We start from the raw sequence: 72089 nt of genomic DNA, 5'->3' as shown, positions 1-72089 counted from the left end.
TTAGATACCTTAACTTGAGCCCAATGAGACTGATTGAGAACTTCCAAATTCCATTATTGTAAAATAATAAATTTGTGTTGTGTTGTTTAAAACCACTGAGTTTGTGAAAGGTTTGCTATAGCAATAAAAAACTAATGTGCACCCTGAAAAAAAGCCTAACATTGGAAATACATGTATATTATGTAATGTGTGCATCTATACACACATGCCATTCCAGCATTATGCATTCATGCGTGTGTACAGATGGTCCTAGATTTACAATAAAGTTATATCCAGGCAGACCAATCTTAACTTGAAAGTATCTAAGTCAAAAATGGATTTAATATACCTAACCTACCAACATCATAATGTAGCTTAGCCCATTTTAAAGTGCTCAGAACACTTACATTAGCCTACAGTTAGGCAAAATCATCTTGTATGAAGCCTATTTTGTAATACAGTGCTGAACAGCTCATGTAATTTGTCAAATATGCTTTTGAAAGTGGAAAAAAGAACTCTCATATGGGTACTTGAAGTATTGCTTTCACGGCCTCATAAAGTTGAGAAGTCCTCAGTGGAACCATCCTAAACTGGGAACTATCTGTATACAGTTGGCCCTTCCTATCAGTGGGTTCCACATTGGCATATTCAACCTACCGCAAATAGAAAACACAGCATTTCTGTGATGCTGAATCCCACGGATAGGGAGAGCTCACTTTTAGGATTCCTTGGTTCTGATCCCCCAGAGCTGTGGGGCCTGAGCACTGGTGGATTTTGGCACCTGCAGGGGTCCTGGAACTCATCTATCATGGACCCAGAGGGTCGGATGCACATACACATAAATGTGCATATGTATGGAATGGTGCAGATGAGACCAGACTTGAGCCATCCCTAAGGTGCAGAAAGCCACTTAAGAAAGTAGTCTAGGTGTCCGTTGTTCTTGTTTCAGTTAATTGAACTTCTCTCGTATCCCATACCACAGCCTTGGCTTCCTGGGAAGTTGACTGAAGAAAAAGCATCCGTTTTCTGCTTGCTTGCTTGCTCTTTATAGAGGGTTCGGCACCCCCTTAAGATGAAAAGTCAGGACAGTAAGCTCCCCTTTTAGGTGACCCTGAAGGACAGAGTAGAGGGAGGCCCCCAGTGGGTGGAGGGCTGGGCAATACCGTGGTCACCCATCTGGCCGTGGAGGAGAGATGGCTCGAGGTGGAACCTGCCTCCATTGGTGAGGATGGCTAGAGGTTGCTCTGGGCGGCAGGTCTCTGAAGTGGCTATCGCTGGAGGATTCGGGTTAAGCAGGTCTGGGTGACTTGTCTGTCACCATTGAGCTGTCCCTTTGAATAACTTATCCGTTCTTTATCAGCCTTAGTGGTCTTTATTTTCTAAGGCATGAAGTTGGTTTAAATGACATCTTCCTAGGACATTATTGACATTCATGGTAAGCCAGAGAGTAATGAACATCCTAGACCCCTTGGGAAGACATTTACATAGCAGAAGGTGAAATATGATCACATAAAAATTCAGGTACCTTCCACTGAGATGGAGTTTCAGGATAGTCCAGTGGCCACGGCGTGAAAAGATAGTTTCTCCATCTCCTAAAGGACCATTTAGGTCCTTTTCGTGGCCTAAGTTTCCTTCTCTGCTTAACATTCTGTAGATTTTCTTAGAGAGAATACAAGCTGAACTGGTATAAAAATATTTAGCATGGGAAAGGAACTTTGGATTCTCAAAAATAAGTCACCTAGAAGGCTCCAGAACGGATAAAGAAAATATGGAAATATATACAATAGAATAGTGTTCAGCCTTTAAATAAAAAGACATTTTTGTCATTCACGACAATATGGATTTAATTGTAGGACATTATGTTAAGTGAAATAAACCAGATACAGAAAAACAAATATCGCATGACCTCACATACATGTGGAGTATACAACAATCAAACTCTAAGCAGTCGAGATGGTGGTCAAAAGATACGAAGTCTCAATTCGACAGGAAGAATAAGGTGTATTTTTTTTTTAAGGTAAGTCGCACAAGGTAGTGAATTTAGTTAAATAATACTGTATTGTACAATTTTCAATTCACAGTCTTTAATAAATGTTATTTGGTTTAGTTAGAATAATATGACTACGGTTAATCAGGTCTAGTGTTTTGAATTTTGTTTGTTATAATCAATATTTACTGAATAACAAATCGACGTTCCTCACCCTTAACCTCAGTACTAATGATACTGCCAGAGGGAGAATCCTTTGTTTTGGGGAGTGGCCCTATGCGTTGTAGACGTTTAGCAGCATCCCTGACCTCCACCCAGGAGATGTCAGTAGGGGTCAGTCGCATGCCCCACCCCTGTCCTGAGAACAGGAAATGCCTGCAGCCATGATCAGATAGTCCCTGGGAGAGCAAAATGACACCCGCTTGAGAAATGCAGTTTTATGTAGACAGGAAACTGTGATAATTCTGTTTTCATGTGATCTTTCCTAATTATTATTGACCTTGTTTTATAAAAACTCTGCCAAGTTCTTCTCCACTTTCTAGAGAATGGTCCTTCTCTTTGAGGGAAGGGAAAGAAGTAGGAGGAGAAGGAGTTTGAGGAGGAGACAAGGAGGAGGAGGACCAAAGGAAGGAAGTATAGAGGAGAGAGAAACTATAAGTCTTTTTAATTCGCTCTCTGTCTCCAAGAGTGTATTTATGTAATGACTTCAATTAAAGTGTAAACAGATTGAATCTACCTATATTTGCAGATCTGAAATATCCATACAGCAGTGCTTTAGAGAATTACTGGAGAAACACACAAATCAGAATGGTCACAAACATCTCTCTAGCATCCAAAATATGCAAAAGGATTTTAAATCATGTCATACTTGTAAATCTTGGGTAATTGCAGAAAGTTAAAAATTTATCCGTTGTCGGTCATTAAGAATTTTGTACTCATTTGATAAAAAAAGAGACAGTATGTGAAAAGTAAGATAACAATGAAGAATCACAAGTGAGTGTGTTTGCCAGGATTTAATCAGAGAAGCAGGACCCTGAAGCAGTGTTTCTTACAGGGACCCAATCTTGTGTGGCTGATGGACTGGGAGAAGAGTCTCTGGATCTGGAACCCTGCTGTGTCCATACCAGGTGCCGGAGTCGGCACCCACAGGCGAGAGGGAGGGTGAACTGGAGCCTCACACACAGGCTGAAGTCCACAGGACAAAAGGGAAGCTGTCAGTTCCCACCGTCTCTGTTCTCAAGTGTCTTGCAACAGAGGCTGACATCCTTTGTCCCAGAGAAAACACATACCGAGCGCACGTGTGTGAGTGGTGGCTGGAAGCCTCAATGCTCCTCATGATCCTCTGCTGTCTCTCATGGATAATCAGCCCTGGGGTTCTGATCTGTTCTGTCTTGCAATACAGCCAAGTAAGGGGAAAGTGCTTTTGGTCCTGGCCCGGGAGTTTGTGAACTTGAGGGAGGACCCAGGGGAAAGTGGAGCAGGTGTGACCCCACTGGGAAGTCTGCCAGCAGGTGAGTGACCACACTCTGAGCCGCACCCACACCTGCCCATACATTATCAGCAAAAAAAAATGAAAGAACTACACTTCACTTTGCTCTTCAAATCTGATGCAAAAAAAAAAAAAACAAACCCAAAAACCTGTATCCTGTATGCAAAAGAAAAACAAAGCCCACACATACTTGAAACACACCATAAGGGAATTTGTGGAACTATAGCTCAGCCTAGACAAGTTGACACATTACAAACCACCTATAAGCAACTATAGTGAGTGCTAAACCAGTGTTAAGAATGCTATAAGTTGCTGTGAAGTCTTTATTTCTAACACTTTTTTTTTTTTTCTTTTTTTTGAGACGGAGTCTCACTCTGTTGCCCAGGCTGACTGGAGTGCAGTGGCACGATCTTGACTCACTGCAAGCTCTGCCTCCTGGGTCCACGTTGATCTCCTGCCTCAGCCTCCGGCGGGACTACAGGCGCCCGCCACCTCGCCTGGTTAATTTTTGTATTTTTAGTAGAGATGGGGTTTCACCATGTTAGCCAGGCTGGTCTCAAACTCCTGACCTCAGGTGATCCACCTGACTTGGCCTCCCAAAGTGCTGGGATTATAGGCATGAGCCACCAGGCCCAGCCGTCTCTACTTATTTTGACACTGATAAAAATGAGACAAAATGAAATGACTTGCCTAACATTTCATTATATTACAAAAATTAAAAAGGAGGGTTAGAGCTCAGGTCCACTACTGGAAGTGCCAATGGGCTGCTTCTGTAACCTGGTTAATTAGTCTTTTTGGTGCTTTATATCTCCTTACAGGTATTACTAATGTTATCATTTTCACTTATTGAAAACTCACTATGTCACAGGCAGCATGACTATATTATCTCATTTAATAACAACAGCCTTTCAGGATAAGTATCACTGACCCCATTTCATAAGTGAAAAAACTGATTCTAAACGAGATAAAATAGTTTACCCAAATTACATGCCTAGTAAATCAGGGTTTGAACTCAGGTTACTGCAAACTCCAAAATCCATCTGTTTACCATAATTCTACGCTATTCTGTAAAATAAAAGGTTTGAACTAAAATGACAATTTCTGAGATTCCTTGGGTCCCCAACAAGCTATATTTATAAGGTTTCCAGGCAGGGTGTGGTGACTCATGCCTGTAATCGCAGCACTTTGGGAGGCCGAGGCAGGCAGATCACCTGAAGTCAGGAGTTCAAGACCAGCCTGGCCAATATGGTGAAACCCCATCTCTACCAAAAATACAAAAATTAGCTGAGCGTGATGGCACATGCCTGCAATCCCAGCTATTCAGAAGGCCGAGGTAGGAAAATCACTTAAACCTGGGAGGCAGAGGTTGCAATGAGCTGAGATTGCGCCACTGCACTCCAACCTGGGAGACAAGAGTGAAACTCTGTCTCAAAAAAAATCAATAAAAAGTAAAAATAAGGTTTCCATTATGCTATGGTACTCAAACTTCACATGTACAAATTTGACTAACTTTCCAAAGGTCAGCAAAAGATGAGTGAATATCCCATGCTGCTATTTCTTTTATTAAACCTCTTCTTCTTTTTCACAAGTCCAGTGATAGCAGTAAAAAGAATTAACACCCAGCACTTTGGAAGGCCGAGACGGGCGGATCACGAGGTCAGGAGATCGAGACCATCCTGGCTAACACAGTGAAACCCCGTCTCTACTAAAAAAAATACAAAAAATTAGCTGGGTGTGTTGGCAGGAGCCTGTAGTCCCAGCTACTCAGGAAGCTGAGGCAGGAAAAATGGCGTGAACCCAAGAGGCGGAGGTTGCAGTGAGCCGAGATCGAGCCACTGCTCTCTAGCCTGGGTGACAGAGTGAGACTCCATCTCAAAAAAAAAAAAAAAAAAGGAACTCTCAGCATATTAATCACTGCTTCTCTGAATTCATGGTTTGATGATACTGACATCCATATTAGGGTCTGCTGTTAACACTTGCTCTATCTCTTCAAACTGTGTTTTGTTGTTGTTGTGATTGTTGCTGTTTGTATGCCTTGTGATTTTTCTCTGAGAGCTGGACATATGCACTGGGTAAATTGGCCTTTAGTAGATTAGTGGTAAGATGTTGGGGAGGGAAAGCATTTCCCACTCCTGTCATCAGGTCCAAAGCGTTGATAAGCCTTTGTCCTGGGAGTGGAAGCTTTGCCAGTACTGCTCAGGTTTCTCCCCAGAGGTGGGGCAGGATCACTGTGGCCTATGGAATTGTTTCCTTTCTCCCAGGACCACCAGGCATCCCTAAACTCCAGCACACCAGGCTCTGGTTAGCTCTGGTTTCTCCTGAGAGCAAACCTTGCTAAGAATGGCTGCTCTGGGCATTTCAAAATTGCTTCTCCCCTCTGCCCTCGAGATGCACAAGGAGATTCTTCTCTGATCTTCACTGTGAGAAACTGCCAAGCTCTTAGAAGTAAAACTGAAAAATGTACCCCCGTTAACTGGGTCTCCCTGCTGTTTTTCTTTCTCAGACTTACGCACTGGGAGTCTGCAGCACTTCCTCAATGACAGTTTGGGTTTCCTCCCCCTGCACTGGCTCCCTGCAGGTTTCTGCTCTGAGAAGCTGTGGTTCTCTGTACCCACCTGCCTGTCTCTCTTCCATTTTGGACTCAGCAGTTTGCCCTGTGACTTTGCTTCTCTTATGCACCTGAGAAGCATTGTGGATTTTCAGTGTGTTCAATTTTCTCCTTGTTAGGACAGAGTGGCAACTTCGGAGCTTCATGCATACCTCACTGGGGTCCAGAAATGTGAAAGCTGTTTTTGTTTTTTTTTTTTAATTTCTTCTCTGAGACAATTTTTCTGGTGTAATATATGATTTTTTAAAAAGTTCCATGAACACTAGAAGGATATTTAGCTTATTTGGTGGGGGGGTCTCAGAGATTGGCATATAATATTCTTTAAAATTTATTTTGTGAATGATCTTCTTTAAATTTTATATGTCTTCATTAACTTTTGTCCACTGGCTCAATTTTGATGATGAAATTTCCATGTTTTAGAGAATGTGGATGTCTGCTTCTCCTGACCTCTCCTAGAAACTCTGACTCTGTGAACTTATGCTGTTTAGTTGTGTGTGTAGATATTTACCCACATGACTGCACTCACTGATATAATCAATGTGTTTGACATCATTTCTGAGTGTCATTATATTATACATATTCACATTCTCTGGGTTCACCTTTTTTTCACTAAGGAGTTTCTTTTCTCCTTTTATAGTATGTTTTGGTTATTATGGAAGTTTGTGTTATTATTCTACCAATCACTCTTACACAAGTGCCTTTATATGATACACTTAATCCTGTTTTGCTGAATTATTGTTATTATTATCACTGTTGTCATTCTGTCATTGTTTATATTCCTATTAAGATCAATATTAAAATTAGCTAGTAATCTCTTTTCACCTCCTTTCGTCTCCTCCAGGGTCTGATTTGAAGTAATTACTCTTTGCTTCCAAGTACGTGTAACACAAACACAGGAAACCTATTTCACTCTTTATGGGCCTCCCAAATTGTCCCTGATTTAAAAAATCTGCAACTCATTAAGTCTTGATGTTTTCAAAAATTAATTAGAGAGTGCAACATTTATTGGAATGATTAGGGATGAGTGGAAGAAGAATGGCAATTTTACTGATCTCTGAAGAAAGCTATTAGATTTAAACCATCAATAGTTTGGAGATTTATGTATTCATCTGTTTTCAAAATGAGTACGTTCTCTAACCCCAGATCATATTTAAACCTGATCTATTAATTTTAGTATTCAGTATTGAAATATGTTTAGTCATTATTTCTTGCAGAAGTTGCAAAACACAAATAATACAATTCTCAATTTGAAAAGACTGTAATACCAGATAGCATTCAAAAGACAGGAAAGGGCGGGAGCTTGCAGGTACTTCAAGTGCTGAGAGCTGGAAAAAGTGGGTGCCAAATACAGTTTCAAGGGGTTTGACTGTTGTTGCTACAATTTCTAACATCTAGGGACTCCTGATGGCCCCCGGGAAGACTATCTGATCAAATTGCCCATGATCTGTTTTTGCCCATGATGATGGGTAAGTTAAACGTTGAGACCATTTTCTTTAGAGTCATTAATACTCATTATTTTCAGTAAGACAGAATCAAAATATTTTAACATAGTTCTTGACATACATAAATTTCACTGTAATGTATTTAGTATAATTATGGCCTATATTCTGTAAGTAAAAATAGTTATTTTCATTTTACACATACAGAAACCAAGCCATGGTGAGAATGACTCGAAATAACACAACCGATGACTGGCAGAACTAGCATACAATCCACATGCCTTAGATTACAAATCAGTTTTCATTCATAAAATAATGGTATCAACAGTTATTTTGGTTAGTCTTCAAAATGTGCAATGTTTGTCTCCCTTGCTATCATTTCCTTTTAGAGAAAAAGTTTCGCTTTTCCTCAGTGCAGCAAATGCAACCAAGACCATCCTAGTTTTGTATACTCAAAACATGGTGTGATGAAGTCAGTGGATCAAATGGTAGAAAAATATGGCCGTGTAATATGCTGTTTACCCAGCAAAACACTTGGAACCACAATTCAAAGTGGCATTAAAAGAAGTTTTGATCAAAAATTTAAAATTATTGACCTTATAAAAACATAATCGAATGCATTTTCCTCATTTTGGAGCTTTGAAAAACTCATTCAAGGTTATTTTGCATTTTAGGCAGAAAAGATTAAATAAAGAAGGTGTTTCGTCCTTAGTAGAATCAGAAATGAGGTAAGTGAAAACACTGTTTATAAATACATGATATTGCCTAATGCCTGGGAGGTATTAGATCAATACTGATTGCATGGTTTGGGGAGTACATAAAGTAACAATTAGTTGAATCAAGAAAATTAGGTGTTAATAAGTGATGAATGAGGTACAACACTAACTGAAAATTAAAGAAATCCTGTTATAATTATTATTATAGTTACTCATCTGTCATCTGTTTCCTTCCCGAACTCTTCTATGTAAAGTTATAATTTATGCTTAATTTTGTTTCCAGCATACTCTGGTGCCCAATGCAGAAACTGAAGATTAATTCTACACTATTCCCCTAAAATGTTTTGATTCTGAAAGCAAAGCATGGCTTTTCTCCAGGTAGTATGTACATACTCATTGAGTCTATTCCTGAACAAATCAATGGAAAGTTCAATTTCTTAGCAATATTTGTTCTATTGACTTTTACACTGTAGTGCTAACTCAATTACTAGGAAAGGAGGCTATTTTATTTTGGAGTCATGTCAATGTTATGCAAGTCAAATTGCAGGATTTTCACTCTGAAGGTAACATAAATATATTTTAGGCAGAAAGGTTCAAAACAGTCTTGTCATGTTTCAGTAGGATGAGATGTCCACGGGATAATTTGCTGCTGGCCCTGTTTGCTCGTTGGATGCCTGGGCAGTTAGAAATAGCCGCAGGGAAGGCAGAGGCTCCAGTGGTCTTTACGGAAGCTCGAGCACAATCAAGTCTCTGAAAGGCTCCTAATAATCCACTCACACAGGCATCCCAAAATCTCTGCGACGAACCCTGCAGTCAGGAATCAGCATGAGGATTGGCAATCCTGCCCACACAAGAAAGATCGGAGCCCTTCCGGGACATGGGCCAGTGTGTGGGGACAATTTAGAAGTGCTCAAATTGTTTTCAGAAATGACATCTGCACACAAGGGGCGTGCACACCACGGCGCTTGGTACCCGGTCTCCTCTCAGTGGCAAAAGCGGTGAACACGAAGCAGGTTAGAGAAGCCGGTTATGACATCTTTTCAGGCCCCAGAAAAGAAAAATGGAATTATGATGAAATGGTCTAAAATATAATCTTCCTACAACTATTTTCAATTCCAGCTACTCAAGTATTGTATAAAATGGACCCATGTGTGTAACTGCCAATTTCAAACAGCTGTCCTGGCAGAGAACCACTCTACATAGGGAAGGTGGTCAGTCATTTTTTAAGTGTATTTTCAGTGAACAGCAGCTGCCACACGATGGGGTGATGGGTGCCCGAGCCACTGCATCCCAATAGAACAGTTGACCAGCCATGGCTCCAGGAAGCAGGTGGGGGAGCTGGGCTGCAGTTAAAGGCCGCTAGATGACACTATTTCTGTACTAAGGAGACAAGACGGGCAGTCCAGGTCCGTGCACAACGAGGGGCAAAATCTCTACAGTATTCTTACAGAAAATGAGTGGATTAGCCGGGTACGGTGGCTCACACCTGTGATCCTAGCACTTTGAAAGGCCGAGGCGGGCAGATCACCTGAGGTCAGGAGTTCGAGACCAGCCTGCCCAACATGGTGAAACCCCATCTCTACTAAAAATACAAAAAATAGCCGGGCATGGTGGTGGGTGCCTGTAATCCCAGCTACTTGGGAGGCTGAGGTAGGGGAATCCCTTGAACCTGGGAGGTGGAGGTTGCAGTGAGCTGAGATCACGCCCCTGCACTCCACCCTGTGTGACAGAGCAAGACTCCATCTCAAAAAAAAAAAAAAAAAAAAGGATGGATGATGGACAGATGGATGAATAGATGGAATGAAGTATAAACAAAATTTTTACATTTTGTTAGTACCCCACTGATGACAAGGATTACAATGTTTTGTGCAAATGCCACATTTAGTTTGCAAGGAAGACTTAGCACATGAGAGCTGATTTGGGTGTGCTGTTTTCCCTGCTTCTTACCACTCTTCACAGGTTCTGCTCAAAGCTACTTCCACTAACGGTGAGTCCAGCTGTGGTTTCCTCCCTTGCTAGTGCACTGGTTCTGAGGGGGATCAAACACATTTCTCTCTGTTGTGGTGTGTGTGTGTGTATGTGTATGTGTATGTGTACATGTGCATATATATATATATATATATTAGCATTCTTTGAAAAATCAGCAAATACAATCATTTCCTTAACTGCTTTGAGTGTACATTTTCCAGTGACACAATCCTTGTGTCTTTGTGATTCAACGCTCCCCCATTTTCTTCTCTGCGGATGAACTGGGATCACGGCTCCGTTAAGGACCTTGTCTGAGCCGGTCAGCAATAAGCCACAACAATCGGCTTCTCGTCGGTGTCTTCCTGGGACCTGGGAGCGCATCCCCAGCTGGAAAAATCTGTCAGAAATAAGCTAAGAAAACCATCGCCTCGCAGAACTCAAAATCGCTAGCCGTATTCCTTAGATATCAGGAATCTTATAAATCATAGGCAAATAGGCATATCTCTTTTTACCAGACCAAAAATAGCAACAACGAAAAACCTCTCAGATTAAGATACTCGGTTAAAAATGTAAAGCTGGAAATGCTGTTCCACTGACAGCTTCTAATCGAAGCATCCTTATTCTTTAGTAATGTTCACTATGTCGTGTCAGAAAGGAAACATCAACTATTTTATGTAATAATTAACAATCATAATATATTTTAATAACTAAAAATATGTAAAAATAGGTATTTTTCACTCAGGGTCAGAAATATTTACATTATTTAATTTGATGATTCCAAATTATAAAAACCTCAAATGACTTTCTCTTTGAAAATGTCACTTTGATTTTCATATGAACTAAATGTTATTTCTCATTACACTGTAAGTCCAAAATGTTGAATTAACATTATTATTTATTGGCCCATTATGATGAATATGCAACAGATACAAACAGCTATAACCATTCCTTTATAGCTTTTAATTATATACACAAAAATGATAAAATAGTTATATAAGTATTATATATATGTGTGTATATGTGTATATACACACATGTATATTACATATATATATGAAGGGGCCTTGTGTATACGTATCTGTGCTTCTAAAATACATGAGCCAATTGCAAAGTTCATAGTTTAAAACAACGTATTCCAGAGAAATAGTTTAATATAATCTTTGTTCTTTCTTCACCAGAGCCTATTTGATACTTTCTTGTCTAAAGTGCCCAAAGGTTTAGATGTCCACAGTAGCTGTGCATAAGCATTTTGAATACACAGTGGTCAGAAAAGACATCAGAATAGCCAGAATTGAAATGAGAAAAGTCCAGAATTGACACGAGAACAATCAACATAAAACAGATTGATAAACGCCACATTTGAACCCAAATTACACACCCATCATCTCACACATATTCTGCTTTCTCACATTCAAAGACTGTTACGTGGCAAAGTCATCTTGAGGAATTCAGTATTCGTTATATTTTTCTTACAAGAAGAAAAGTGCGTTTGGAGAATTTCAGCTTCTAAGAATTATTTGTATGTGACAGAATTTACCTTTTTAATTAGAATCATACATTTATTCCCTATTTAAAATGCAAAATAAGAAAAATAAATGAGGTTTATGAGGTTTTAAAAAGTGGGCTAAATTAAGATCCATCCTAAATATAATTTTTTAAGTTGGAGATTTCAGGATTTATGAGTAACACATTGAGTCAGACTCTAAATGTTCGTTTATTCAGACAGAAGATACTGAAGAAGCAAATCAGTGTTTAGTCAGAAACCAGTCAAACAAGAACATCTGGTCAGGGTCCTGCTTGCTGGGTGGTTTCTGCATAAGCCTCAACACAGGCAGAACGTCTTCTAAAATCTTCATGTCTGGATTAAAATAAAGAGGATTAGAAAAATGAAAATTCCATTGTTACGGTAAAGCTTCATACATCAAATACATGAGTTTGAAAATTAAGTGCATTACATTTTCAAGTGCTTTCTTGGTGTGTCTGGAAAATGTAGAATGAGTTCTTGAAAATGGATGAGAGTAAAAAATGTTTCTTTGTTTCTTTTAGTTTTTTTAACTCAAAAAACTTAATTTTGGGGGTGGAGTAGAAAGATGACTATTAGTATTCACCAGCAGAATAAAGTTTAAAGAAAACGTATGATTATCTAGCAAAATCTTGTGACCTAAGGACGCAATGACAGTGATAGCAAACACCTGTGGCCTGCTGTGGCCTATACAAAGACTTCTGTACCTTGTTTGATTTAAATCCAGGCAAGGCCGGGCACGCTGGCTCACGCCTGTCATCCCAGCAATTTGGGAGGCTGAGGTGGGCAGATCGCTTGAGCCCAGCAGTTCAAGACCAGCCTGGGCAACACAGCAAAAACCCATGTCTACAAAAAATATAAAAATTAGCTGGGTGTGGTGGCACGTACCTGTAGTCCCAGCTACTATGGAGGCTGAACTATGCTGAAGTTCAGCTACTATGGCTTGAACTTCAGGAGATCAAGGCTGCAGTGAGCCCTGTTCACACCACTGCACTCTGGCCTGGGCAACAGAGCAAGACCCTACCTCCTAAAAAAAAAAAAAAAAATTGAAGGCAAGATTGTGTGGATGGCACAGGAAGAGTTGGTGAAGTCGAGAGAGATTTTCTGTCTGCTGAGGTCAGGATGCACGAGCAGGGCACCTCCTGGTGATGGAGGAGAGGGTGGAGCTATGAGACGCCTGGGAAGGACCCCCAATGCTGGGCCGAAGGTGGAGAGGGAGTTACACTCTAAGGCTAGCGGAGAGTTTAGACATCATGAACTCGTGCGATGCTTTCTAAGAGCCTGCTGCATGTAAATCATCTTTGTGGTTGGTTTCCTCAGTCACAAGTTTTCCTTTCTACATTTTCCTTTGTGATTTTAGTGGAAAGTCACAGTTCAAAAGGTAATGCAGTCTCCAACCGTCATCACTAATCTCCATGGAGGGGCCGGGCGCGGTGGCTCACGCCTGTAATCCCAGCACTTTGGGAGGCCGAGGCGGGTGGATCGCGAGGTCAGGAGATCCAGACCATCCTGGCTAACACGGTGAAACCCCGTCTCTACTAAAAAAATACAAAAAATTAGCCGGGTGCGGTGGCGGCGCCTGTAGTCCCAGCTACTCCGGAGGCTGAGCCAGGAGAATGGCGGGAACCCGGGAGGCGGAGCTTGCAGTGAGCTGAGATCGAGCCACTCACTCCAGCCTGGGTGGCCGAGCCAGACTCCGTCTCAAAAAAAAAAAAAAAAAACCACGGGGGAAAGGAGGAGGACTGTTAGATCATGCTGTGATGAGAAATCTACTGTCCTCCAACTTTTCTTCTGTTTTAGATTGTGTTTGGTTGGCTGGTTGACTTTTCTGTGGCTATGAAGATTTTTTTTTTTTAATACTCAGTAATGTTACTGTAATATCTTCAGGAGTAGGTGTTTTTGTAAAACACCTTTTAAAAACGCTTTGTAAAATTTTAATATGAGAACATATTTCCTTTCTTCATGTCTGAATAACTGCCATGAAGTGTACCTTGGAATATTACATTTTCCCCAAATCTTCCATTAATTTTTATGACGTATATTGGATTTTCTTGTTCTATCATTTCTATGCCTTTAGATCATTTCAATATTTTCCATATTTTTTCTCGTCTGTATTTTTTTCTGCTCTATTTAATGAATCACTAGTGCTTTATTTGGCTTTTTTGGCTCCTACTTCAAATCATCCATTGAGCTATTAACTTCAATGATTTTATTTCTCATTTCAAAAGTCATTTCTCTAATCATTTTAAACAATTTTGATTTTGCTTTACTGGTTTTTTTAATCTTTTTGAACATATGAAGATGTTTATTTTGGTTTCTCACCCATAATTACTTTATTTGGGAGGATAATTATTTTCTGGTGTTCCTCATGCTGTTTGTGTCTTGTGTCATTGGGAACCTGTGTCAGGCTCACCCGCCATGGCCCCACCACCTCGAGAAGCTGTGAGGGATGGCTCCGGGGGAGGCTCCAGCAGTTCAGCAGGTGCGTGGGAGAAATCAGGGCCCCCCGTGTCAATAGTTCTTTCTGTTTCCAGTCATGGCCCTGCCCATTTGACAGGCTGTCCTTTTTTTTGTTGTTTTTTTGAGATGGAGTCTCGCTGTGTTGCCCAGGCTGGAGTGAGTGGCCAGATCTCAGCTCACTGCAAGCTCCGCCTCCCGGGTTCATGCCATTCTCCTGCCTCAGCCTCCCGAGTAGCTGGGCCTACAGGCGCCGCCATTACGCCTGGCTAGTTTTTTGTAATTTTACTAGAGACGGGGTTTCACCATGTTGGTCAGGATGGTCTCCATCTCCTGACCTCGTGATCTGCCCGCCTCCGCCTCCCAAAGTGCTGGGATTACAGGCCTGAGCCACCGCGCCCGGCCTTTTTTTTTGTATTTTTAGTGGAGATAGGATTTCACCATGCTGGCCAGACTGGTCTCGATCTCCTCACCTCAGGTGATCCGCCCGCCTCGGCCTCCCAAAGTGCTGGGATTGCAGGCTTGAGCCACCGCACCCAGCCTGTGCTATTTTTTTAAGACTTAAGAGGAGAGATTCTTCTTGCTTTTCTCCTCTGTATTGCCTACTCACTTCACAGACAATGAGGAGAACATTGTAATTCTTGTTTTCTTGCAGGTAATGCAGTTCCAACCCCTTCAACGACAGCAGAGTGACCCAGACCACCTTCCTTGAGAATTTCAGAGCTGCAGCCCACAGCCAGAGCCACGGTGGACTCAGCTCTCCACCCCATGGTGATATTACAATTCTTGTTGTGTTCCTAGCCATGGGCTTGTTCACCTCGGAGTGGCAAGGGCGTGGCACAAACAGCCCCACATTTCCATTCTGTGTTATGAAGTCCAGGTAACTTTTCAATGTGTGTGACAGACAGGTGAACAAATGGCTTCTCATCATCTTCATCTGCTATTTAAAAGGGCTACTCCCTCTTAGTCTGAAGCTGTAATCATTTATTCTGATTCTGATTCTACATCGATGCCCGTATCTTGTCCAGGGATTGCCCCGCATATGTCGTGAACCTGGGGGTAGGTCTCTGTTACTACGTAGCCTGCACCCAAGAGGACTCCCCTCGGTCCCGCTGTCCATCTCAGGGTCTTTGGTGTCTGGTCAACCTTGGACCATCCCTCTGTGTCGTTATTTTAGTCCTTTCCATTTAGGTCATCTGATGTAACATTGTCCTGTTTGCATTTGAAATTGATGCCTTTAAATTTATTTGGAGTAAATCGCTGATACGATTCCACCAGAAACCAACTGCTGCAGCTAAAATAGTATTTGCAAGCACAATGACATAGTCTCAGTAGCTTAAAAGCATAACCGTTAGTCAGGCTGATAAATAATTAGCATGCGTTGGTGCTTCCTCATATAATCAGTTCTTAAAATAAGATTTCTCTATGTCAACACAAGACATCATACTTGAAAGTTCTAGCCCAAAAAGTCCATCTTTTGATTTTGTAGAAAGAAAATGTCTTGTTTAAAATATGTACAGAACAGCAAAAATAGTTAACTTTCTGCCAATTTTATACAATGCAATGTGATTTATTTTCCAGCAAAATATCATTTCTGACCCACAAGAAATAATCAACACCTAAGAAAATTTAATGAAATACATTATTTTCTATCATGATGTGATAATTGACAAATTAACTGGTATTACCACTGAAATCATTTTCTTCATGTCCTTTATACATATTTTTGTGACTGATACTTGTTGAGACTTGACAATTTATAAGTCAGATTAAAAATCTCAGGAATTAGCTGACAGAAATTCCATTTGAGTTTAAAATAGTTCCCGCTGAGCTTATTATATATTATCAGGGCAGTAAAGATTATGAAGTCAGGTCCCAAACTTATTTGACCTACAAAATGATTTATACCATCATGTGAATTATAAATAATAGAGTTTGGGGGAAAAGCCTTTATAAATCAAAGGGTGGAATAGGTTTTAATAAAATCACATTGACATGTACAATACTGTGAGAGAAAAAATAATGTTTTTTACAGAGACTAATACATACTTGAGAAAATAACTTTAGATGCTGCATCTTGTTACTAGTTCACAGGGAGGTGTAGAGCCAGAGCTACATCTAGAGATACAGGAATGTATAGAGAGAAACCACGAGAAAGAGAAAAGACACGGAGAGAGAGAAGAGACAAAACAGAAATAGAGAAAGGGAGAAAGGCAGGAGAGGAGACGGCAGCAGAGACAGACAGTGGGGGGAAGAGAGAGAACAGCGGAAAGCAAGAGAAACAGGGAAGGTGGGGAGTTAGAGAAGGAGAGAAACAGAGACACAGAGGCAGAGAAAGGGAGAGAGGGTGGGAGAGACACAAAGTGGCTTCATTTTCATTCAGAAACTAGGACTCCCTGAGCAGCCCAGGGGCCTTCTCTCTCCTCATTGTACACACGGACTCCCGGTGTCTCCGTGCTCTGGCTCTGTGTAGCTCAGCGTTTCTGTTGCTCATGGTAAGTGGAGTCAGCTTGAACGCTGGTCGCAGCCTTTGCTGGAGCAAGGCCTCTGTCAAAGCAGGTGTATAGCTGTGCCTGAATCCCAGTCTTGTTTATTTCCAAGTCTGCTCCTTTAGGCTTTGAAATATCTTGTCCCCTTCCCTGTATCTCCATGAATACACAATCTCTTATCTTTCCATGTCTCCCTTTTGCTCCTCAACCTCTCCCTTTTTCCTTTCTACTTTCCTAGTTCCCCCAGCATATCACCCGGGCCCTATGTGACACGTCCTCTGTGTGGAACTGAGAGTGACTCGCTTCTCCTGATGGGACGCTTTCAGGTGCAGTGATTTGTGGCAGTAATGGTCTCAGGACTGTGTCTGGGGCCCTTGTTTGCCACTCCATGATAGTGCGTAATGCCTGACTCAGTGGCCTCACAACCACGTAGCTTTCCTTGTGGTTGCTCTGTCAGAGTGGCCCGTGAAGGGACCCCAGGGGTGCTGAATGTTTCTAACTCAGATCTATGGAGGGAACGCTTGCGTCCAACTGCACTGGACAAATAGACATGGAAAATGAGAAACTTGAACCCTCAGCCCAAAGTACAGTCAGACCGGAGTCTCTACGGAGGAGCTAAAGGGATTTCTTATCTCTTTAACTATAGAGTTTTTAGATGGATATAAACAAGACTCTAAATCTAATTGTGTTTTTGCAAAATTGTGATGTAGATTGAACCCCCAGGGCTTCGAGGACGTCATGTACAAATGACAGCACTGTTTGAGAGGTAGTGGGCTGCCAAGCTTTAGAATGGAGCTGTTCGGAAAATGAAGATGAGTTTTAGACACTCGTGTTCCGAAATCCCTCCCATGTCTCCCTTGCCAGTGAAGCTGTTCTCCAGTTTCTCCCGAGGGAGACAAGCCCCCTTTGCTGGAAGACTGCAGTTGTTTGGGTGAATGGTTAGGGAATTGAAGGGGAAAAAAAGGATATCCAGAACTCACCCCAAAGAGAAACATGAACACATGAACAGATGCCTTGGGGTGGGTGGTGTGGCTCATGTTGAATATTCGTCCGAGGACACCAGTGGTGGAGGAGCTCTCGAATCCGGTGGACAAGGGAAATCATCTCTGGGTACTTCTTTGTCTCTCTGGGTTCAGTTTGGTTTGACTTGTTTTTGACTTTGTCTTGTTCCCATAGTTAGGTTTTGCCACCATAAAATGAACGAGGGAGCTGTCCAACATCCCAGCATATAAAACAATCCACGCCTAAGTTGTACTTCCGTAACAAAATGAACCTCTCTTTAATGATATCTCCTTAATCACCTTTCCAAAAATTTCAGTGGTACTTTCAGTGATTAATTCAAATGTTCTATTAAATTTTGAATCAACGTTGGTAATATATATTCTGTGTAGAAAATCAAGCTATTTGTCCAGGCTTCTGAATTAGATGATATAACGCTACAGTTGCATGCATTACTAGCCTATAATACTTCATCTCTTCTATATCTATGGTTATATTATGTTTATGTTTTCCTCATTTCTAATTATATTTTCTGTTTTTGCATTACTGTGCTCAATACCTTTTTTGTTTCATTTTTACAAAGAACCAGGGTTTATACTTACTTATTATTTCTACTTTTCGTTTCTTACTTTATTAATTTAAACTTTTTTCTTATTATTTTATAGTTTGTGTTCCGTTTGGTTTATTCTGGTGATGTTGTTCAAATATGATACAATGGCAGGAAAATTTTCCTTTTTATTAAACTGCACAACCATTGATAACTAAGCATCATTTTAGTAAGTGGTACTCTGTTTTTCATTGAATTCTATGCAATTTACAATTGCATTTTTTGGTGTAAGGATATCTTGGAGAGACTTGAGTAACTTCACAGACGCTAAAGGTTTATTGTTTTTATTGTTAATTGGTATTTTTATTAGATTTTTTTAAAAGGTAATCTCCAGCATTTCAAAATTACTTTGTCAGTCCTTGAAAAAATGTTGGAACTTCTCCATGGACATAAATATTGATTTTAGTTATGTATAGGCTATATCATTTCACAGACGTTTGTTAAACCAAATGTGTTTATTATATGTTTTTGTTTCTCTATATTCTTACTAATTTTTGCCTTATTATATCAGCTATATTCTAGAAGAGATGTATGATTATCATCTACCAAGATTATAAATTATAAAGTTCTCCCAAATTTAGAACCGTCTTTGCTTTGAAAATTGAACTGCTATTTTCTTTGGACTACAGTGGTTAATGTTTGGTATGCCCCCTTCATTATGCCATTTCATACCATATGAAATTTTATTTAATGTTTGTCTTCAACTTATTTCATGAATTCATGTTTTAATCTTAAATTTCACTTTGATGGATATCGGATTTGTTCAAGTTCTATCATTTAACTTTCAAACTTATTTTTATGGAACAAACAAACAAGTAATGTCCTTTAAGTATATCCTGTACAATATCTGAGATAGATATATAATATGTATCTCAGTATCTGAGATATATAATGCATGCCCATTATAGATACATGATACATATTTTTATATATTGGTTGGTGCAAAAGTGATTGCGGTTTTTGCCATTCCTTTTAATGACAAAAACTGCAATTACTTTGCACCAACCTAATAAAAATATATAATATATATTATTCTTTGGAAATTTAAAAATAACTTGTGTTCTGTATTTTATCTGGCACCCCTGACTACTGCTAGTCTGATTCAGTTTTTCTCTTTTGTGTAACTTTTTTTACTCATTGAGATCTTACCAGTTATTGTTTAGCTTTAGAGACATTAACTTTTATTATAATATCCCTGTATGTGTGCGGTTTGTTTTGTTTATTTTTCTTTTTGTTTTGTGGTTGCTGTTATTTTGTTTTTAATCATTGATCCTGAGAACTACTGAAGAAATCTGTCAATACGAGCGCTAGCCATTGTTTTGTTGCTCCAGAACTCAAGTGTGCCACACCCAGGGATCTGGAGAACAAGCCTTGTGGAAACACCCATTCAGGTGGATGCACCCTCTCCCTCCCAGCCCATGAGTCTCTGCAACTAACGATTTCCCCAGATGCTCCCCAGATCTGCAGCGTTGCCGGCTCTGCCGCTGACCAGGAAGCCCTCTGTGCTCCCATAGCCCTTTCAGAAACATGTGACCTCCTGAGATCCTAAGTCTTCCGCAGAAACAGCAGCTGCCCTGTGCCTCGAGTGGCAGCAGGACTCTCTCTGCCCTGGTCTCTACTTAGAGCTGGAAGCCTAGTGAGTCTGGTGGTAAAAGGAATGGCAGCAGATTCCGGGGTGACCTGAGAGACTTCCATCATTCCAAAGCTCCTCCATCACTTGTGCTTACCTGCGGGAGACCGAAGGTGTGACAACCTTTCAGCTTTAGCTTTGTCAGTATGGAGGGACTAGACTCTCCATGTGGACCCATGTCAAGTCACTCGTGGTCATCAACCTGCATATTGTTTTTTTTTTTTTTTTCTTACTGTATCACTTAGAGTAGCGTCAGGAAATGAAGCATTCATTTGAAATGACATTGCTCAAGAAGAGTTAATATTTGAAATGGCTTGTACACCAATCTTGTGTTTTTTCTCATACTCTTCTGATCATCTCCCTACTTCAGTTGGGACAACACCTAAATGAGGTGGCCCCTCAGCCTCCACACGTGGATACAGCACCACACAGGATAACTGCTTTTGGTGCGAATGCCGGGCCAGAGGGCAGGTGTGTGGAATTAGCCATGGACCCATGGTGCAAACTGGGAGAATGGGATACTAGTGAGATTTAGTCAGATACATTTCCCATCCTTTCCTCTCTTGGAGACCGAGGTGTGGTTCTACTTGCATCCCCCCAGGATAATTCCTGAGCACCAAGACAGCAGAGCTGGAAGACGGACCGGCTGCCTCTGTGAAGCTCTCTCACTCCCCAACCCCTCGCATTCACTGCTGGATGCTTCTCCCTCCCAGTTAAGCTGATACCTTGACATCATAGCCTTGGGCTGTGCCTTCTCCAGAACTTTGGCAAGGAGAGGGACTGTTTATAAAGGTGTAGGTTAGGGTGTGGGAGATGTTCAAGAAATAATTCTGAGACTAGCAGCAGGAGAGCCTTTCTCTCAAATCTCACTTACTCCAGACCTGATAAGGGGGAGAGTTTGGGTTGAAGAAAATGCAAGTAGATGTTCCTATTGTCTGGCTGCAATGAGGAGAACAGTTACCTTTAATCCAGGGATGTGGCTGTCCTGAGAGGGCCTGGCTGGGTGTTATGGGAAATAAATACCCTGGCCTTTATTGTTGCTTCCCTTTAGTTTCTTCCACCAAACCAGGTCTCCTCATTGAACAAACCCAACTGAAGCCAATGACAAGGAGGTTTGTTCTTGTTGTTGTTTTAATTTTGACCCAGATCACTTTAGAAAAGAATAAAACCTATATCTCACAGGGTAAATAGAACATAAGAGGCCAAGTTAAAAAAAAATCAAGCGAAGTTTAATTTTCAGCCTCTCTTTTACACTCATATAGATACCATAATCAATTAGCTGCAGCTCCCTGCAGGTCAAACCATCCCAATTGTTATCCCAACCTTACTATTCACTACAGTAACCAGGTCTACCTTCTCTCTGGTTGGTGAGCTCCAGCTCTGTGTATCAGCTCTCTGGGAAGCCATCACGGCCGCCCCCACCTTCTGGTACCATCACGCCCTGCTCCCGGTCCTCTGGCACCATCATGCCTCCCCCCACCACCGTCCTCTGGTGCCATCATGCCAGCTCCTGTCCTGTCCTCTGGTGCTATCAGCCCCCCCCCCCTTCTGGTGCTGTCAGGCTCCCCCCCTACCCCCGCCGCCCTCTGGGACCATCACGCCCGCCCCGTCCTCTGGTGTACTGTCATGCTTATTGACATCCAGAACCTCATTTTGGGGATGTCATTTCCCCTCCATTATCACTGGCCTTCAAAATCAGTTACTACTGAGCTCTTTAAGGATGTTGGAGTTCCCGTCACTCATGCACCTTAATTACCTGAGTGACTCCTGGACTCTCCTGGAGATGTAAGCAGAGGAGGCAGGTGGGAGCTGTTCATGGTCACTTATCCTAGGATTTCCATCCAAGCCTTTAAATACTTCTCTCTGCGTTATACCAGGGATGTTCAAGTACTGCACACATATTTGATACAGGTCGCCAGTTAGACCTAAATTTATCCAACTACTAGACACTAAACTGGATCGCCTTTCAGCTATGGAAGCTAATGTATTTATTTCAGAAAATCTGACAAGATCAGTTAAATATTCCATTCCTGTATGCCTTCTCTTGCAGCCTGAGAATCCACACATATCTCTACGTCTCCACTTCTGTTTTGACTTCCTAATCCCTCAGAAGAATGTCTCATATGGAAAATTAAGCTGCATCCATAATCCAGCCAACCAGGAATTTGGCAAAATGTGATCTTTTTACATACATCAAAATCCTCTGACAGAGACAGCACATGGTAAGACCAATTTGAAATGTTTAGGGCATGAAGCCTGAAAACAACATAACTTTCTGTTTCCAAGTTAAACCATTATGAGACTTGGAATAATTTTCTTTCCCTATAAATGTAATTTCCTATTCCTGTGTTTAAAACAACAGCACAAAAAAAAAAAAAATGAGGCCAGGCAAGATTAAACATAGCTGTGTTCACCACAAAATATTTCATACAGAAAGGTAAGAGTATGAAAGAAAAAATGAAGAGTAAAAACCACCTAAAACAGCTTAGATAGAGCTTGTTTGGCAGGATTTGATCTTGGGATGGCAGGAGCAATGGAAAGACAAAATCCAAATCAGAAGTAGTGCAGGTTTAGTTAATTAATTAATCAATTTAATTAATTTGCTGTGATATTTGACTGTATGTTTACAGTGAAGATGGGAATAGCAACATCTTTTATACTTTGCACATCAGCCTGTGTTGAACGAAATATGCTCTCACTGGGAAATGGTTGGATGGCCCTAGTAGGGATTCCATGAAGAGTTTCATTCTTCAAGTTGATTTGTCCCTGAAGGTGCGAGTGGTATTTCTATTTTTTATTTTTCCCAGATTTCTAGCTTAAATAAGCTATGTTTGTCATTGAGTTTTATCTGCCTGAATAAGAACAATGGCTCTTTCTTTTATTTGAAGACTCTGAAATCTGCAAAGACAGATTCCATGGCATAGAAGAAAAACAAAAGTGATAAATATTGTTCCTGAGTTCAACTTATTACAAAACAGCTGTGTTTTTCTGCAAGTTTTAGCTGTGCAATTTAAAAATCACTTTAAGAATTACTTTAAACTACTTCAAAGCATTTTATCTCATTAAATTCTCCCACTGATTGATTCCCAGGCTCACTTTCTCTCTGCTCCCATCAGCCTGATGTCTTCAAGCCAGGATTTCTTGGGGTTTATCTCACCAGATGCAATCAACTCAAGTTCCCTCTGTGGTGCCTTCTCATTTACCTTATGCCAAGTCACACTAAAATACTTGAGAACAATATCCATAAAATGTTCTGATATGATTTTCTTGTTGTAAGTTACACACTGTGAATCTGTAAACACAAGACAGAGATTCACATGTGTTGACATTGTTTGTGACTAAAGGGAACGTGGCCTCAGAACACACACATTACTTGGATGACATGGACATTATGCATTTTTGTACATTTGGATGCTAATTGAATTGGGTGCTTGCCTCCAATAAGAATGGTACTTGTTGGCCTCACTGTTAGAGATCTGGTTTTTCTGCACAGAGTTTTGTTGCACTTCAGGTCATTCCAACAGGTGGTGATGATGCTCTGTACATATGCACAGATGAGGGAGACAAACTAAAGATACTGGCTTTGTCTATACAAAAATTGTTATAATGTAAAATGCAGACAGGAATAATCCATTGCTATCTCTGACTTAGAGATATTGACTGAGAACTGTTTCCACAACACTAATTATGGGTACCAGGCATTGCATATACACATTTTGTGATAAGGGCTTTTTTAGCTTTATGCCAACCAACATCCTTCAGTCAGTTTTTAATGTGTGTGCCTGAAGGGAGGTGCCTTTCAGTGTTTCCACCTTGTCCACCAGGTCTCAGGGCAACAGACGAGATTCCTCCTCACAGCCTCTGCCTGATCAGCCTCCTGTCCTGCCGCACCCACTTTGTTCTTCAGGATCACGGAACCGTTCACACGGTTCACTTTGCTTAGGCTGTTCCATCTCCGAATGTTCTTGCCTTAGTCTCATCTCAGGTGAAGAAGCTGCTCCACCCCGAGGTCTGACTCTTCTGCCATGTTGTGCAGACCTGGTCTAGTGTTTTCCAATGTCAGGGCTCCCCAGGTGGCCGGTGCTTCTCTTTTCTCTTTAGTCTTCAAGTTGTTGAAAACCTGAGTTTATTTCTTTCTTCATTTCTGTATATTCAGTCATATAGTAGGAGCTCAGAAAGGTTTTTTTCTTTCCATTCTATTGAACTGAAAAGATAGGTACCAAATCAAAGAAATGCCAGGCTATTCTCTCTGATTATGTCCTTCTGGTTGAGTACATTGAATTTATGTGGGCTTGGGGAGGGGTGTGAAGCACCCAAGGGTGACACGCTGAGCTCCAGGCTCACAGGCCACGCACACAGCGTCGTTACGTGGAGCGCCTGTCACTGGCTGTGTTCTATTAAAAATATCCAAGAAACAATATGATGAGGCAGTACCAGAGGCAGGGAGAAAATACCCTGTCAAAGGGTCTGTAATCTGTAAAGTGAGTAAAACTCCATGAAAACCCAGGTCTGTGTGACTCCAAATTTCCACCAAGACCTTTATGCTCTACAACAGGGGCATTGCCACTTTGGAAATACTTGCTTTATTCTCAATCCCCATGAGATATTTAGTATTAAAAATTAGGAAGAGACTATGTGAGATGGCTCATGCCTGTAATCCCAGTACTTTGGGAGACCGAGACCGACTGATCACCTGAGGTCAGGAGTTCAAGACCAGCCTGTTCACCATGGCAAAACCTCATCTCTACTAAAAATATAAAAATTAGCTGGGCATGGTAGCAGGTACCTGTAATCCCAGCTACTCAGGAGGCTGAGCCAGGAAAATTGCTTGAACCCAGGAGGCGGAGGTTTCAGTGAGCTCCGGCCTGGGCGACAGAGGGAGATGAGACTCCATTTAAAAAAGAAGACTTCTTTAATTAAGAAGTCTTTCTTTAATTAAGAAGTCTTTCTTTAATTAATTCTTTCTTTAATTAAGAAGTCTTCTTTAATTAAGAAGACTTTTGAGAAGTATCTTTTCATATCCTTTGCTCACTTTTTGATGGGGTTGTTTTTATCTTGTAAATTTGCTTAAGTTCCTGTAGATGGGTAGATTGTGAAAATTTTCTCCCATTCTGTAGGTTGCTTGTTCACTCTGATGCTAGTTTCTTGTGCTGTGTAGAAGCTCTTTAGTTTAATTAGATCCCACTTGTCAATTATGGCTTTTGTTGCAATTGCTTTTGGTGTTTTAGTCTTAAAGTCTTTGCCCATGCCTATGTCCTGAATGGTATTGCCTAGGTTTTCTTCTAGGGTTTTTATGGTTTTTGGTTTTACACTTAAGTTTTTAATCCAACTTGAGGTAATTTTTGTATATATTTATGTGGACAACAAACATATGACAAAAAAGCTCATCATCACCGATCATTAGAGAAATGCACATCAAAACCACATTGAGACACCATCTCACTCCAGTCAGAATGGCTATGATTAGAAAGTCAGGAAACAATAGATGCTGGCAAGGCTGTGGAGAAATAGGAATGCTTTTACGCTGCTCGTGGGCGTGTAAATTAGTTCAACCATTGTGGAAGATAGTGTGGTGATTCCTCAAGGATCTAGAACTAGAAATACCATTTGACCCAGCAATCCCATTACTGGATATACACCCAAAGGATTACAAATCATTCTACTATAAAGACACATGCACATGTATGTTTATTGTAGCATTATTTGCAATAGCAAAGACTTGGAACCAACCCAAATGCCCGTCAATAATAGACTGGATAAATAAAATGTGGCACATATACACCAAGGAATACTATGCAGCCATAAAAAAGAATGAGATTATGTCCTTTGCAGAGACATGAATGAAGCTGGAAGCCATCATTCTCAGCAAACTGACACAAGAACAGAAAACCAAACACCGATTGCTCTCACTCATAAGTGGGAGTTGAACAGTGAGAACACATGAACACAGGGAGGGGAACAACACACATAGGGCCCTGTTGGGGGTGGGGGGCAAGGGGAGGGAGGGCATTAGGACAAATACCTAATGCACACGGGGCTTAAAACCCAGATGATGGGTTGGTAGGTGTAGCAAACCACCATGGCACATGTACACCTATGTAACAAAGCTGCACATTCTGCACATGTATCTCGGAACTTAAAGTAAAATGAAAGATACAGAAAAAAATACAAAAATTAGAAAATCACTGTCCTGAATTTCTCCCTTGCTCGCAGATTATTTTTGCTACACCTGCAAAATATCTCACAGCTGTCGCAAAAGCTGACTCCAAAGACGCGCTCAGTGGGCTGGTAAGGACCCCGGAAGGGCTGTCCCACTGGGAGCTCCCAGCATCTGCATCCTCTCTTGATTTTGCCTTGACATCTATCGAGGTGTGCAAGGCTTCTAAAGGCGGAGTCATGCTAAAGTGACTACGGTAACTGAATGCATTTCATTTATATATTGATTCCTCGTTCAATGAAAAAGATAAATTTTAGTTATTACAAATATGACATAAAAGAAAAAATATGTGTTTTAAAAGGATGAAATGACAAAGTATAAAAGAAGCATAGAATGCAATGTATTCCTGCATTTGTAAGCAAGGATATTCATGACTGTAAATGTCATGAAAGATTTTTGTCAGACTATTTCTACCCTACTTATACTAGCACTTCTGAAATAATGTCTGATAGAAAGAAATGTCTAGCAAAAGTAATTTCTTAACGTGAATTTTAAAGCATACTTTGCACATTTGGATGCTAAGTGTTTTTGAACATTATATAAAGCCAAGAATAATTTAACATATTCTGGCTTACGTTTCCATGTTATATTCAATCTTACAGGATTACTCATTGCAAAAGAGTATAAAGAAGGATATATTTTATATTAAAATGTTTATCTTAAATCCTGGATCTGTCTGTTAAAAGTGGGCTAATCCATTTTTCTATTCCTTTTAGCCAGTGGGAGACAGAGGAAGAGGGAAGGATTCAATAAACCCAGAATCTGAGAAGGACCGAGATGAATTCTGTGAGAATTTCTTATTTGCTAGGCTCCTTTGGATTACTCTGATATGTTATCTCAATTAAACCACATTGCAACACCATTAAGTAAATACAATTGATAGTTCTTCTGATGGTGAAGACCATCAGATTCAAGAAGGGTTATAAACCTTACTCAAATATTATGTTAGCCTGGAGTCTGAAGCTCATAGTCTTAACCACTACTTTATATTAAAAACCAGGTTTGCCCTATGAATTTTACTTCAAGAAATGAAACATACCAGCTGCATCTTTAACTGAAAAATCCAGATAGAAATATTAAAATAAATGACCAGTAACAGCATTTATACATGTATATTGGTTCCAGTATAGAAATCTGTTTCCTCTACAGTTGATTTAGGTGGAATGGTAGGAAAAGGCATGGTGCCTTTCTAACCTGTTCCCTTTTCTCCATTGCTTTTGCGCTCAGCTGCCACTAGTCCTAATGCGTTTGCAGTTCCCACAGGCAGAAAGCCTTGTATGATGTGGGCCTGGGCTGGGCGCGGTGGTTCACACCTGTAATCACAGCACTGTGGGAGGCTGGGGTGGGAGGAGCATGAGGTCAGGAGTTGGAGACCAGCCTGGCCAACATGGTGAAACCCTGTCTCTACTAAAAATACAAAAATTATTCGGGTATGGTGGCAGGCGCCTTGTAGTCCCAGCTAAAGTCCCTCAGGAGGCTGAGGCAGGAGAATCACTTGCAACCAGGAGGCAGAGGTTGCAGTGAGCCGAGATAGTGCCACTGCACTCCAGCGTAGGCAACAACAAGAGGAAAACTCTGTCTCAAAAAAAAAAAAAAATGTGAATCTGACTCTCTGCCCCGACCCAGTGCCCCCGCCAGTTGCCTTAGCCCGCCTCCTAATCCAGAATCACCACAGCTCGCCTCAGGCAGCGGCTGCCTCTCTCCTTCCCTCTCAAGCCATAGCATCTTCAGTGCTCACTGTCATTGACTCACCGTCCTTGACTGGAGTCATCAAAATCGATTCCCCTGGAGAGGCCATTATGGATGACATCATCTTCCACTTGGAGTCCTTGGTGCCCAGTGCAGTGGCTGGATCACAAGCTCTCACTAAAAATATTATTTAACAGGGCAAAAAAAAATACATATATATGTCATCCTGAGATTTTTGGGAATCTGGAGAAACACATTCTGTTTCTGAATTTTTCACAATTTTTATATGCGTTTAAAAGAGCAAGTTCATTTAAATAAAATGAATTCTTTGTTTTAATTTTTTTTTTTTTTTGAGACAGAGTCTCACTCTGTCACCCAGGCTGGAGTGCAGTGGCACGATCTTGACTCGCTGCAACCTCCACCTCTTAGGTTCAAGCGATTCTCCTGCCTCAGCCTCCCAAGTAGCTGGGACTACAGGCACCTGTCACTACACCCAGCTAATTTTTGTATTTTTAGTAGAGATGGGGTTTCACCATGTTGGCCAGGCTGGTCTCGAACTCCTGACCTCAGCTGATCCGCCCACCTCGGCCTTCCAAAGTGCTGGGATTACACATGTGAGCTACCGCACCCACCCTGTATTTTAGTTTTTATCAGACTAGTACATATCCAATATTAAGAACTTAACTAGTGGTGAAATTTATTTATCATTTTGAGAAATAAAACAGTTGTTTTTCTGTTACTTCTCACACTCCAGCTCACTGGACACTAGACACAATGGCTGTGAACTCCGTCACCGGAATCTTCCCGTGGTACCCTTCAGATTTATTAAACAGACTCTCACACTGTCCTTTAGGGATGTATCCATTTGGGGCTTACGAACTGCTTTTTAATGACAGTGGCAGATCAGCTCTTCCTTGGGCCTGTTTCCTTCCTCACCCCTGCTACTACAATTGTATCACCCTCTTAGTCAAATTACAAACTTTGTGTGGGGTCTAGTATGTTAAAATTGCATTTTCTTTTCTGCAGAGTTGTGGTTTTTTTGCATTAACTATGCTGTTTTATTTGCATATTTTTCTATATGTATCTACATTGTATTCTGGGTATTCCACGATTTTAGCCATCATATTTCCATTCTTCCAAATCGTCTTCTGAGAGGCAGCCTTCCTCCCGGGTTCCCCGCTTCCTGTCTGATGACGAATGGTTACTTTCAGACAGCACCATGAGGTCCAGCCCAATATTCCTGGAAACAATGTCTCTCTCTTTCTTGGGTGATATTTTTGTTTGGAAAGCGCACATCTTCCACAATCCTGTAAGGACTTCTACACTGTCCAGAAGTTTTCCTGGAAAACCCTATTCATTTCTGTATTCAAGGGTGTGAACAGATCAAGTTCTACAGCTCCGGGACAGTGAAGGGCCATCCTTGGGAAAGTGAATGCAGAGCTTACCAGACAGCACAACTGCTAACACCAATGAAGGTCACTGGCCCAGTTCCAGAGGTCCTCTCCCTGCGAACCCTCCCCCTGCTCCATCCCTGAGTGTCACACAGAAGACACCACTCTGCAGGCGGTTGCTGGGGGCTACAGCCATTGTGGGTGGGGCTGACCTCAGGGAAAGGGGACCCAGGTGTCAGAGGAAGGCCCATAGCATAGCCCAGTGTGCGGCACTGTCTAAGGTGTAGAGCCTGAGTGTGATGCTGGACAAGGCACATCACCTTAGACAGTTTCTTCTCCATTGAAACCAATGGACCCACCTACCCCCAAAGAGCTGCAAGGATGGATGGACAGGAAGACCCCTAAAGATCCCTGTGCCCGCTGCGGAAAACAGGCAGGAATCTTCATGCACTGTGAGTCACTCGAATGTAATTTCAATGAAGGAAAACGTTTTTTAGTAGCTACATTGCCAGGACCGAGAGCAAAGTCCAGATCATATTTTTTGTTGTTGTTGAATGAATGGATGTTTCATTCTCCTTCTCTGCTTCTTTCCCCATAGATAATTACATTAGAAGATTCTAATGGTCATCTTTTCATTTTTTCATTATTCTATGATGCACGTTTTATTTATTTATTTTATTTTATTTTTCTTGAGGTGGAGTCTCACTCTGTCGCCCAAGCTGCAGTGCAGTGGTGCCATCTCAGCTCACTGCAATCTCTGCCTCCTGGGTTCAAGCCATTCTCCTGCCTCAGCCTCCCAAGTAGCTGGGACTACAGGCACCCACCACCATGCCCGGCTAATTTTTGTGTTTTTAATATAGACGGGGTTTCGCCACATTAGTCAGGCTGGTCTTGAACTCCTGACCTTGTGATATGGCTGCCTCAGCCTCCCACAGTGCTGAGATTACAGGTGTGCGCCATCACGCCAGGCCGATGCAAGGTTTTTTATGTTCTTGAGAAAATTATTTCAGGGTGTTGTTTCTCACATTCTTTAATATTTTTCAGAAAAAAATATTCATTTGCTTTTTATTTATTTAAATTTGAGCACCATGTAGTTTTTACTAAGCTGAATAGCTAGGCTAACTACTATGATCTTTTTAATTAAAGAAAAGAAAAAGAGGGTCACAGCCATCCCATTACTGGGTATATACCCAAAGGATTATGAATCATGCTGCTATAAAGACACATGCACACGTATGTTTATTGCAGCACTACTCACAAAAGTAGACTTGGAACCAATCCAAATGTCCATCAGTGACAGACTGGATTAAGAAAATGTGGCACATATACACCATGGAATACTACGCAGCCATAAAAAAGGATGAGTTCGTGTGCTTTGTAGGGACATGGATGTAGCTGGAAACCATCATTCTCAGCAAACTATTGCAGGAACAGAAAACCAAATACCACATGTTCTCACTCATAGGTGGGAATTGAACAATGAGAACACTTGGACACAGGAAGGGGAACATCACACACCAGGGCCTGTTGTGGGGTGGGGGGAGGGGGGAGGGATAGCATTAGGAGATATACCTAATGTAAATGACGAGTTAATGGGTGCAGCACACCAACATGCCACATGTATACATATGTAACAAATCTGCACGTTGTGCACATGTACCCTAGAACTTAAACTATAATAATAATAATAATAAAGAAAAAGAAAAACAGGGTCATAGATTATGCAAAAGAAGAGAAAAAATTCATAGAATATAAAAATCTGATCCCCCAAAAAACAAAGCAAAACAAAACATCACTGTTCTAAACATATTTGAAAGTTACTTTAGAAGTTAAAGTAATTTTTTAACTCTCTTCACTGAAATATCTCTTCGGCTAAGTAGTTTTGAAGTTGTAGTATGAGCATAAGACAGGTAATAAAGATAAATTACTAAAAGAAGAAATTACATAAGCTTAGACTTGGCTAAAGTCATAATCTATTCTCATCACTTGTTTAATCCTTAAACATATGCAACTTGAATTTAGTCACTTGCTTTAAATTCTGTGGTCAGGAAAAATGATTTGTCACTCCAAGGTGTTGAAAATTAACTATGCATCTCTCTGATATTTAATCTATCAGGACTACCAATGATTAATATTTAATCTTCTATACCCTATTAATAGTTATGAGGAATATTGCACATTTAAGGGAAAAAAAGGAATCAAAGCTCTGCCTCCTGTTGCATACTGAATACAGCTGTTCTGCAGAGACACAGAGTGCAGAAGCAGGTTGTAAAACTGCCACTTAGAAGTACAAAGTGTGTCAGTAACCTACTGAACTCTCCTAGAAAGAAGAAAAACTTTTAGGGTAAAATAACTTAATTGACTCCAGAGGGAATGGATTGCAAAAGGTCAACCAGCAACACGAACCTGTAGGGGTCTAGCAGAGACATCTTTGAAGAAAACTGGTTGGCTATGAGGTTCTGCATAATACCTTCTGTATGTGGCTACTAAACTGGTTTAAAGCCTATCCATGACTGAAATGGATTAGGCTTTCCCACAGCACAATCACATATGAAGTGTGCAGGCTGCAAGTCCAGCCAGAGCATGCTTATGATAGAAACTCTGGGCAAGATATTGCTCTCAGCCATGGGCAATCACTAAGACTAAGCAATGGTGCAGGCAAAGCTTCTAAAACTGATGTGTTTTCTATTGCAGCTTGGAATATTTGGATATGCCACTTCCATGCATATTCTATTATTTATTCTGTTTTGTTTAATGCCTGTGGCTGGAGGAGAAGGGATCTCACAGGAAAGTCAGTGCACGATTCACTAATCCTTACTGTCCTCTGTGGATGGAAATGTAAGTTAGTAGAGCTACTATAGAAAATAGGATGGAGGTTTCTGAAAAACTAAAGATAGAACTACAGTATTGTCCAGCAATCCCACTACTGGGTATTTACCCAAAGGAAAAGAAATCATGATATCAAAGGGACATCTGCACTTCCTTGTTAATTGCAGCACTATTCACAATAGCTAAGATATGAAATCAGCCTAAGCTGATTGGATGGATGGATGGATGAAGAAAATGTGGTACATATACCAATTAAATACTATTCAGCAATAGCAAACAATGAAGTAATGTCTTTTGCAGCAATATATATGGAACTGGAAGTCATTAGGTTAAGTGAAATAAACCAGGCACAGAAAGACAAACATCACATGTTCTCACTCATAAGTGGGAGCTAAAAACGTTGATCTCAGGGAGCTAGAGAGTAGAATGATAGAGATCTGAGGTTAGAAAAGATGTGTGGATGTGGGAGGAGGAATGAGGAGGTCAGTTAATGGATACAAACATAGACTTGATAGAAGGGATACATTTTAACGCTCTATAGCCCAGTAGGGTGACTCTATTGTGTATTTCAAAACAGCTATAAGATTCAAAATGTTCCCAACACAAATAAATGATAAACGTTTGAGGTGATGGATATGCTAACTGCCCTAATTTGATCATTACACGTCCTGTGCACCCATCAAAATATCACATGAACCCATAAATATGTGCAAATATTACGTATCAATTTAAAAATCTTGGCTATAACATGATTCAAGAATTTACGGAAAGTCAGAGCATAAGCAGATTAAATCTAAAAGGCCGTCTTGGCTGGGCTTGGTGGCTCATGCCTATAATCCCAGCACTTTGGGAGGCAGAGGCAGGTGAATCACTTGAGGTCAGGAGTTCGAGACCAGCCTCGCCAACATAGTGAAACCCCATCTCTACTAAAAATACAAAAATTAGCTGGATGTGGTGGCAGGCACCTTAATCCCAGCTACTCAGGAAGCTGAGACAGGAGAATCACTTAAACCCCAGAGGCAGAGGTCACAGTGAGCTGAGATCATGCCACTGCATTCCAGCCTGGGCAGCAGAGCAAGGTTCCATTCCCCCAAAAAGTTAAAATTAAAATTAAAAATATTAAAAGACAGTCTGACAGGTGAACACACCAAAGAGAAGTGGGTGCTGCGGTGGGTGAGCCAGGGCAGACATTTGAAAAGCCATGGGGTGGACCCCAGGCTTGAGCCTTGTGAGCCAAGCCTCCAAGGAATCGCTCTGAGGGTGCCGGGCAGCTCTGTTTCTTGTTGTCAGCTGTGATGTGTTCCATGAACTAGATGGGTCAATTTAAAACATTGGAGATGAGAATGGAAACAGCCACAATCTGTAACATTAAATGAATTGCATTGAGTGGTCACCCTGAGAGAAGGGCTCTGGAGAGAGGAAGCTGGTTGTGTAGTTAAGAACCTCTCCATTGTCTAGTTTCAGGACCTGAGCTTCAGCGAGGCAAGAGGACATGCATCTTGGGGACCGAAAGGTCCTGGACTCATCTCAGAGGCGGTTTGGGGCTTACAGAGCTACAGTCAATAACTATCCTATCAGAGAGGCCCCGACTTCATCAGCATAGAAAAGAATCACTTCTTGGAGTACATAACGACATTGTTCAGAAGCAGATTGAAAAAAAATTCAACTTGTGTGATGGTAAAGCCAACTCTGCAGGGTCAGTGTGCATCTTCTCCAACAATATAGCCAAATTATTGGGAACAGAACACCCACCATGTCTCTTTCCAATCTAAGATTAATTTGCGTATAATTTTTTTTTTTTTTTTGAAACGGAGTCTTGCTCTTATTGCCCAGGCTGGAGTACAGTGGTATGATCTTGGCTCACTGCAACCTCCACCTCACAGGTTCAAGCGATTCTCATGCCTCAGCTGGGATTACAGGCGCCCGCCAAGACGCCCTGCTAATTTTTGTATTTTTAGTACAGACAGGGTTTCACCATGTTGGCCAGACTAGGGTCGAACTCCCAACCTCAGGTGATCTGCCTACCTCGGCCTCCCGAAGTGCAGGGATTACAGGCGTGAGCCACCACACCCGGCCTGCATATAATAATTTCTAATGAAACAGATGTGAATTAGTTTAGACAAATGCTTTATGATGAAAATACTATGTGAGGCACTTATGTAATTTTACTTTTTCTAGTAGTGATAGTAAAAGCAAAAAAGTCGCAGGTGAAATTAAATTTAATAATATATTTTATTTAATTTGATGCATTCAAAATATCCTTTCCATATGTAATCAATATAGACATTATTAATACAATATTTCACTTTTTCATGCTGCCTTTGAAAACTTTGGATTTTGTAGTTTTCACTTAGCGTCCATCTCACTGTACACCAGGCACATTTAAGTGCTCAGCAGCCACATGTGGCTGAATGCTGTTTTAGAGTCAGCCTCCGGATTTAGAATTCTTAACTTCCCTGTGTTTAGATGTGTGTTTAGCGATTCAGTCGCCTAATGTTACTGTTGGAGCATTGTCGCAGCTGATTCCGATGAGATTTCAGTCACTGTGGAATGGAACACCGGGAAGGAAGATGGCATAGAACTTCACTGAGCTCCCAAGAGCAGGCTCTTTGGGATCATTCTGGTTGCTTGCCTGCTAACACAAATTCCTACGTGTCATCTGACGCTTGTTTTCACAGTAGCACACCATCTACTCAAGAGATGCGTGGGAGAAAATACCTACAGCTCTCACTATCCTCCTGCAATTCTCAGCTATTAGTAACCACCTACAAAAGCGACCTAATCGTGAAGAACAATGTCAGATTTCACTAGTTCACAATGCTAAATTTCATTATGACATATTCTACCAATTATCCTAAAGGCAGTATCTTCTACATGTCTTTAGTTTACTGTCTATTTTATGACTTTAATCAATTCAGTCCAATACAACTTTGGAGACACAAATACACTACTTTTGGCTGGATTTTTACTGGTCCCTATGTAATTTCGCTGCATGGTTGCTTAACTCTGTAACCGCCAGTTTTCTCAACTGTGTAATAAGGAAGTTGGGGGAATTCTGCTTCTGATTCAGATGTCGAAGTTGGAGACCATCACTCTCACCATAAAATAAAATGAGTCAGAAAAACTACAAAAACTGCATTTTTTTTTTAACCATCAGAAAACTCAGGACACAAAAGTGTAAATAAACGGAACCGAAAATCAGAAGGGACGTTCCAGGAATCCCGTCAGCTGTGGAAGTGAGATGGATCTGACACGGATTCGTAAGGAGGGTCAGATGAACTTCTCCTGGGTGTTCAGTGGCCTGGGGGAGTTGCACGTCAGAGCTGAAGCTGGTCGAGCTCCACGAATGGAAACAGCCTTCTCCCCTGCCCACCTGTCCATGGGTCTCACTGGGTGACCAAGTGTCGTGTGTCAAAGGGGACTGAGGGAGGGGGTGGATTAAAACAGCTGGAAGATCCACAAGGGATCTTGCGAGTTCCAGGGAAGAGCTGTCTGGTGGTGGCAAGCACCAGGGCAGGAGGTGGAGACGGGTTGATCTGAGGGGCTCCCCAGCCTTTAGAGGGAGGGTAAAGCAGCATCTGTTTTCTCCTAAGAAACATGGGGTCAGCGGGGGAAACTTGAGATTTTAAAAGTCAAATGCACTCCAGGCTTTCAATTACGAAAGACTAGAGGCAGTGAGAAGATTCACGGGAGATGAGAAAAACCGTCTAAAGCAGCTACAGAAGCCCTGCAGGGTGCCCCTTAGGAGGCCTGGGAGCTGGACATTCCCAGTGAAGGAAACGGCCCTGGCCTCAGAAAGTAGGAGCCAGGAACTGAGAGACAGCAAAGGGTTTTCAGCTGCCCCCAGAGCAGACTGTAGACTCTCCAGCAAGGACAGATCCTGCATGAATCCAAAGCAGGTGGCTCGGCTTGGAAGGACAGGCGACCTCAGGATTCTCACGTGTGCTGGGACCCTGGACCTCAGTGGAAGGAGAGTGCTGACCTCCAACTCAACTGGAGTCCTGTGACGAACTGAATCAAACTGTAACTAACCAGCCCCACACCTGGCTCAAATCTGATCGGCTCAACCATCATCCTAAGGGCTGACCTGAAAAGGGCCTATACTGTTACACATTCAAAAACTGGGAAGTAATTTTCAAATTGCTTTTCAAAAATTGATTCACATTCCTAGGATAAACCCCACTTAGATGTGATATATTGTTCTTGTTATTCACTATTAGATTCAATTTTCTAAAATTGTGTTTAAGACAAGTGCATCTATAACCATAAAAGATATTGTAACGTGTTTGTCCAGATTTGGCACAAATATACACCACAATATGGATGAACCTTGCAAATATAATATTATGCAGGAAACCAGCATAAAATAAGATAAAATGTGTAATTATATTTATATAAAGTTAAAATAAAAAGCAAGCAAAATACTATTCTAGAGAGTCAAAGTTAGGTGTTAAAAATGTAAAGAAAAGCAGTAAAGGGATCATCATAAATGTCAGGATGGGGCTACCCAGGAGGGGACAGCTGGGAGGAGGGGCGGTGACTAGGTTAAGGGACAAAACCCGGGGTGGGGGTTATTCTGTTTCTCAAACTGTGTGTAGAATGCACATGTGTGTATTTTGTGATACGTTTCTGAGAAGTACTTTTGCTTTCTGGAAATCAGAAGAGGGGGGATTGGTAGGTACATATTTTCGTACATTAATTGTTTTCTATTGATGAAGGTTTGACAATAAAAAATTGCAAAACACACATATTCATACAAACAAACTCAAGAAAATAGACCCACAGTCATAAAATGAAGCAATTAATGGGAACAGTCCCCTAAACAATATATTGATACATTTAGCAGAGTAGAACCTTAAGAAAATATGAGCAAAACGCTAATGGGTTTGGCAGGGGAAGTGAATGTGTGTGGCAATGGAAAATTTCAGCAGCATCATGAACACTACGCAAAAAATGGAAATGCCAGAAATATAAAAAATAATATCAGAAATAAAAAAAAATACAAGCAGCACTTGATTGCAGACTGAACATGGCCTAAGAAATGGTTAATGATTTAGAAGGCAATTTGATTAAAACATCTAAGGAAAAAAATAGTGAAAAACATAATGGAACAAATCACCTGAAAACTGAGGCATATAATTATAAATGGTCCAGTATGCACATGATTTAAGTCCCAGAATAAAATAAGAAAAAAAATAAAGAAAAGGTAATATCTGAGAAGCTAACAATTAAAAACTTCCTAAAACTGATGCAAAACATAAACTCACACATAAAAGGACAAAAATCTAAAGACACAAACACAAACACACACACACACACACACACACACACACGTCCCTAGTCGCAACAGAAAAATGGTTGTCAAAAAGTCTGTTAATATTAGAACAAAAATAGAAAAACAAGTAAGAAATAAGGCTTATCTTTAACAAACATTAAGAGGAAGATTTGAAGCAAAGAGTAAAAATGACAACTCTTCCCATCCCTCCTTTTAACCAGAAAACATTGTAAAACATTGTGATCTAGTGAAAAGTGTCTGGATTTGGCTAACAGAAGGGGGCAGGTCTCTACCTACTCTGCCCTGAGCTTGTTGGTTGATCCTTTCTCTATCCAGTCCTTTTCCAGTCCCTTTTCTACCAGTAGAATTTTTAACACCTGAAATTGTCACAATCACTTACTGCCCTTTGCTATCAGACGCCAGGGCGGAGAGGCTCTGGCTGTCTTCTGCTATTTATCCCCAGCCCCCAGAACAATGTCTGCTACAGAACAGCTGCTCAGCAAGTATCCCTCGAGTGAAGACAGCAGGAAGGTCTCAGCGCCTGTCTATAATACAAAACCACTTCTACTTCTAGAACAAATTTGAAGATAACCATCAACCTGAGAGAAATAGTGATGAATAATCCACACCCACTAGAAAGACACATTTCTTACACATTAAAGTGGAAGCTGTGAAAGAATTCTCCTGCTTTCTTACTTCATTCCTCTGTGAGGTTTAATCGCATTTCATACCTGCCAGATATTGTCCTTTCCCTCCTCTTTATCCAACCCAAGATTTCATTGATTCATTGATTTTAATGCATAGAAAATGCAATGAAACTAACGTTTCAGGAGCACGTATGAACTATATTACAGCAGATAAATATGTACATGTGTGCACAGAAATACCTGGTAGACAAAGTTCCTACCCTGAGGAGATCATGGCCAAGTTGAAGTCACCAGGAAGTGTATGATAAAGGAAGCTGCTTCTGGTCAGTATTTCAAATTTATATGCATTCGGGATGGAAATCGTGCTGCTGTGTTTTAAAAATATAATTATATATACATATATATCAAAATATTAAAGCTTTGTTAAAAAGTCATAAAAGAAGTAGCGAGTAAGGAAAATCCTCATGCTGCATAAATATTGTCTCACTAAATGAGAAATGGTAATTATCCATGTAATCAAGGTGGAGATTATTAAATGTGACAATGTATTGGCCATAGAAAATGGAAAATAAACTGCAAACTCATGAAAGTATTTCAAATAATACCTGTCAGGATGTGCAAAGTTCTGAGTGGGAATATTTCATCTCTAACGCACAGTTCTCTCCACCTGCCCTTCATCATGATCTCTCAAGCTATTTTCAGATGACAAGCCCTTCCTTCTTTCTTATGAAAAATTTGCTTAATACAGGATTATTATTTCAATAATCCTATTACATTAATCATCAAACTTTGGCAAGTTTAAAGTATTTTACCTTCACGTAGGTTTTTTTTAATTCTCACAGAGATAATAATTCTATAATAAATGCCTGGAATTCTAATAGAAGAACATTTTCAGAAATTGACTGGTAAATGGTAAAGGTAATCTCTTTTGACGTCCCTGGAATCTAGTCCTGCTACAGGATGTTTGAGAAGAACACGCATGCACACATTGGAACTTCAAAATACAACTTTACAGGTCAGCCTCTATATATCACAAGTACTGTGCTTTGCTATATAAGAGGACTACAAATACTTCTAATTCATCTTCAAAATCAATATCCGTTTGAAATGCATAGGCTAAAATCGTATACTGCATGATGGCATATGTTCATAGACAGATGAAATAAAAGAATGATCACCAAAAGAGGCTTTTGTTTAAAGGCTGGATGGATATCTGAAGATTTTTAATCTCTTCTTTTTTATATATACTTATGTGTATTTTTATAATGAGATTATTTTTAGGCTGAGGGTGCATTTTTATATTATCAGAAGTACGATTGTATTCATTTTTTAGGGCTGCCATAAAAATTTCCATAAAGTAGGTGGCTTAAAATAGAAATACATCGTCTCACAGTTCTGAGGCTGGAAGTTCAAAATCAAGGTGTCAGCAGAGCCATGCTCCCTCTGAGCCTTGGAGATAAAGGGTCCTTCCTGCCTGTTCCAGCTCTTGGTCAACCAGGGACTCCTTGCTTGTGGCCACATCAATCCAGCCTCACGTGACTTTCTGTCTGTGTCTTCACGTCATCTTCCTCCTGCGTTTGTCTGTGTGCAAAAGACCCCTTTTTATATGGGATGCCAGTTATACAGGATTCAGTTCCTCCTTCATCATTTTAATTTGACTTTCTCTAGCAGGATGCTATTTCCACATAAAGTGACAGTCTGATGTTGCCGGAGTTAGGATTTCACCTTATCTCTTTTTACGGGGGAGACAATTCAACTGTTAAGAGTAATGAATCTTCATTCTGAAAATAGGAATAAAAAGACGGATGTACCTAGTCTTTGCCTAGACAGTTCCACAAGTAAAAAAAGTCAATTTCTGATTGGTACCTTTTAATATAATTAATATGCTTTCTAATCTTTATATTTGTGAAATGGACAGAAGGAAAAATACCAGTATTATTAATTAGTCATTTTGGCAATCATCACAAGGCTAAATGCTTTTAATATTTTCAAGTTGTTTTCCTGCTTTCTTTTCATATAAACCATTTAATCAACATGTTCTTCATTGATATACCAGATTTTTAATTTGCAGCATAAAATTATTACATGAAATGACTAAAAGTGACATATAACAGCTTCAACAAAGACTTGTAATCAAATAAGAAAAGACCCACCAAAGCATTTTGTATTTTTAGTCATCACATTAATTAAAAGCATATTTCTGTTCTCTTAAACACTGAGCTTCTGCCTTAGAGTCACATAAACTTTTGCTTCGACTTTTCCACAAGGACCATATTTCAAAGACTATTATCTTAAAATCACAGTTGAAATGACTTGTTCAGCTAACATTAGTTACCATCCTCTTCTCTATATTTAATTCTCGCTCTTTCCTGATTATCCAAGCTGTCAATCCCTGTATTTCGCAAAACTATATTTATACCTTCACAGTTATTAAGGCTTATTTTATATGCCCTGATTTAAACTGAATTTCTAAAAAAAATTCTAGAGGCAAATGTTCTTTAGAGAATGAGTCACTTCCAAACACCTGCCTGGCGCCCAGGTGTGCACTGAGGCAGGCTGCAGTGACTGGCTCTGGAAATGGTGCAAGAGGATCTTGTTGCTGCCTAGCAACACCATCCTCAGGACCACAGGAGGGAGGCCTTCCTCTCAGAACGGTTTCAGAAAGAACGCAGGTCTAGGGACACAGAGGAAAAAACCTCTTCCGGATATCTACCTCAAATCCAAAACATACATGTACTCTTATAGCTACAGTGGATTTGATAGCTGTATTGTGTTGAGTTTAGAGAGGAAAATACCCGAATATTATCAATTTAGTTATATTTAAAGTGATCATACTCTTTTTTCTTTTCTCCCCAGAGCTCCTCACCCTCAGGCGATTTCACAGGACGTCAGCACATTACCAGTGGGTGAGGAAAGAGTGAGGAAATGAAAGTGGACTTCTTGGATTGAAAGTCCTTTAATAAGATCCCTAATGCTGACATTGGCTAAGGGAAGTGTTTGCAAGCTCCATGGGCGTCTCACTCGTGATGTTCACCCATTACTTCGTACACAATATCTGAAGATGAACTAACAATCATACTCCTTCCCCACGTTAGCTTGAAAATGAATCCATCAAAGAGCTAGAAAATACGTCAAGAATCACATGGTACTGTGTAGTGCGAATTGTGAATCTCTGGGTTCTAAAACCTGCGGTTAGGCTGAGAGCTGTGGTTCATGCCTGTAATCTCAGCACTTCAGGAGGTGGAGGTGGGTGATCACCTGAGATCAGGAGTTCGAGACCAGCCTGGCCAAGATGACGAAACCCCATCTCTACTAAAACTGCAAAAACTAGCCAGGCATAGTGGTGCATGCCTGTAGCCCCAGCTACTCAGGAGGCTGAGGCAGGAGAATCACTTGAACCTGGGAGGCAGAGGCTGCAGTGAGCCAAGATCGCATCACTGCACTCCAGCCTGGGCGACAGAGGGAGACTCTGTCTCAAACAACAAACAACAGCAACAAAACATTCTGGCTAATAATCACATATTGTATATATGCATGTGTGTGTGTGTGTGCGTGTGTGTGTGTGTGTACTTTCTGTAACAAATAAGCTTCTTTGTATAAATCTTAATCATGACTTCAGCATGAAAGCTTAGTTTATTAATAAATGATTTCCACAAAGAATCCTTTCCAAATAATCAAATGTCCCTGAACTTGTCTAATTTTTCTTTTCTAGAACAGTAGATTTTGCTTTGCCTTTCCTTAGTACTCTGAGATGCAATTAATTAAGGCATTAGGATTTAAATAAATAAAACTTATTCAACATTTCTGCTGCTGACTGACAGCTCTCCTCCACCCTCTTTTGTGAGAAGCAAATTCAGCAGTGAGGAGAATGGCCTGCCTTCCTGATCCTTGTCACCGTGACCCACTCAGCCAGCCACTGTCAGGTGTAAAGAAGGCATTTATCTAGGTGTGTCCTGCACTGTTCTGTGGTACAAAACTCTGTGGAGATGGCTAAGATGATTTATGTGTCATTTTGAAGTTGCTAGTTTCAGACTAGCAGCAGCAGCTGAATCCTTTTCTGGGTCCACCAGAGGAAGTAAGGTAGACAGACAGCAATGCCTAAACACACGGCCAGAGCTGGAGTTGATCTAGAGGAAAGTGTAGACATACAAATACAAGGGTGGACTACACTGTGGCCTGTGTGCATCAATTTACCCAACTTTTAAATGTAATTTTAAGTTAACAGAAATGTTAATTCTGTCCTCGTGTGGTTCCTAGCCAGTGGCTCCTTCCCTTGGATGCAGTCAGTTTTCGGTAAATTAAAATGGTGAGAACACCAGTGACATTCCACTTTTGCTCTGTTCCTCTCCAGATCTTTTGATAGTTGTCCTTTTTCTGGCTTCCTTAGGGGACAATTAATGTGGGGTCTGCCCAGTCCCCACCTGTCTGTCTTAGGCTACCTGGAGGGGTATTTGAATTTAAAAATTTAGGAGGTTTCTTCTTTCTCTATGAGTGATCTTTACCAGCCCATGTCTCTGAAAAAGGAGTCTTTGAAGACAGAAAAGACTCATTAGAAATAGGGTTTACTGGGCTGGGCACGGTGACTCATGCCTGTAATCCCAGCACTTTGGGAGGCCAAGATGGGCGGATCACGAGGTCAGGAGATGGAGACCATCCTGGCGAACATGGTGAAACCCCATCTCTACTAAAAAATACAAAAAAAAAAACTAGTGGCAGGCGCCTGTAGTCCCAGCTACTCAGGAGGCTGAGGCCGGAGAATGGCATAAACCCAGGAGGCGGAGCTTGCAGTGAGCTGAGATCCGGCCACTGCACTCCAGCCTGGGTGACAGAGCGAGACCCTGTCTCAAAAAAAAAAAAAGAAATAGAGTTTACCAAGGCTGAAGTACTTTATTACATAGCTTTTTTCTTAATGTTGTTGATAAAAAGGGTCAAACTCTGTAAAACATTTTATAGAGGTTTATTCTGGGCCAAATGTGGGTGACCGTGACCTGAGGCACAGTCTCAAGAGGTCCTGAGAACGTGCCCAGGGTGGTCGGGTTACAGCTTGGTTTCATACACTTTAGGGGGACGTAAAACATCAATCAATACATGTAAGGTATACACTGGTTTGGTCCCAGTAGGCAAGACAACTGGAGGTGGGGGCTTACTGGTCGAGGTAGATTCAAAGATTCTATGATTGGCAATTGGTAGAATTAGTTAAGTTAGTGTCTGAGAATCTGGAATCAATAGAAAGGAGTGTCTGGTTTAACATCAGGTGTCTTGGAGCCCACAGTTCTTATTATGTAGACGAAGTCTCATAGGTGGCCACCCATAGAGGCAATAGATGGCAAATGTTTTCTATTTAGACCTTTAAAAGCTACAAGACTCTCAGATCACCTCTTCAGGAGCAGAAAAAGACCTGGACAGGGAAGGTGATTTTCCACAGAATGTAGATTTCCTCCACCAGAGACAGCACTGCAGTGTCATTTCAATTTTTGTTAAAGATATATTTTGGGGCAAAATATTTTTATTTATTTCAGGAACGGCTACCTGTCATGTGATGCTATACTATGGTCAGGTTGGAATTTGGTATCTTTTTGCTACAAAGAGTCTTAATTGTCCCTGTTGAAAATAAAGGCAGAGATTTTCCGCTGCTTCTCCTGTCCTGTGAAGAGGTGCCTTCCGCCATGATTGTAAGCTTCCTGAGGCCTCCCCAGCCACGTGGAACTCCGAGTCAATTAAATCTCTTTTCTTTATAAATTACTCAGTCTCTGGTGTATCTTCATAGCAGCCTGAGAATGGACTTAGAGAATGGACACAGGGTCTCACTCTGTTGCCTAGGCTGGAATACAGTGGTGCAAACATAGCTCACTGCTGCCTTGAAATCCTGGGCTCAGGTGATCCTCCTGCCTCAGCCCCTGAAGAGCTGAGATTACAGGTTTGAGTCACTGCACCCACCCTGGGCGAGTGTATTACTTATTGGAAATCGATAGAGCTATTCTTTCTTTACCCTATAAGTGTTTTTCCTCAGAAGTCTGCCATTTGAATTCTAGGGTAACCAGCAGCTTATCCAAATTAATTACATTTGTGAATTGTGCCCTCATCTGTGCATCTAATGTAGATTCGGAAAAAAAATCTCTGTGTTAAATCTTAAGGACTTGCTTCCTATTTTGTTTATGTGAAACACAGCAAAGGAGAAATACTTTCCAAATCATGAAATTAGTTCATCTATTTGTTCTCTTACTTAAAAATGTTTGTAAAGGATACTAGATATTAGGAATAAAAACAGAAAACTGCTCTTGTCCTTGGCATATCCACTTTTCCTAGGGGCAACCTTTCAAGTAGCAAATGAGGCCAGGCATGATGGTTCACACCTGTAATCCCAGCACTTTGGGAGGTCGAGGTGGGCAGATCACCTGAGGTCAGGAGTTTGAGACCAGCCTGGCCAACATGGTGAAACCCCACCTCTACTAAAAATACAAAAATTAGCCAGGCGTGGTGGCGGGTGCCTGTGTTCCCAGCTACTTGGGAGGTTGAGGCAGGAGAATTGCTTGAACCTGGGAGGTGGAGGTTGCAGTGAGCCAAGATCGCACCATTGCACTACAGCCTGGTTGGTGACAAGAGTGAAACTCCGCGAAAAAAAAAAAAAAAGGAGCAGATGAAATTAATGAGATCAGTGAGAAGTAGGGGGAGAAAACCCAACCTGATTAAGTGTAGGGCATGTCACACGAAATTCACATGAAATAATTTTGAAGTGACCCTTATAGTATGAAGCAATTTTACGTGAATGATCCATGGGGAAGATCCTCTCCATTAAAACTCTTCAAATGTGTATAATATAGACAAAAATGGAAAATATGTTATTAGTAGGAAGTGCTCTGAAGAAGTTCTGTCCCAGTGTTTAACTTGCCCCTCCTTCCTGCAATACTCTCTGCCCCCGTCACCTTCCAATGTGGGCTGCTGGCCACCTCCTCTGTCCTCTTTCCCAGGGAAGCCAAGCTTTACCTTAGAAGACCACACTGTTCAGAAACTTTGTGTTCATTAATTTCCTATTCTTGTTTCATTTTAATAATGGAAAACAGTTTTGCTTAGTTATTATTCTGAAAGTTCAATTAGGAGTCTTATCATTTGTAATCAAATCATTTAAATACTAATGGGAATGAAAACAGTGTGTGCACTTTGGCATTACTTAGTCTCTCTCAGCAGGAACATTCTTCAGACAAAATCAAATGTCTCCTTTCTTTCAATGTTTCCTTCTCTTAAACAATAACAGTTTAAAAATATTCCAGGGCCGGGAGCAGTGGTTCACGCCTGTAATCCCAGCACTTCGGGAGGCCAAGGCCAGCAGATCACCTGAGGTCGGAAGTTCGAGACCAGCCTGATCAACGTGGAGAAATCCTGTCTATACTAAAAATACAAAATTAGCCAAGCATGGTGGCTTATGCCTGTAATTCCAGCTACTCGGGAGGCTGAGGCAGTAGAATCACTAGAAACCGGGAGGCGGAGGTTGTGGTGAGCCAAGATTGTACCACTGCACTCCAGCCTGGGCAAGAGGAGCAAAACTCCGCCTCAAAAAAACAAAAAATTCCAGTTTTGCCATGCATTGTACCATTCCATACTTGCATTACAAGAGTCATTTTCTAAGTTAAGCATCTGAGGTTTTCTCCATACTTCTCAACTCAGAGATTCCTAAAACAAAGAAATACACACAGGTAGGCTTAAGATTATGCTTCGTATATTTCAGAGGAACAGCCCTCCAAGATTTCTGTGATAGTCAAGGATACCTGTTTCCTTCAACTAGAATTCCCCTATTCTACTTCTGACAAGCATTGCACCCTCTTAATTTCATATTTTCTTTAATTTTCCTTCCATACTGAATGTTACCGAAAAGGTAGGAAACATGTTCCTGATTTAGGAAAAAGAAATATTCTAGTACTATTAAATACTCTATGACATATCCTGAAAGTGTTTATCTGTCAATCTACCTTTTTATTTATTTATTTATTTATTTACTTATTTATTTATTTATAGATATGGTGTCTCACTTTGTTGCCCAGGCTGGTATAGAAATCCTAGCCTCAAGTTTGGCCTCCCAAGGTGCTGGGACTGCAGGCATGAACCTCCACAGCTGGCCTATGTACCTCTCTATCTAACTATCTATCTTTCTATCTATCTGCCTATCTCTATCCCTTCTTCTTCTCCTTCTCCTCTTCCTCCGTTTTTTCCTCCTCCTCCTCCCCTTTTTCCTCCTCTCCCCTTCCTCCTCCTCTTCCCCTTTGTCCTCTCTCTCCCCCCTACACAAACACACACATAAGCACACACATGCGCAAATGAAGTGGCTATGCTGACTGGCGTATATAGCCTGGAGTTCCCCACCACGCACCAGGAAAATTTAGGACACAGACACACAAGGAATTTAGGAGCAGAGGTTTCATGGGCAGAAGAGAAGAGGATGAGAAACAGTTCTCTCTAGAGAGAGAGAAACTCCTGAGCAGAAAGGAACAAGGGAGGTGGTGGGCGGTCCAAATTTTATAGTCAAGTTTGAGGAGGCGGTGTCTGATTTACTAGGGCTCCCAGACTGGTTCCTTCAGGCATCACATCTACATAGCCTTGGGGAAGGCTGGTGGACCCACCCTAATCTTATTATGCAAATAGGCTTTCCAGTTGTTAGGAGCCATCTTGTTTGGTTCTTCCTGTACACGTGGCTGACACAGAGAAGGGAAGATGGAGCCGCCATCTTGAACACGTCTAGTCCCAACTTCCTGCCGGCATTCACCAGTGCAGGCTCCCAGCTGGCTTGTCTGTGTCTGAAGCTTGGCCTTACAGGCTGCTCTTTGTTAAGACGGTGATTTAGGGCTGCTTTTCATTAAAGAGAAAGACTTACAGGGGACTTCTGTATCCTTACTATCTGTCTAAATGATTTCCTCTTAACTTCTGTTATCACAGACACCCACCCACATATGACTGGGGGAGATGCTGCTGAGGCTGCCGTCCCGTCCCACATTTTACCATCCATAAATCTCCATAACCATCGATCTTGAAAAGAGCGTATGGATTTTTTTTTTTTCTTTCAGAGCCTATTACCCTCAGGGAAGACAAGCTACCTGCTGTTTACTAGGAATGAGATGTCCCAGGGGCTAAAACCTAACTACCTTTTTTTTTTTTTATTGCCTTGTGAAATCTAATCAGAAAATCATTCAATTAAAACAATTAAGGTATCGTTTATTTTATGTTACAAAAAAGTTCAAAGCCAACGAATTAAAGGCACAAATGCTCTACGCTAGTGGTTCTTAAATGTGTTTTCATGTCCTTTAGGAGTGTGCTGAATTGGTTGTACTAAGTACTTGCTTGAATTCCTGGAAGCAAAGGGCAAAACTGTGGGTTCATGAATTCCTGGAAGCAAAGGGCAAAACTGTGTGGGTTCATGGGGTGTGGTTTATGTGTCTATGTTCATTTATTCTGGTAGAAAACGGATCCTGACTTTAAAGTCTTAGAATTTTATTTATCATGTATTTTTTGCACTAAGACTTTAATATACTGCATTAGGGCCGAACATGGTGGCTCATGCCTGTAATCCCAGCAATTTGGGAGGCCAAGGAGAGTGGATCACCTGAAGTCAGGAGTTCCAGACCAGCCTGGCCAACATTGCCAAACCCCATCTCTACCAAAAACACAAAAGTTAGCCAGGTGTGGTGGCAGGTGCCTGTAATCCCAGCTACTCAGGAGGCTGAGGCAGGAGAATCGCTTGAATCCAGGAGGTGGAGGTTGCAGTGATCCAAGATCATGTCAGTGCACTCCAACCTGGGTGAGAGAGCAAGACTTTCTCAAAAAAAAAAATAAATAAATAAAATAATGACACAGAGTGAGGTCATAGCTATCTACAGAATTATGAAGAACTACTAGACTCCTGAGTCAATGATAAAATTGATTGGCATGCCAGGCATGGTGGCTCACACCTGTAATCCCAGCACTTTGGGAGGCCAAGGCAGGCGGATCAACTGAGGTAAGGAGCTCGAAACCAGCCTGGCCAACATGCTGAAACCCTGACTCTACTCAAAAAACAAAAGTTAGCCAGGTGTGGTGGCAGGTGCTTATAACCCCAGCTACTTGTTTGGTTGAGGTGGGAGAATCACTTGAACCTAGGAGGCAGAGGTTGCAGTGAGCTGAGATTGTGCCACTGCACTCCAGCCTGGGCGACAGAGCAAGACTCCATCTCAAAAAAAGAAAGAAAAAATTGCATTAAATATTGTATGTTTTGATGACTTTTTTTCCCTCTAACTTTTGTGCCTGAGCTAAGCTAAGTGCCTCCTTCACTCCATCCTCTCTCAGTCCTGGGAGGGCCTCAGAGCTTAGTTTAAGTACTGAAGAGACTGAGGACTTCACTGTTGTTTCTCTTTTTCTTTTTCTAAAGTAATTATCATCAGAATGAGAGCAAAATAAATCACCACTATGAGAAAAACATCAATGATGACATAAAACATACCTCATTTTACTTGCAGAATATCCAAACGCTGATGTATTCTGAGCCGTCTCACCGGCCACCAGATTCTTCAGTGTAGATTCCAGTTTAACCACATTCAAACTGAAAGTATTAATAAAGACCAGCAAAAAGGGATAAAGTATAAAGGCGGAAAGGGTCAATAATACATTGGGTTTCATATTCCAGCTGTATCACACCCTGACCATGCGATCCCCAGGCTTTGCACTTACTCCTCCTTGGTGTCTCTGTTTGAGAAATAACAGTTTTGTAAACTTTTGGGTTTTGTTCAGGATAAAATAAAAGTACGTATAATGAGGTAGAAAGGAAGAACTAGGGTATTTAGGGGGAGTATATGAGTGCTTGATAATCTGTGAAATACAACACTCAATGATTATTGCTCATTAATTTTTCACGCAGTTTCAGCACGTGGGGCAGAAAATCAAGGTGCTTTATGTTTCTGTCAGGAGTGTGAGTGCTGCTCTCTGAGACACTGCAGACCAGTCCACAGCACAGGCCTCCAGGATTTCCCACATGTGGCACATCGAAGCTGCATTCAAGACCTTCTTTGCATCTCATATTTGTGGAATTCCTGTGCCCTGTACACACCAGTAAGTTAGTTATTGCTTGCCTTCTTTTGAACTGTCTGCCCTTAGTTCTTTGCAGAGAACCTTCAGAGTAGACAGCAGGGAAGCTTTCTTTCCACCCCTCCACCTGCAGGCATCGGTTTATCTGCACAGCTCAGGGCTTTGGTGAGACTGCCAGGGACAGCCCTGCGGCTCCTCCTCAACCCCTTCTGCTTCAGGGAGGTAATGGCAGGGTGACCACCACCCAAGCGAGCTCGGCAGAAAGGAGAAGAAAACTTCAATAAAAGTCCCGGGGTGGGAGCTTTTAAGGGTCAAGTTTCCCAAATGGCACAGTAAATGTGAGAACATGTAAGAGCGTGGTATTTTCTGTTTCCTGAGATGTAACAGTAACATGAATAATCACATTCATTAAATGACACCTATTAATTTCACTTTTATAGTGCTTCTTAGTTCTCAATGCAGTCACAGATATCATTTCATTTAATCCTCTCAATGATCTTGTAATATTTAAATTTCAATGCCCTCATTTATAAGGGTGGGAAAAGGACAGAATTTACAGAGAGATTGTAATGTACTCAAGTTCAAAACAATTTGAATTTAAGTTTTCTGTATCTTAGTCCTTTGTTTTCACCACCATGCCATCCTATTTTACTTAAAAATACAAACATTTTATTGCTTCAGTGAACTGAAATGTGGTAATAGGAATCTGTTAGTGCAGGCCAGCTGGCGCCCTAAGTCTTACATGTGTTATCTTTGTGGTCATCACAAATTCCCACACTGTTACGAATCCCATTTTACAGATGAAGAAGTAGAAACACAGACATTCAGTTTCTTGCCCATAGTCACTTTCAGTAAACAGGAATTCCTGGACTCAAACTTGGGCAGTCCAGAGCCTGCCTCATAATCACCAGGTTATCCTACCTCTCTGGAAGCTGCTTACAAATATTAACTGCTTCAGTCAGTAAAACCGCATCCATTTTCATGCATTTGCCTTCTAGAGTTGCTGTAACTAAGTACCACAGATGGGGGGGAGGCTTCAACAACAGATGTTTATGGTCCAAGACCAAGTTTCCAGCTGATTTGGTTCCTGGTGCGGCCGCCTTCCGTGGCTTGCAGGTGGCTGCCTTCTTGCTGTGGCCTCCCATGGCTTTTTCTCAGTGTATGCACTAGAAGAGGGAGAAAAGTGTCTTTCTCTGTCTTCTTATAAGGCCACCAAGTCTGCAGGATTAGGATTCCACCCTTACTACCCTCTTTGACCTTCATTATCCTCTAAAAGCCCAATCTCCAAAACCAGTCAGACTGGGGATTACAGTTTCAATGTATGTATTTTAAAGAGGAACAATTCAGTCCAGAGTGTATCAACAAGCAGTAAAAACACAATTAATGGATGTTTTAAAGCCTTTATCATTGTATGTGTTTTAGATTTCCAAGGAGTTGCACCTTCTTCCATCACAGTGTGTATTGATTTCCCATTGCTTCCGTGACAAAGAAGATGGCGCCACCATGTAGAGCATGCCCAGCTCCCAGGTAGCCCCTTGCCCACTGGCGTAGCTGCCGGCATTCACCCCTGCAAGCTTCCAGTTTGCTTATTCATGTCTGCAGCTTGATTTTACAGGCTGCTTTTGTTAGAAAAGAAATGATTTGGAGGCTGCCTTTCATTAACAGGAAAACCTTACAGAGGATTTTCTTACCCTCACTACCTGCCTAAATAATTTCTTTTGAACTCCTATGTCATTAACACAGTCTCAGGTCCAGGGAGCTGGATATCGGCACCTCTGGGGGATCCTTACTCAGCCCACTGCTGGCTGAGGGCCGTGGTTAAAGTCACTGCTTCATGACATCATCCTGGGCCCTGGGTGTTCCACTTGGCACTGGAGGTGGGAGGAATCTCCTAGCCCTCCTCCAATGGCAGGTTGGCTGGGATGAAGGGTCCACATGGCTCTAAGTCTGGGCCCTTGGTAAGAATAGCTGGCAGGCAGGAACAGCCCACCATTTGGCTGTCTGCATCTCTTCTCATAAGGACACCAGTGATCAGAGTTAAGTCCCAGCCTACTCCAGAATGACCTCATCTTAACTTGATTACATCTGCAAAGACCCTATTTCCAAATAAAGTCACGTCCGCAGGTACCAGAACTTAGGACTTCAGCATGTCTTTTTGAGGGACACAGTTCAATCCAAAACAGGATGCCTGATTTCCCTTTTCCCTTAAATTCTGTCAATTTTCAAGGGTAAAACACCCAATTTTCCCTTTCCAAACTCTTTTCTAGCAGATGCCTGGAAATCCTGCAGCAAGGAGGGCAGTGCTAATTTTAAATCTTAAATAAATTTTATTTATCTGTATATAAGTCATTGGGAAAACTTATATTAAGAATTAATTTTCACATTTTTCCTTACAAGAAACAAATGGCTATTTTGACCATTACATATAAACTTTACATTGTTGTACTGATAATAGGAAACCAGACTGGCATTTCTTTATAAATTTAATAGTTTACCAATGTTAAAAATACACACACGAAATGTATGTATACATCTGCAATCCGGCCAAGACTACTGAAGTGGGTATTATTAGAAATATGTAGCAAACAAGCTGCATATTGTTTTCATTAACACTGAGATATTTATTTCAGTTAAAATTGCATGGATTGTCTCTTCAAAAACCTCTTCGGTGTAACTCTATGTTATTCATTTGCAATGCAATCAGCAAAGACATACAGTATATTACATACTGCTTTTCACCATTTCTTAAGGAAATCATGTTCTCTTAAAAGATTGGTTCTAGAGATTCCAAGACGGAAACATAATGGAATGGTAGTAGACTATAAATAAATGACAAAAATTTAAATCTATGATCTGTAAAATATTATCAAGGAGAGTATAGATCGCTAAGAGATTACCTGACTTGCTGCAAGTACAAAGGGAACTTGTATTGTTTCTCATTTGGATTTTGTCTAAAATATTATGTGTAAATGAAACTTCTGCTTTAGAGCTATGTTTACTGTTTATTCTCTTGAACTTTCCTGAGTAATTATGATAAATAGGCCTAAAGAAAGTGCATGTTCTTGTTTGAATTCACAGTGACATACGTTGGTGTTTTAATCTCTTTACTTTCAGTCAGAATTTTAAAAAACTGATGTTTTCATTATTGTTATAAAACTGTATTTCAAGTTGCTTGATACATTTATGCTAGTATATCCTCTAGCTAAACAATAAACAAAAAGTTGCCCTTAATCTTGCTCAATGTTGCTTTAGTAACCAAAATAACTGAACTTCCAATTGCTTGTGTCAACAACAAATGCATCAGCAATTCTTATACAACAACAATTTATTTATTTGTGTGCCAAGTTGTGTATGATAAGTACTTAGTTGAAACTATCTCATTTTATCTTTTTTATAATCCTTTAAAAAACATATTATCAACTCCGTAAATAAAAAAAGCCAAGGCTTAAAATGTTAGTGACAGCACAACTGAGCCAGTTTCTTCTTAGTTTAAAACACGTGCATCTCATCAGTGTCAATCAACTTCTAAAAATATCACAGCCACAACTACAAAATACTGCTGAAAGGAAATAAAGAAGACACACAATTAATGGAAAAAATATCATTTTCATGAATTTGAAGACTATTGTTCAGGCTGCCAGTACTACCCAGAAAGATCAAATGTAGTGCAATCTCTGTACAAATCCCAACAGCATTTTTTTGCAGAAATAGAAATGAATTTTCCTAAAATTTGTGTGAAGTATTAGGGGATCCTGAATAGTCAACATTTTTTTTCTTTTTTTGTAAGGATGAGGTCTTGCTTTATTCCCCTGGCTGGCCTAGAACTCCTAGGCTGAAGTGATCTCCCCAATTTGGCCTCCCACAGTGTAAGCCACGGTGCTCAGCTCAAAATAATTTTAAAAAAGAAGAACATAGTTGAAGAACTCACACTTCCTTCTTTCAGAATTTACTACAGAGCTGCAGTAATCAAACACTGTGGTTATTGACAAAAAGATAGACATATAGGCCAATGGGAGAGAAGAAAGAGCCCAGAAATAGACCCTCACATACATGGTCAAATGATGCTTGATAAGGGTGCCAAGACTATTTAATCAAGAAAATATTGTCATATTCAAATAAGGGCATGATAAAAATCAAAGACAAAAATGTGTGATTTTTAAAGTCAACAATAACAGCATTCACAGAGTTATTGTTTATTTTTCTGTACTATGAAAAATGCATTTTTAACCTTAAGAAAGGTTTTATTTTAGAAGAGGTTCCTTTGAAATATGTCAGCTGAACAACTTTATGAGCCTAACAGTCTTATTTGTGTTGCATGCGACTGATCACTGGCATAAAATATTACACACAACTTAGGGTTTTGTGTTGACCAGACTGGCATGAAGCTGTTGAAACATTCATTTCAGCAAGCAAAGACTGGAAGCTAGAGACTGTAGTACACCCAAACTGCTACAGGGAAAAATACTTGAATAAGTTTCAGTTCTAACTTACAACACTCCCAAGAGAATTCTTAATGCCTTCATTAGAATGGAAGGAGCCTGAAACTCACCTAAAAAAACAACACTGGAGGCGAAAACTGCAGAAGAGTCCCCTAATACCATATTAATTCCCCTGCAGGGTTTAAGAAGTCTGATGACAACGCTAAATCCCATACAAAATTGTCTTCACCAGGGGATGCCAGACTAAAAACAAAGCATTGTCTTTCTCTAACTGCATTAATGAATCCCACATCGGAGCTGCCGCCCTTGGTAGAGGATTCCAGCTCCTGTTCTCCTCTGGCTTTGTCTTCCACAATCTTTCTCTGCATTGTTTTTCCATGGCCGCTGACAGTAGATTAATGTTGCTTCTCGAATTGAGGAAAATGTACCCACATCTATCTTCTGGTCGTAGATTGATTTGCTATAAATCCTTTCTCCACAAGTCATGGGAGACTGTGGAGTCCAGGTGTAAATTTCCTCCCATTATTTGAACGTTGAAAACAACAGTACAAAGTTCTACATAAAATACTGCAGAATACCATAAAGGCGCAGATTTTTATTTTATTTTTTATATATAAAAAGAGAATGTAGGATACTTCCAGCAAAATGTATTTTTTAAAGCTATTTTTGGAAAAGGATATAATCCAAGGTGTGGAATGTGTTAAATGCTTTCCAGAGCACAGCGCAAATGAGAGAACAAGAATCAGTGTTCCTCTGTGGGACCATCCTGTGCTCACCAAGGAACAATACATATTCATCACTGTGCGCTTATACAGTATGAATTAGGCAAAGCACAAGGCGTGGGAAGCAGCAGCCTGCAGGCTGAGAGGTTCTGCCATTCCTACATGACTGTGAGTTATCTTTTCTTCTCATTTTGAAGTAGTACATATTTGAAAGAAAAATTTCCAAAAACCAAATCTGTCTCCATTTTATGATTTGATTAGAAGCAGGAGTCAGTAGGATTGGGAGTGTAAAACCAATTTCTATTAAAAACAGATCACTAAGGGAATTTGCTAAATTTTTCTCAACACACTACACACACACACACACACACACACTTCACAACATATGCTTTAGTAGTAGGTAGGTGCAAAAATTATTGCGTTTTTTGCAGTTACAGTGGCAAAATACAGAAGTACATTTGCATCAATCTAATACTTTAGTGCGTGGTACCAGTACAAATAGCACATTTAATCCAATAGTATTTATTTAGGAACTACTGTTACATTTTTTAAATCTGGTAAATAAAAAACCAGATGCACAAATTGTGTGCTAGTGAGTTTGAAGAAGAGAGAAAAGCGATCCTTACAGGCATTGAGAGGGTAGAGGAGTGAGGAATTTCTTCTGACCAGGGAAGTGTGTGAATCAATGACAGTTTTAAGAAGGATGTAGTCCTTGAATTTGACCTCAAAAGCAAACCCGGTAATGCAGTAGATTTGAATGCTAATATGTGTAAGGGAGAAAGAAATCTTTCCCTTTCCCACCGCAAGGTTCATACTGACATCCCACAACAAAAGACAGATCAATGAGAGAAAAACCCAAAAGCCCAACACATTTATTTAATCAAAATTTTATATGACATGGGAGCCTTTAGAAACGAAACCCCAAGACCCAGGGAAAGTTGTACATGTTTATGCTTTGGTTCAATGAAGAAAGGACAACCGTGAGAAAACGGGTGTGGACAAACTAGGGTGACTTTAGCAGGGCCTGTGTGTTCAGAGTGCCCCTGGCTTCTGGGTATAGGGCAGGACCCATCTGGAATGAGGGTATTTCCGGCAAGATTGGTCAGAAAATTCCTTTATGGCCTGCTTTTGGGGAGAAAGGCAAAGGAAGGTCAGACCTTGCTCCTGCATTTTCTTAATCTCTTACATGCCGTATATTGGGGGTACCACGTTCTGAGCCCAGGCAAAGGGGCCCCCAGGTAGTTCTCATACTGGATTTTGTTATGTGGAATGCATGGGTCAATATCGTTGTTACTGTTTTGCAGCGATTGGATAAATAAAAATTGTGTTTAGTAAAATGCGGGGCTGGTCTTTTGTGGCCTCTGCCTGTAGGGGCGGAGAAGATAATTGTGGAAAATAAGGGGTGGAGAAAGATCGTGTAGAGCATTTTTACGGAAATATTTTGCCGAGGAGCACTGATGAATTTATAAGAGGACACGTTGTAATAAATGTGTTTTAGGAATGCTGATTTGAAAGTAGTGTGCTGCAACATGGCTGCGTTCTCAGAGCTGGGTGAGGCAGAGCCGTGACGGGTCAGCTAGGCTCTTCTAGGCCGGGGTCTTGAACAGTGATGTGGTGGCAGGAGTTAGGGGAAGGATGAGTTTGAGAAAAGTGGAGGCTGAGCTTCTCGATGTGGGGTCAGCAGTGGGAGGGGGCTTTGAGAACGTCTGTGAAGGTATCACCCATCATCAGTCTGTCTATTCTGCAAAGTAAGAACCTCTACCCATACCTTGTTCCAGTATTTCTGCACCAAATAGTCATCATTGTGTTGCTTCCTCTCCATAAAATATCTAATTACTCTCTTTACTGATATTTTGTTTTCTTTCTAGTTCTCTGCCTATCCCTTACTCTCTAAATCATGGAACTCTTTATCTGTTACCATAATTTACTTCTGTTTTTGGAGAAACAATGCCTAATGTTTGGTATTTTTGAAAAAAAATCCAACAATCTTAAATTATGTTTAATAAAACGAATGCATTGATAACACATACTAATTTTAATTCTTCTGTTCATTAAAGGTCTTTCAGAAGTAGTTCATTGGAGCATTCTCCCTGGATTCCTTCTCCCCAAATAAACTGTATTTGAGAAATATTTGTCATAACTCAGAGAAATGAATGATTTATTTCCTCTTTTTGTGCCCTGAAGTCACAACTTTTACTATATATACTAGGATGTTAAAATTGAACTATTTTGGTTTCTATTTCAGCTGAGAAATACAGACATGCAATATTTGTAAAGATGTAAGATTGCTTCTGACCTAGTCTCTCCTCCATGTTTCAGGTACAAAGGGTCAGGAAAGTGAAATCATGAAACTATTACTGATGTCAAAGGCAGATCCACCTCAAGAAGGAGATACTTAAGAAGCTCTCAGAGACAGATATGCCACTTCTGGATCTGCTGAAGTCTGAGTCATGCCTGAGAAACACAGGTAAGTGACTGGCTTTCCTGCCACCAACGCTGATGGCTCAGTAAAAATACAGCCACTAGAGTCAAAATTATACTATGATTAAAGTCCATCATGGGCTCCCATAATCATATTATTATTATGGGAGCCCACTCTGAACTCTTCTGAGTTTGTGGGGCAGCGAGAAGAGAGTAACAGGGAAGGTTGTGAGCAACAGAGACTGGGCACCTGCCACTGTCAGCAGGATAGGAAAGAGCCCAAGTAAGGAGAAGGAAAGAACAGGGTCCGTCTTTGAGGAACTCAGCGGCACAGGGGCAGACTCCATGTGAGCTCTCCTTCCAGAGGTCACGATGGGGTAAAACCTGCAGATGTGAGGCAGGGAGGAAAAGCAAAGCCGTGAAAAATGGGGAGAGTGGGCAAAATGAGAGGGAAAACCTGCACCCTCCAAGGCTCGCTCCAACTGCACTCCTGAGAGTCAGGAATTGGGGTCATGATGAAGGGAGTTTAATAATCCGACATCTTCATTTAGACAGCGCCCTGGACATATAAAAGAGATTTATTTATTCCCTGGAAATGATGGGAGTCATTAAAGAACAGGCTTTCCCGGAACAATTTTAAAGAGGTCAGAAGAGACAACAATCAAGTTTGATGATTTCATCCCTTGAATCTTGCTTGATTACAGTTGAAATTACTTAGTAATAATTTGCTAAGGTTTGTATTGTTAAATGTAATGCAATATGCTGCATAACATGTTTAAATTTGCTTTTCTATTAACTCATTATTTAAATATAAATGAATACACTGAGACCAGCAAATTTCTACCCCAGGTTGTAAGATTCTCAGGGAGCCTCACTGGTAGTAACTGCCATCTGAGTTTAGCAGGAAGTCTTCACTTACCTTGGCTTAGGTAAAAGGAGATCTGACTTTTAAGAAAAAGGCAGAAAATAATGGTGAAATGGATAATCTTATCTCCTGCAGTTTTTTTGTTTATTAAAGTCAGAAAAGCAGGTATAAATCCTACGTTCTAGCTACAGAAAATGAGTACAGTGACTTTATACAGGTGTGTGCCGCACGTATTTACTTTTCTTTCTGAGACAGGGTCTCACCCTGTTGCCCAGGATAGAGTGCAGTGGCGTGATTACAGCTCACTGTAGCCTGGAGCTCCTGGGCTCAAGCAATCCTCCTGCCTCAGCCCCCCATTACAGGCGTGAGTCGTTGCATCCAGCCTGTATTTGCTTTTTATTAGCTGACAAGCAAACTAAAATACAGGCCAAGATTATTTTGTTTAATTTTAGAAGAGTGGTGTATTCATGGAATTGTTTATAATTCAAGAGAAAATGCTAAGCTGTCATAATCTAAATGCATGTATCCAAATGTAAACGCATGTAAGATAAACATGTTCGTATTTGTCAGAAATTGTAGACACAGGTTTTAAAATCAAATGAGAAGAAACTGTGTTTCAGGAAACTAAGATTGCACAGAGACTGTGGGGATTAGCACATCTGTGCTTGTTTCGTTGTGACAATTAATGGCAAATAGTTTCAGCGTAAATTTTCAAACTTTTGGCCTCTTCTTTTGGCAGCTATTGTGAGATAAACTATGTGGTATGTTACATGTTCACACGTGTAACACACCGACAAATGTATAGAAATATTGGACAAGGGAAACACTATTCTATGTAAAATACTCTTTGATATGGTTTGGATCTGCGTTCTCAACCAAATCTCATTTTAAATGGTAATCCCCAAGTTGAGAGGTGGGGCCTGGTGGGAAGTGATTGGATCTTGGGGGCAGTTTCTAGTGGTTTGGCCCCATCTGACTAGTGTTGGTCCCATGATAGAGTTCTCAGGAAATCTGGTTGTTTAAAAGTGTGCCGCCTCCTTCTCCGGCTGCCATGATTGCAAGTTTCCTGAGGCTTCCCCAGCCATGCTTCCTGTACAACCCGCAGAACCATGAGTGAATTAAACCTCTTTTCTTTATAAATTACCCAGTCTCGGGTATTACTGTATAGCAGTGTGAGACCGGACTAATATACTCCTTGAAAAGTAATTTGTGTGTTCCTTTGGGAAACTTTGTTTTTTGTTTTTAATCACGCTTTAAGATGTTTGTTCCTAGTCTTAACCTAAATCTCATTTTTCTTTTCTGTCCTTCAGTTCATTGTGAGACAGTGAACAATTGGTAAGTGTATGTTATATAACAGACTATGTATTTTGAAGTAATTATAAGCTAACTCCTGTTTTCCACTCAAATCTAAATAGCTCAATTTTTTTTCTTTTCCCCTAGTTCTCAGAATGTTTATTTTCCAACACTTTAATAAAATCACAGAAATAAATTATTTCCTGTTAGCCTAGGGCTTAACATTGTTTCCCTTAGGCCATAAAGGATTAACTATATGAATAAGCAAAAATGGTGTCTTTAACAGAGAAAGAAACACCTGCCTGTATTTTTCCACATAATTAAGTCAACCTAGATTCTATTCTAGGTCTCCCACTATGCTCTCTCCAGTAGGGGGTCATTTCTAAGGATTCACAGCTCTTGTGGGTCTAAGGCTATATCTGGGGACCAGAGCAGCCAGCACAGATATTTTCCTTTACTTCGAACTCCACAAACTGACATGTTCCCTATTTATTAGCTAATAGTTACTTATCCTCTTCCCCATCTTTTAGGTTAACTTTTCAGATACCCTCCTATCGAGGTCTTAGAAATTGTACAGGAGTGCTAGCCAATGGCCTTGTGGGGGGCACTGTGTGCATGTTTTGTGTAAATGTAAATAAAATTTGCTCACTGTTCAGTATCATCTACTTTGCAGCATGCCATGATAAAGTAAGATTTTGAAAGCTAAAATTCTACAAAAATATTTGTATACAAAATGAAAAGGATACAATAAGTTTCATTAAATCTAGTTCCACAGACTCTACCAGAATTTTCACTGTAGCAGAAGTCAAATTTAGTAGAATTTTCTGGTTTGTATGCACATAAAGACAATCGCTAGAATAAAGTTTGGTTGGACTTCATGAAGGGAAAAGAAATTGTGGAGAAAGGTTGAATAGATATTTTGTAATTAGGACTGTATGTAGTTCATTTTACTGGTTTGTATACCAAAAAATTATAGTAAAAGTAGGAGTTCACCAAAACCTATTACGTTGGATAACAGTAGCTATCTTCAGGTTTTCTTTTTTATGTAACTGGCCTCATCTCTTAAGCAATATGATGAAATGACTGTTCTCTGTCCTGGCCCCACTGGGAGTGCAAGATCATGGTGCCCCTGCTCTTTGGATTTGAGCTGTGCAAACCTGTCTGGTTTTAGTTTCATGGTCCTTTTTATTCAGTCCCCATCATGCATTCTGTAAATTGTTTAGAAAGTGTTAAGCAATTTATTTCTGTGAAAACCTTTTCTATCTGTTATGCAAAATACTCTCTGTCTCTGTGAATTCTTGGAACTTCTTCTTCCTAACCACAGCAGGCTGTCCTAGAGTTTTCTGTCAGTTTCTGCATTTGGAAAACCCTCTGATATTTTGACCCAAGAAACGGAAAATGCAATCATGACCCATGCAAAACCGTAACACATGCTCAGAATTAAGCAATAGAGAGCTTAAATCAAACACTGCATGTTCTCACTTATAAGTAGGAGCTGAGCAATGAGAACATATGGACACAGGGAGGGTAACAACACCCACTGGGGCCTGTCTGGGGATGAGGTGGGGGAAGGGAGAGCATCAGGAAAAATAGCTAATGCATGCTGGACGTAATACCTAGATGATAGGTTGATAGGTGCAGCAAACCACCATGGCACACCTTTACCTATGTAACAAACCTGCACCTCCTGCACGTGTACCTCAGAATTGAAATTAAAATTAATTAAAAAAATAGAAACTCCAAAAAAAAAAAACCATGTTATGCCCAATATATTAGCCTATTTTCAAGCCGCTGATAAAAACATACCTGAGACTGGGCAATTTACAAAAGAAAGAGGTTTATTTGGATATAGAGTTCCACATGCCTGGGGAACCTCACAATCGTGGCAGAAGGCAAGGAGGAGCAAGTCACATCTTACATAGATGGCAGCAGGCAAAGAGAGAGAGTGAGAGCCAAGCAAACAGGTTTCCCCTTATGAAACCAACAGATCTCATGAGAGTTGTTCACTACCATGAGGACGGTATGGGGGTAAACTGCGCCCGTGATTCAGTTATCTCCCACCAGGACCCTCTCATAACACGTGGGAATTATGGGAGTACAATTCAAGATGAGATTTGGGTGGGGACATAGCCAAACCATATCACCCAATGTTCTTCACACCAGTGGGGCAGAAAACATTTGTGGCTATTTGCACCCAAGGCAGTACCTCAGCAGGTTCCATTTCCCGCACGGTATATTAATCTGCAAAGCACAGGCGGCAGGAGTGGACATCCCTGTGAATACTGTCGCCTTTCTCTTGTCTTTGCAAGTGCACACGAATCTCCATTCTTACATTAGAACTTGAAATCTGATTCTTAAAACTTAGTGTGGTAGCTAGCAAGTATAAATTACAAATGAGCTACTCACTTCAGTCACTTATACCGACCATTGGGCAATCTCAGTGCATCATGAGTCTGGGCTAAGATTTACTGGATATTACATTTGATGTATACTAGGCATTCCTCTGAATATTATATACTCACTACCACTTAATCTTCAAAAATACTTACAGCCAATACCATTGTTATCTCTATTGCCTCATAGAGTTGTTGAGGGAGTTAACTGAGATTACATTTGCGAAACAGCACAAGTGGACACTCTATAAGTGTTTGGCTTTGTTACAATATTAGTAGTAGTGCTAGCAATTTTTTTAAAGGGTAAGATCTATTTACAGAAGTTCGAAACTATCTTTAAATGACCGACTGAGAAGTATTTTGAAAAGGTGGAGAAGCCAGGGATAAGCACAGTGTTTGGTTATTAAACATCCTGGGGGGACATCTGAGCAACATAATGAAACATCGTTGGACAGCCGTGCCTAAGACAACATGGACATGAGGATTGTAAATATTTTGGTTAAATTTTTCTAGTACCAGCTGTATGACTTTAGACCACAACTCTCTAGGGTAACTCTATCAACAGCATTATTTTATGAATCTGGAAACTAAAATTCAGAGGGGTGGGATGGAGCTAGAATCTTCACCTCATCACGTCTGATGCATGCATCTTCGATATCTAGAATAATATTAGAGTTATATGTATACTCAAGGAAATCCTTAAAATTCAGACTTTCCATTTTAAGAAGTAAAGAAATATATTGACAGCATTTCTAAAAGTAGCAGTGGTTGTGACGGACCATTTATTATACCAAGCAAACAGAAAATATATTTGGATTTTATGTGTATTCTTCCCCCCCATAATTCAATGCATACCCAATTTTATTAGTTTGCTGGGGCTGCTGTAACAAATTACCACAAACTGGGTATTTTAAAACAACAGAAATTTATTCTTTCACATTTCAGGGAGGCCAGAAGTCTGAAATCAAGTTGTCAGGAGGATTGGTTCCTTCTGGAAGCCCTGAAGCAGCACCTGCTCAGGCGTCTGTCCCAGCCTCTGGGGGAAATCCTGGCTGTTTCCTGGCTGTTAGAGGCATCCCTCATGACCTCTGCCTCCATTCTCACACCACCTTCAGTGTGACTCACGTCTCCCTTTTCTTTGCTTATGGGACATCAGTCATTGGATTTAGCTGTCCATCCTAAATCCAAGTTATCTCTTCTCAAGGGTCCTTAACATAATTATGTCTGGAAATACTCAGTTTCCAAATAAGGTTATCTTCTATGGTTCCAGCTGGACATGAATTTTGGGCAGATACCTTTTTTTTTTTTTTGATACAGAGTTTTGCTTCTATTGCCCAGGCTGGAGTTCAATGGTGCGATCTTGGCTCACTGCAACTTCCACCTCCCAGGTTCAAGCGATTCTCCTGTCTCAGCCTCTTGAGTAGCTGGGATTACAGGAGTCTGCCACCATGCCCAGCTGATTTTTGTATTTTTAGTAAAGACAGGGTTTCACCGTGTTAGCCAGGCTGGTCTTGAACTCCTGACTTCGTGGTCTGCCTGCCTTGGCCTCCCAAAGTGCAGGGATTACAGGCATGAGCCACTGTGCCAGGCCTGGGCAGATACCATTTAATCCATTATATCAGTCATCGCTTCTTCAAGAAACGAGACAAATTGCTTTCCTGTTTTCTATCTGAGTCATTACATGAAGCAAATTATTATATATGCTCTATGGAATTGTAAAAGCTTAATATATGTTTTCATGGTTTTTCAATCTGTGAAAGCATGTTATTTTCACAATTTTAATTATAAAGTGTAGAATATTATGTAGTGAATAACCATGTGTTCATCACACAGATTAGACAGTTTCCAACATTTTTTTCTCAGATTTCTTTCTTAATATAAGGTTAATAAAACATCACAATACAACTAGAGGCTGATTGCACCTACATACATGTGTTTGATCTGACAGCTGGGACATGTCATTCTCATGTTTATGTCCACAATCTTGTACTCCAGGTTTGTTTTGTATGTGAACATTGGTGTTTTATTTCTACACTAATGGCCTCATGGTGTATGTAGAATTTTGTACTTTGCTATATTCAACGTGATGCTTTTGTGATTTCTACAAACTGAAATTATGTATGCTAATTTATTTATTGAAACTGTTCCAAAATACTAAACGTTGTGAATGAATCACAATTTAGTTATCCATTTTGTCAATCTGGTGAAATATTAGGGTTTTCTGGTGACTAAACCAAATGCTACCACAAACATCACTGTTCAGGACTCCATGTCAATGTGTCACTTAGGACTCATACCTGAAAATAGAAATCTGTGCATTGACAGTGTACATCTTCAAATCTTTAAATACTGCCAAGTTGATTTCCAAAGACGTTGTAACAGGTTACATTCTATTAATAGTTTCTAAAAACAGTCTCTCCTCACATGATTGCCAGCATTTAGTATTTTCAGGGAAAATTTATATTCTGCCCATTTGGTGGGTCTAAAATGATGTGTCGTTGACATTTTGATTTACATTTTTCTGACTCCTAAGGAGATTCTTATCTTTTTACATAATTCATTGCATATCATTTTGCTGAAGGGTAAGATATGTTCTCATGCAATTCTATTGAAATTTATAAAATCCTGTAACTGTTGTCTGAATTACTTTTTTTTTTTTCGAGACTGAGTCTCACCCTGTTGCCCAGGCTGGAGTGCAATGGCGCCATCTCGGCTCATTGCAACCTCTGTCTGTCAGGTTCAAGTGATTCCCCTGCCTCAGCCTCCTGAGTAGCTGGGACCACAGGTGTCCGCCACCATGCCCAGTTAAGTTTTGTATTTTTAGTAGAGATGGAGTTTTGCCATGTTGGCCAGACTGGTCTCAAACTCCTGGCCTCAAGCAATCCACTCACCTCGGCCTCCCGAAGTGCTGGGATTACAGGTGTGAGCCCCCGCGCCCGGCCCTCGGCCTCCCAAAGTGCTGGGGTTACAGGTGTGAGCCCCGGCGGCCGGCCCAACTTACTTTTGGTGTTCCTTCCTACCGATGTTGTAAATCAGTAGAGTTAAATTTATCCATTTTTCCTTAAACTTTAAATTGTATCTTATTTAAAATAATCCATCTATATCAAAGCTTTTAAATGTTTCTATATTTTCAAAAAAAATCTAAGTTATACTATTTCTATGTATTTGTAATCACCTTCTTACAGTTTTTTTGTGTACTGTGTAAAATAAAAACCCAATTTTATCTTTCAATTTTTTTGAAGAGTTAGTGATTCATCTCAGCAGAGTCACAAGCTATTCCATCTTTTCTAGATGTAAAAAGAAATATAAATGGGTCTGTTCTTGTATTGTTTTATTGTTTTTTGCATATATTTCTTTCATTAAATTTTATTAATTCCTAAAACTTTTTATTAATAATTTCATTTTTCTTAGTGTACAGTCTCTATCCTTATTCTTCATTTTCAAGTTAGTACCAAATATTCTTGGTCATTTATGCTTCCTTGTGAAGATTGACTATTAATTTTATTGTTATGTCCCTGAAAAATAATCAGTTGTACTTTCAAACAGAATTGCTTGGAATGTTTGAATTAATTTGAGGAGCATTTATTATATTTTCTTTTTCTTTTCTAGATGCAGGAGAAGTCTCCTAATATATTCAGAATTGATGTTAATCCCCCATAAAATACATAGTTTCCAACATAAAAGTCATGTATATCTTTTGTGAGAATTTTCTTAGGTGGTTCTGAGTTTATTGTGAATGGAGTCTTTGTTTTGATAACCACCAATTTAAACTGGCTTTTTATGGAGGGTAGAGACACTATTGTTTTTGCACTCTTATCCAATTTTACTGAACTCCCAATTAAAATTTAATAATTAGTCTGAACAAATTCTCTTGGATGTCCTGTGTAGTCAGTCAGTCACTGAGCAGGCTCACATGCTTCTGCAGGAGGACGGCTTCTCCGCGGGACAGTGAGCAGACAGCGGGAAGAATAATAATCTGGAAAGAAGGAATATTTGTAATGTGCAGGGTTGCTCGGAAGGCAGTGATCTTACATGTTTCTTCAACAACAATTCCAAATGTTGTGAGACACCTTTCCACGGGTCTCTTGCATTTCTGCCTACACGGCAGCTTTTGGTCTGGAATATCTTCCAAAGGATGTTTGTATAGTGATTTACCTTAAAAGACAGAAGACGTGGTCATGCCCAGGCCAGAGGGCTGACTTGTCTACTGACTACTGTGTAACGCAGATAATCTATGCATCTGGAACAAATGTCAGGACAGTTCTGCTTGCACCGCGTAAGTGTGGGGGCTTCTAAGCTTGCAATTCTCCGTATCTTTAATCAACTTCTTACAGTTTTTTGTGTACTGTGTAAAATAAAATCCCAATTTTACCTTTTTATTTTTTTTGAAAAGTTAGTGATTCACCTTAGCAGAGTCACAAAATATTCCATCTTTTCTAAATGTAGAAAGAAATATAAATGGGTCTGTTATTATATTGTTTTATTTGCATTTTTGCATAGATTAATGCCTTTGCATTAACTTTTATTAATTCCTAAAACTTCTTATTAATAATTTCATTTTTCTTAATGCACAATCTCTGGCCTTATTCTTCAGCAGTGATGCAAACCCACTTCACGTGCAGCACCCAACTGCACTGCACCACACAACGCTGTGACATTGCAAACATGAAGCTGACGCTGATTGCTCAATGGTGCGGAATGCCTGCCCAGGAGCCGCCAGCACCATGGAACTGGTAGGCTAACTCATCAACTTGTGAGCATGGCAAAATCTCAGGTCCTTCAGAGTTCTTGACAAGAACCCGCCCCCGCCCCGCTGGGAGCTGTAGAACTATATAGATAGAACCCGGACCACCTACAGTTATTTTTCTGGTGAGTAAAATATAGGTAAAGCATTGAACGACTTAGTCATGGCAACTCCAAGGAACATTGACATTCTGTTTGCCAGTGTGTGTAATCAGAGATGAAAACAAAATAGGATGACTAATTTAGGGGACTTCCAATGGTTTCCTCGTCATTATTAGTCATGATTGATGCTTTCTAGTCCTGATTGCTTTTCAAGCTGTAGATTGTTGCTGGAATTAAAGCTACTTTGCTGGAAGGTGTTTAGCTATTTGAACTACTTGGGGTTGTTGTTGACTATTTAAAATAAGTGTTTCTTAGTATCAGTGACCCGTTTTGAGCTACAGACAGAGATTCTCTTTATACCAGGAAACTCTCTTTGTTATTTCTACGATGTTTTGTAAAATTTTCTTTAGGAATAAAACTGACCCAGATTCTAGACTGTTCTTTCTCCTGTTTATGGGCTGTGTTCTAATCAGTGTCCTCTGCTTTTTATTCTAGACTTGCATCTCATGCTTGTAATCACCAGAACTTTTATACTTTGCTAAATTGGTGGCTTTGCTTGTTAATCCTTCTTACGCTGATTTCAATACCATTACTTGTAATTTTGATTTCTTACCAAGCTCTGTTTTTAATTTTGCTGAATCTTACTCAGTTAAGTCCTTTTATCTCAGCCCACTGACATTTTTCTTATTCACAAATTCATGTTTTCTTGAACGTTACTGAAAATACAATATAGAAACTTTCTATAGTTTTAAAAATATTTCCCCAACGGTAAATCTATTTTTTTGACCCAAAGGCATAAAAACGATACAATTGACTCTGGGGACTTGGGGACAAGAATGGGAAGGAGGTGCGGGATCAAAGACTACACTTAGGGTGCAGTGTATACTGCTTGAGTGATGGGTGCACCAAAATCTCACAAACCACCACTAAAGAGCTAACTCATTTAACCAAATACCATCTGCACCCCAATAACTTATGGAAAAGTAAAATAAAAAATAAAAATTTATGAAAAGAAATAAATAAAATAAAGTAAAAATATAGCAGGGTTCATATTCTTTGTTCTTCATACTGTAGACTCTTTTCATCATTCCAACGTTGGGAGCTTCTGTCACAGCTTTGAACAAAAGAATACAATAAAAGCCAAGTATTTTCAAAATCTATAGTGGTCGACTTATTCTTTGATCTCCTCTCTGCACAAGCTGTTAAGAAGAAACCTCGCTTTTACATTTTAATCTGGTATTGATGGATGTAAAGTTACATTACCAATTCAGTGATCCAAAACTTATTCAAGGGCACATGGGCACTCTTGGAATAATGACCCTTTTTATCTCTCATCCACGGGCCAGAAATCGGTTTCCAACATGGAGATTTCATGTCCATTTTAGATTTTGCAGCAAACACCTCCTAGATGTTCTGATTTTGCTTCTCTGCCTACTGCTTTGTGGAGTATCTTTTCCATCCAGTGAGCTCTGACCCTGTCCTGGTGTAGGATTCTGATCACCAGGCGGGGTTCTCACCCAGTGACTCCACAAATTAATGTGAGGACCCAGGAGCAAGGGACTTGCACAGAGTCTGCTCTTCAGCGACCTCCTCATCTTGTTTGCATTCTCACCCTCACCTCTCCAAGTTCAGGGCTCTTAACGTGGTCCTGTGGCAGTCCCCACACATTCTTCATGAATGTGTGTCTTTCTCGGGGCGGGGGGCTCGGGAGAAGGTGGTTGAGGCTGAGAGTAGCCTGGTCCTGCCATCACTATGCATGGAAAGTTGTGACTATGTTCCAGTTTCTGACAAAGGAGACTCACTCCCCTTTTCCCAGCCTTAGTGCCGATGGTCTCACTTGCATTGTCTTCGTTTTCCCTATGTGATTCTTAGAATTTTTTTTTTTTTTTTTTGAGATGGAGTCTCACTCTGTTGCCCAGGCTGGAGTGCAGTGGCATGATCTTGGCTCATTGCAACTTCCGCATCCGGGGTTCAAGCGATTTTCCTGCCTCAGCCTTCCAAGTAGCTGCTATTACAGATGCACACCACCACGCCCAGCTAATTTTTGTATTTTTAGTAGAGACAGGGTTTTGCCATGTTGGCCAGGCTGGTCTCAAACTCCTGACCTCGTGATCCACCCGCTTCAGCCTCCCAAAGTGCTGTGTGAGCCACTGTGCCCGGCCCTCAGAATGTTTTAAATGCACGTACTTCCACAGTCGTCTACTTCCCTGTATGAGGGAAAGCCTTGAGATAGAACTTGTCCTCCCGTTTGTCTACCAGGGCTTTTATTTTACAAATCTGTTAAAGTTTACTGGGAGTTTCACATGAGAAAAGTAAGATATGGGCTGACGTGTAGGGAATACAGTGTGGTGGCTGGAAGAAAGGCTATGGATTCACAAATATCCGGAATGCAAGTCCAGGCCCGACATTTGCGACCTTAGGCAAGGAAGATAATTGATCTCTCTGAAGTTATAATTTGCACAAATTTGAGACGATAATTAATAACATAAAAAGCAACTATGTCATAGCTATTGCTCTGTATATACAGTTTTTTGATACTTTTATCTATTCATTAATTTAAAAATATCTGTTGAGTGCTTGTCATTGCTAGCATTGTGATAAATAATAACTTGGTTTTGGAATCCAGTAGCAGTTAAAGACAGGAAATGATCATTAATTTCTCCTATGTTACTTGAAAGCTTTTCATAGGAACTGTAAATTTTCAAGACTAGTAGAAAACAGGATTCTGGCAATCTGTTAGGAAAATAGACTTTCACGATAAGTAAGTTTACTTAAGCCTAGTAAACACACAAATTGGTAATAAAATACTTAGCATCATTCTCCATCACATTCATCGTGAGTCTTTTGGCAATGAAAAAAAAGCATTCTTTTTTTCTTTTAATGAAAATTTAAGGTAGTGAATCCACAAACCACAGCTCTTCATTTTTAAACTAGTGAAAGATACATACATAGGTTTGATGATGGTTTTCTGTGCATATAAACCTCAGGGAAAAAATCCATACCTAAAAAAACTAAGGAGAAGATAATCTAAAGGAATGATTCGTATATTACTCCCAAACTGCTTTCATACAGTCAAGAATATAAGAATAAAGATGTGTAGGATCTCATAAAATATAATTGGCTGCAGTTTAAGTCTTTTATTCTATGAATGTGGATGATCTAAATCTAGCTTTCGCCCTTTTCGCCTTACCATTTGGTAGAAATATTATTATGTCCCTAAAATAACTTATAATTTGAAGAATCATAACAAATATTCTTGCAACATCAAATTTTCTTATATTGGGGAATCAACAGTGCTGTTTTGTTTGTTGAGCTTTGAGCTGTGCCGTTGAGTTGCTAATGATATGTTTGGATTACTACGGAGCACAGCAATTGGATGCACAACATATGCGAAGGAGGTTGTGTCTCGTGGCTGTGTCAGCTGTAATTATAATAGATGGCAGGGAAGAAGACCAACTACGCAGCAATCTGGATGTGCAGCAGATTTAAACCAGTAATTTACAGATTGCTACGTGAAATTATTACAGATTACCAGGAAATGAAAGCCACTGATAAATGTCTTTCCTAGGGTAGATGCACCTAATTGTTATTGGGCTGATATTTTAAATGTGTATACTTATACTTCTTTAATCTTCTTAAATAAATTGAGATTGCAAAGTGCTTAGGACAGCACTTGGCACAAAGTAAATGTCATACTGGAGTTTACTAAGTAACCGTGTGAATAAACGAATGTGCTTTACCTAATAATCTTTCAATAAGACCAGGAGTTGCTCAGTGACAGTTATAAGGAGTAAAATGCATAATGGCTTCCTACGTAAGTCTAGCGCTCATGAATAAGTGTGCCTAGATGTTAAGAATCATGTCATTCAGATACTCACAGGGTACTTCTTTTTTTTTTTTTTTTTTTTCCAGACAGTCCCCCTCTGTCACCCAGGCTGGAGTACATGGAATACAGCGGCACAATCTCAGCTCACTGCAACCTCCGCCTCCCGGATTCAAGTGATTCTCCCAAGTAGCTGGAATTACAGGCGCCCGCCACCACGCCCGGCTAGTTTTTGTATTTTTAGTAGAGACACGGTTTTGCCATGTTGGTCAGGCTGGTCTCGAACTCCTGACCTCAAGTGATCCGCCTGCTTCAGCCTCCCAAATTGCTGAGATTACAGGTGTGAGCCACGGGACCTGGCCCCAAAATGAAAATCTTCTTAGTAAACATAAAACAAATAAGCTAGCCATGAGCTAATGTAAGTAATCATATTTTAAAAGAAACAAATAAAATCACATCAATAGAGTATAACACTTGTATAAACATTGGAATACTTGCTTTACTATGAAAGGGAATTCTTTAGTGTTTAAGATAATTTCTCTATAAAGCCATTCATGTTCAAATGTCTTCTAAGAATATTAGAAATTTTGTAAAAAGTGCTTTGTAAAGTTTGTTTGAACACTGCACTTTTTTTTTTTTTTTAACTTATCCTGAGTTTGTTCTTGTTGAATGTATCTTAAAGTTTCTTGGTACTAGTGCATTTAAGCTTTAATATATACACGTATAGGTATATATTTTAAGTGCTTTATAATCTAAAGTTCTTTCAGGCACCTGCCAGTGCTCATTTTTTAAATGAAAATTTTTGCCTCATTAAAAATCAATATTTCAAGCATTCCAGTTTTTGGGGTGGTGACTGGGTGTGGGGATCCTTTAAGGGACTGTGAGGGTCTGGACTATGGCAGAAGTTATGGGTAGTGAAAGGGCTGCATGAACAAATTTGCTGCCCCAAATGTTGTGATTCATTTTGAGTTAATGTTTTGGGAAGGGTGTAACTTCTGTCTCTAGATTCACATTCTTTGCATATGAATGTCCGTTTTTTTCAGCACTGTTTTTTTGAATGGACCATCCCCTTTCCATTGCACTACTTTTGTTCCTTTGTCAAAAACCAGTTGAGTGTATGTGGGTCTCTTTCTGGGCTCTCTAATCTGTTCTACTGACTGATTTGTTTGTTCTTTCTCCAATACCACACTGTCCTGATTATTGCAGCTTTATACTAATTCTGAAGTCCATTCATTTAGTTGATTTTTTTCAACAGATTTTTTGGAGTTTTTTTCATATAGGTATTTTATGTATTTTGTTAGTTTTATACCTAAATATTTTATTCTGGGAATGCTAATGTAAATGATATTGTTTTTAATTTCAAATTTTCCTTGTTGAGGAAGTTCTCATGTAAATTCTGAAAACTGAGAAGTAATAGATAAACATTTAAAATTACATTTACAGTAGAAATTCATTATTAAGAAATTCTTAATATGCATTACTGAACTCAAAAAAAAAAAAAAGAAAAGAAAAAGGAAAAGATAGTGAGCCAGATGTGTTGGCTCATGCCTGAAATCCCAGCACTTTAGGAGGCTGAGGTAGGCAGATCACTTGAGATCGGGAGTTGGAGACCAGCCTGGCAAATATGGTAAACCCTATCTCTACTAAAACTGCAAAATTAGCCAGGCATAGTGACACATGTCTGTAATCCCAGCTACCAGGGAGGCTGAGGCACGAGAATTGCTTGGATCCAGGAGGCAGAGGTGGCAGTGAGCTGAGATTGCACTACTGGACTTCAGCCCAGATAACAGAGTGAAACTCTGTCTCAGAAAAAAAAGGAAAGAAAAAACAAAATAAAACTTTTGCTTGAAAACTTACCAAATCGTACTTTGTAATTTCTATCTTAGAATTTTCAAACCAATAAATTGCCTTTGATAATTTACTCAGCATACAGTGTGGCCGTAGATTTAATGAGAGTGAAAAAGAATGATGGGAACTGAAGTCAGCAAATAAGGAAGTTAAGTTTTTTTTTCTTTAGAAAAAAATATATTTTTATTAGAGATTTCCTAATAGTTAGCTAATCATCTGATAGGAGAGAATTGCTAGTATACCAGTTAACATAGCCGTGGAAAAAATCTGGATGTCATAAGGTATTTGAACTGAATTAAAAAAAAGGAATCATCACATGGATTTACATTGTTAGTAGTTTATCCATCAAATTGAAAATATAAAATATTTCTTCAATGAAATACAATGCACAGCATTGCCTTTAACCTCAGCTTAAATGAATAGAAAAAAATAAATTGTTGTTAGAGATCTCCTAATAGC

The 72089-nt window shown here is 40.2% G+C and overlaps 1 long non-coding RNA gene across 1 annotated transcript; it reads left to right on the top strand.

The window, feature by feature from the left end:
- The first annotated feature begins 14820 nt into the window (after positions 1-14820).
- LOC105508656 lies at positions 14821-65847 on the top strand. The gene is made up of 4 exons (XR_001001308.1): positions 14821-14936; positions 56462-56609; positions 64724-64802; positions 65709-65847. It is a non-coding gene; the product is annotated as an uncharacterized LOC105508656 (long non-coding RNA).
- The last annotated feature ends 6242 nt before the right edge of the window (positions 65848-72089 follow it).

Source organism: Colobus angolensis, unplaced genomic scaffold (genome assembly GCF_000951035.1).
Source record: "Colobus angolensis palliatus isolate OR3802 unplaced genomic scaffold, Cang.pa_1.0 Scaffold165, whole genome shotgun sequence".
Classification (NCBI taxonomy): Eukaryota; Metazoa; Chordata; class Mammalia; order Primates; family Cercopithecidae; genus Colobus; species Colobus angolensis.
Note: the sequence above shows the minus strand (reverse complement) of the source record. Positions and strands in the feature narration are given on the sequence as shown.